Here is a 61,895-nt window from a genome sequence, read left to right as displayed (position 1 = left end):
GAAACGCAATTTGTGAAATGTCATGTATAAATCTAACATAATCATAAATAACAAATCGTTTTCATTGCGTATACGTTGCAGCTTACAATTAGATATGTTTGTGTCTACTGAAATTATTAAATTATTACTTCAAAAGGTATGCTGTAATTATTGTCGATTACAGTGCTTACATGTTAATTGCAATTGCAAGTCTCATATACACATATATAATACGCATTAAAAAATATAAATTCTCAAAATTAATTGATCGACTTCGACAGTTTCTTTAAATAATTACCATTAAATTCATTTTTTCCAATCACGACTATTTTTGTTTCGCTGATGATGGTTTGTCTCGAATCATTTTTATTCTTAGAAGAATCCAGTAAAAAATCTATGTCATATTTATTCTATTATATAATGCCATACGCCCCTATTTTCTATTTATTAATATACAACTCCCATGATTAGATTAGAGTATCACAAATTGTACATGCAATGCATTTCAATAACAGAGACTTTTCGGTGAATCATTTACGTCGGAATTCTTCTCGCATTGTGTATGCACGTGCAAACTTCATATAAATGTCGCAGAATTATGCGATCAGTATGCGCGCTACACGTAAAGAACAAAGACGAAATTACAATTTGTCGTGTAATAATACAAGAATAATAATAATAGCAATATCCGCAATCGTGTGTAAGTATTTTTTAAATTTATATGTCTCTTATTATATATTCTATATACCGATATTCTGAATGATAAAGTACAATTATAATTGGGGGAAAAAACGCAGGGTATAAAAATACACAGTCACAAAACGTATAACCGCCGTGATGCAGAAGCATGCTTAAGATGTTATCAAGAGAAACGAAGATTTCAATTTCCTTATTATTACGGCGTGTTACATCCGTGTTAACAGATTAATCGTACGATCAATGAAAATTCATGCAATACCGGATGCAGAATAATCTTAGACTTTAGAGGATACCAACGCACATAATAATTTGTCTGTCAAATTAAGAAGATTGCTATGCCGTTTTCTTAAAAAAAGGTTTAATTGTTACATTACACTTACGGTACTCTTCCTTTTCTTTCTTAAAAGTAGGTTTTATGAATAATTTTAACAAAATAATACAAAAAACTTCAAATTTAATTCTTTATATTAATATAATGTAAAAGCTTCAAATAGAAATATAATAATTATTTTAAAAATACATGGACAACTTTTATATATAGAAATATATAAATATATTTATAGTTTAATCTCTAATTTATGTACAAAATACAATTTTTGAAAACAGACATTTTTAATCTATTATTAAAAAAAGACAATCTCTTTCTTATAGAGTCGCAGTTTTACCGATTGTTATATTAAATTTAATATATGAGAACAAAATTAAACAAACTGATACTCAAATTTCAACAAAATACTAAATTTCTATAATAAAATAAGTTAGATTTAATAATAAAAAGCAGATAAAAGCATACATTATCAAAAGAACACAGAAATCATGATGTCATCGTGATCTTATTCGTCGCTTATAAATGACAAATGAAATCATTACGACGTGTCCTATGATATCATTATGACTCTGCGTTCTATTTAAACCATTGTGATTACATTCCACAACCCAAGAAACATATTAATTAAGTGGAAAAATCAAAATGACTTTATTTTAACGACGTAAAAATCAAAACGATGATTATTTTATTACAAAATGACTAATTAAGAACCAAAATTGAAAGTCATTTTGATTTTTGTTAGTTTTTATATATTTCTTGGGATGCATTAATATTAAATCCTCGAACGCGCGCGCGCGCGTAGAATACGTATAGCGCACGTCAATATTGTATAATATTAAGATATATACAATATAATTCTAAATATATTTAGAATTATAAACTTTTTCTTAAAGATTTCAATAATGATAAAAAGCGGTCTCAAATACTTGCGTGACTATTCGCGCCTCCCCCTGATTTAGAAATTTAAATTTCCTGCGTTTGTGCAACGGCATCGATTCGAGACGCGAGAATCGATTGATAGCGAACTGCAGCGCCAAGTTCACGTAGGTGGAGACTACTGGCACTACTGGTGAGTTGGTGACGCAGTTCCCGGTAATCCCGGTGAATTTCTTTTTACGTTAAAGAAAAGTTTTTGTTCGTTCATCGTAGAGTGGCATCGTAGAGTGGCACGTACACGTAAGTGAAAAAAATAATCTTATCAACTTCTACTATTCACCTTTATTATACGTGACGACTGCTTTTCCAAACGAAACGCAACGATAAAACACGTTGGAATGCGACAATAATTGTTTCCATCGCGTACTTTCCGGATAGAAAATTTTTCGATTTTAACACTTTAAGTGTCGAGAATTTAGATACTCGCTCGCACTGAAGGAAGCTCCAATCGTCGCCAATTTTTTTATTACGACCACATAGGAAAAAAATCATACACATTGCATTAACTATAAGACTATAACTTTGCACCTAACCCTATTCTCAAGCACGTTGAACTACTTGTGTACCTTCTTATTGTTACATGTTATTTCAGATATAAAGATTTAGTACCTTGCTAAGATGGCAGATTCTGACGATGAGTACGATAGAAAAAGACGTGATAAATTTAGAGGTGAGAGGACTGAGTCATATTCACGAGAGCGCAGAGACGATCGTAGGCGTGATGACTGGGTCGATAGGTAGATAATGTATTATATGCATCTAATCTTATTGCATTATTGTAACTTTTATAGGCAACAAATATAAAATTTTTATTTTTTTTTTCTAATCTATTAAAAAATCTATGCTGTATCTTCTTATATCAAAAAGAATTGTACATAATATATAAGCTGCTTATATAATTTTTTGTTATGCTTTTTTTATTATGCTATTTTTGCTATTACTGTTCTAGTTATACTGATAGTGATTCTTATAGAGAATGGTCCAGTCGCCCTAGGCAACGTCCAGATTATCGAGAATATCGAGGTGGTGGAAGTGGAGGTCGTGATCGTTACAGTCCTGCTAGATCTCAAGATATGGGACCACCTATGAAAAGAATGCGATTTGAATGGGACGACAGGCCGAGATATGGACATGAATATTACGGTGGAAGCGGTAGCGCCGGTGGTGGCGCCGGTGGTGGAGGTGGTGGTGGAGGTGGTGGTGGTGGTGGTAGTGGTGGTGGTGGTGGTGGAGGAGGAGGAAATTCTTGGAGCTCAGATAATTATGCCTCTCCTCACCATGGCAACCATCACTATGGCAGCCATAATAATAGTAGCAGGTTCGTTTGTTTTGTTATAACCAAGTTTGATCAAGTCTTTTCTGAATTTTGTTAGACTCTTATGACAAATATAATAAATGATGAAGAGAGCAGGATTTATGAGGATTCCGCCAAAACGGAGTCGTTTGACTCCAAAATTATTAGCTAAATTAAGGTATTTACATTTATAAAATGCAAAACCCTCACTAAACGCAGAAACCTATACAATTATTGTTTCTCTTCAGAAATCTTCTAGAAATTTCTATTTAAAGAGAAAAGAATATATAAATTCCTATTTAATGACAAAAATATTAATGCACTAATGTTTGCATTAAAATTATCTAACTAGCTATATAATAGTTATATAAGAACAAACATGTTGTATGGTAGATAGACTATTGTATTATAAATCAATAGTTATTATGTTTATATATATTATATACAGGGAATGGAAGTAACTCGTTACTTGTAACGAAGTTACAGTTACAAGTTACTTTTTTGGTAACTTTACTGGTAACTGCGTTACTTTCTTTTTTTGGTAACTGTAACGGTAACGAGTTACATTTTTTGGGTAACGGTAACGAAATTTACAGTTACTTTTGTCGTTACTTTGCACACGATTGAACACGGTTCGATTGGATACATGCTATTTACAGCGCTTATCAATAAGACTTGAAAGCCCTTAGACATTCGGCCGTATGATTCAGTAATTATTTTACACTTCTATCTTCTATGTAATACATAGGACATACAAATATTTCAGTTTGCTGCATATTTTACAGGTTTTAGAATTACAAAATTGTGTTTAAAAAAAATTAAAAAATAAATTAAATAATAGTAAAATGAGAATGGCTACGAACCCAAAAGCGAAACAGTTTAAAAGACGATGACAATAAGTGTGGAAACGTCGTTTGTTTTTATCTTGTTTTATCCATGTTGTTGTTCTAATATATATTTATACATTTAATTACATTGTCATCGTCGTTCTTATCGGAAATAAACTGTTTCATTTTTAGCTCGTAACCCTTCTCATTTTACTTTTATTTAATTTATTATTTGAGCCATTCTACATTGTTTTTTTTTTTTTTAATAAAACTATATATATATTTGTCAGTATTACATATAAAAAAAAATGCAAAAGTACATTTTTAAATTGATTTTAAAAAAGTAACGGAAAAGTAACGAAAAGTTATTTTTCAAGTAACGGTAACTGTAACGAGTTACTTTTAAAAAGCGATAACTGTAACTGTAACTAGTTACATTTTTTACTCGGTAACGAGTAACTGTAACTAGTTACTTTTAAAAAGTAACTTTCCATTCCCTGATTATATATTAACATGCACAGTATATTTTTGATGTAATTGTTTTCAGTCGAGAAGTTGCAGGAAATTTCAGTAATTCAAATATTGAGACCCAGCCACCCATGATGTCATTCAAAGCATTCCTTGGTACCCAAGAAGATACGATTACTGACGAGGAGGCGATTAAACGTTACAACGAGTACAAATTGGAATTTAGAAGGCAACAGCTCAATGAATTCTTTGTCGCCCATAAAGACGAAGAATGGTATATTAATTCTTATATTTGTTTTCATACATGTATATTTTGGGGATTGCATCATTATATTATTTAGGATTGAACGATTTTATCATAGCATCTTTGATAACAAAATAGAATTTATTTTTACAATGGCTAAAATGCTATTTTTTTATCTCATGAATTATTGAACAACGTTATTAAAATCATAATTATATAAACAATCAATACTTTTGAGTAATGCCACTGTAGGAAATCAGTCAGGTGGAACTCCGTCCATGCATGTACGTGGATACATGCCTGGAAAAAATAGAAGACGAAGATTTATAATCTTTGATAAATTGCAGATACAATATATTGTAGCTAATTTCAAACAATATGACCAGCTTTGTCTATCCCTACAGCAAATCGCCGCCATCGTCTTATACCTTGGGTCATCTTGCTCGTTTATTTTCTCGTACGATATTTTATGAATTTCGCGTCTCGCGCATCGCTGAAGACATAAGGTGCCTGTTAGGTAGCTAAATAGATTGCGAGCTGGGCGCGCAAAGCCCAAATATTGCTCGCGTAGGCCGCGTTCTAAACCCGTTATTTATTTTTATATTCGAGCATACACTGTCTTTGTTGATAAGACTATGTCGAAGAGAAAACTGAATGCGAGTAGAAATATGACTACAGGTGAGGCTCTACTCTGAGTTGATATTTCCGACCATATTTAACCATTTGAGTGCCGAAGATAATCATAAAAACTTGTGCAAAAAATGCCAAGGAGCACGTTCGCGCGTTTTCTGTTGCATATTAAAAAGTATCATAATAAATATCATAATAAGTAAAAATAAAATTACTTAGTATATATAGTTCTCTATACCTATGTACAGTTCTTTATCTAATTTTAATAAATTGAAAGAAGACATTTTGCGATTGTAAAATTTAATCAAATTCTGAGAATTGTAGTACAAACTAAGCATATTATCAACTATGGCATATTATCTTACTATGGCATTTATTAGCACTTTTTGACATGAAAAATGAGCAGCGCGATCGCGCTACATGGCACCCGAAATATTTAAGGTATATTTTCGAGCATTATGAATACAGATTTTTAAATTATAAAACAACAATTCAAAGTTAATTGAAACTTGTATAACTCAAGAAATTTTTTATTTATGACGATCTATTTCTACAGAATTATAACTTTAAAACTTACTAATGTTTCATTTTTCACGTGGGTACTTTGTTTTATGCGCGCTTTGCTGTATATAAATGTAACATTATGTAAGTTATAACTTATAAAATAGGAAATATACATGAGGGAGGGATTATAATTGATATAATATGATACTGTAAAATTTTTACTTTATGGATATATGCATGTGCATGCATAATATGAGGAAGTAAAACATATCTGCTTTTTGATTTTTATCTTTTATGTTATATTAAAAAATTACTTTATAATGTTTTACATACCTCATATCTGCATATCTCATAAAAAGATCTATATTTTCATCCGCGTTGCCTTTCTTAAATTACAGAACTAGCTGCATCTCTAATACGTATGTTGTTTCTATTCTGGATTTGTTTAATATCATTATATGTATAAATATATGATATATAAATTATTTCATGAATATCCATTTATCGCATTTTTTTTCTCTTGATTGCCAGGTTTAAAATAAAATACCATCCTGAGGAATCAGTAAAGAGGAGAGAAGAGCAAGTATCAGCGCTTAAGGTAACTACAATGCAACACCAAATTTATTTCCTAATTCTACCATTAACATATTTGCCCAGTTGACAGAAATCTTAAATTTTATTTCTATTTTAGAAACGCGTGGAAATTTTTCTGGAATTGCTAAAGTTAGGAGACATAGACAAGGTGTCTGTTGATGCCGATCAAGCGGATTCATTGCTGCATCTTTTAGATGCAGTGGTTATTAAACTAGAGGGAGGAACAGAAGAAGATTTACAGATTTTAAATGTGAAACCATTTAAGCTTATAACTAAAGACGTTCTGAAGGAAAAGGAAGATCAAAAAAGAAAATCTACAGAGAAGAAATCTGAAAATAGGTATTTTATGATATTAGATATTTTGGGAAAGATAGATTAAATATGAACAGAAATAATGTATTAGTACTGTTAAATAACATTAATTATTGTATGAACTTTATTTTTAGCGAGGAAAATAAGGTGGACGACTCACAACATGACGAGAAAGACCTCAAGAATGATCAAAATGCTAATATGGAAGCTGAAAGCTCAGTAAAAGATGACGATGCAGTATCTGACTCTAACAAAAACAAGGAAAACGAAGATGAAGAAAGTAAAAATTTAAAAGAAACTGCTGATAATGATAAGCCTCGTATGTAAAATATTTATTTTATATAGAGATTTTTTTCATTCGCATATATACGTTATAAACTATTTTATTACAGCGGAAAAATCAGAGAAATCAAGAAAGCGTAAACGTACCGATAGCAATAGTAGCAGCAGTAGCAGCAACAGCAGTAGTTCCTCTGGTAGTGACAGTAATAAATTAGATACACCGAAAGCAGAAATGCGTAAGTATAATTAAATTTGTATGCTTTGTGAAAATGTTAAATTGTCATTAGAATAGTATATTCGTATTTGTTTTTTGTAAACCAATTGTCATTTCAGCTGTCAACGTGAAGATAGAAGCTAGTAATGAAGATGTCGATGAAAAAAACATTAAAGTAGAGAAACAGGAAAGTAAAACAGAAATGGAAGCAAAAAATAATAAAAAGTCTACAATTGAACCAGAAGCAGTAATCGATTTAGCTAGTGAAGATAAAGAGAAAGAGCCTAGAGCTTTGCACAAAACCAGTAGCATCTTTCTTCGTAACTTGGCGCCGACCATTACCAAGGCAGAAGTCGAAGCTGTTAGTTGAAATATTCTTAATTAATAAATCCTGTAAAAGCTTTTGTTAATATTTAAATAATTTACATCTTTATTTTGATCTGTCTTTTTGCATCAATAATAAATACCGACATCTATAATGTAATACAATTATATAATTTGTTTATTGAATAGATGTGCAAGCGATTTCCTGGATTCTTACGTGTGGCTATAGCAGATCCACAGCCGGAAAGACGATGGTTCCGTCGTGGCTGGGTTTCGTTCGAGCGTCAAGTGAACATCAAAGAAATCTGCTGGAGTTTAAACAACATTCGAGTAAGTTTACTCGTATCTGCATTCATTTAAAAAAAAAAAAGAAACAGATACTTTTAATTGCTATATCTCTTACATAGCTACGTGATTGTGAGCTTGGTGCAATAGTAAACAGAGATTTATCACGACGTATTCGATCAGTCAATGGTTTAACATCTCACAAGCAAATAGTCAGACATGATATTAAACTTAGTGCCAAAATTGTTCACAATTTGGATAATAAAGTGGGATTATGGAGGGAAGAAAAAAAAGATGACAATACAATAAAACAGGAAGAAAACAAAGAAAATACAACCACTCAAAGTAGCAACGAAGTTGAACAAGCTGTAAGTAAAATTGCATTTATATATGTTATCGATAGAAACGAAATGTGTCAATTATATAAAATTTTACATGGTATTTTAGGCTTTCGGATTGTCATCTAAAAATCCAGTATTGAAAAACATAACAGACTACTTGATAGAAGAAGCTTCAGCTGAAGAAGAAGAATTACTAGGTATGTCAGGTGAACAAGAGGAAGGTCAGTTAGGCGGCGATGGAGATAGTTCAATCGAGAGAGATCCAGTTCTAATTGAGGTAAATTATAAACTTAAATAATATGGTGGAAGATCAAATCATAGATAATAATTTAATGAAAAAAAAGTACGTAATATATTATATTTTATATTCATTAATAAAATATAATATGTTCATTCTCACAGGTATTAGACAGATTAGTGTTGTACTTACGGATTGTTCATTCCGTTGATTATTACAATCACTGCGAGTATCCAAACGAGGACGAGATGCCAAATAGATGCGGAATAATGCATGTGAGAGGATGTCCACCCACTGCCAAGGTCTCAAGTGCAGAATTATCGGAATATTGTCGCAACTTTGAAAACAAAATGTCTGCTTTTCTACAACCAGTTGCTACTTTATCTAACGAAGATTTCGATAAACTAGGCGCAAAAAATGCTGAAGCGTATCCTTTTCTTCTGTGTATTATTAATTATTATTATTATTATTATTATTATTATTATTATTATTATTATTATGTTTAAATATAATATTGTACAATATAGAAAGCATGAATCTCTGAAAAATTGATGAACCACAGTTGTCCAAAATTTTTGGTATTGACGTATATCGGTATTGATGCATATACAATATTATTTTCTTCTTTTTATCTCAAGAAAAAGAAAGGCAATAGGAATAAACGCTAACACGCCAGTAACCAAAATTACACATCTTTGACACTGATTTAACTTAATCGTCATTTTTTCAGATTTATACTTTTCATCGTTATTTAAATAATATTTTCTTAATATATGTAAATAGCGAAGTCGAAAAATTTGTTCAAGCCAATACCCAAGAATTATCGAAAGACAAATGGTTATGCCCTCTTAGCGGGAAAAAATTTAAAGGACCTGATTTTATCCGTAAACATATCTTCAACAAGCATTCTGAGAAGGTTGCTGAAGTGAAAGCGGAAGCTGAGTACTTTAACAATTATTTAAAAGACCCAAAAAGGCCTCAGCTTCCTGAGCATCCTGGCAACAAGGGTCCGTTAAGAGAAGGAACACGGGACAATTTTGCGCCATATGGTTGCAGTTCGTAAGTACAAGAATTACTGGTAATTAAAAACACTTGAGAAATAAATGCTATTGTTATCACGATATATATATCGTGTGCGTGCGTGCGTGAATGTGTGAATAGTGTATATAGTATATATAGTATAAAAATGCGATTTGATCCACTTTTGTGAAATACTATCAACGATAACATTGAAATAACATGAAATAATGTCATTAAGGTACTCAACGCAAACATCCACAAATATTTCTAGATTCGGAACTTACAGTAGTGGATTTGGCAGTAACAGAAGCAATTATGGTTCTGGTTATGGTGGTGGATTTGGATTTAGTGCTCCACGATCTAATCGTGGCGGATTTAATCGAGGGCGGTAAGACAATACCTTTTTTATGTTTCAATGCGATTAATAAAATCTGCAGAGAAGTACTTTGAGATAATCGCATGGTTGAAGAATTTATAAAGAGACTACACAACATTTAATTTTCTTTGATACAAATTATATTGAGTTGAGATAAGATTGAAGACATCGATAGCCTAATCTTGGCCCATTCGAGTTAATACATTGAACATGGTGATACAATGTTTTACAGGGCTGCTCCGGATACTACATCAAGACCTATTGTTAATTATAATGACTTGGACCAGCCGGACATGGACTTGTTTTAAGTTTTGTCAAAATCTCGCGAATAATTTCAGTTCATCATGAGATTAAGCAATTATAAAAATGCTAATACCATTATAGATTCTCTATGCTATGTACTCGATCACGTAAAGCCCAATCTACAATTGCGTAAACGTAGTTGTAGTTGTAAGAATTGACTAATCACAGTTGAATACGAGGAGAATGTTTGACTGTCATTGGTCAATTCTTATAATTACAACCACTTACAACTACGTTTACGCAATTGTAGATCGAGCTTAACACACCATTAAAAAAATGAAATGACAAAACTAATGCAACCGAAAAATTACTACAAAATTAGCACAATTTTTTAAATGTTATTTATAATATAAATGAAATTTATCTAATGCGCATCAAGATCCAATATTATATACTTAAAAACAAATGGAAAAAGAAATCTACATGTGCATGTGTGTATATTCAATATATACACACTGATTAATAGAGAGCGCGCGCACGCGTTTTTTTAATTAAATATACATTTTTAAAAATAAATATAAAACCAAAATATAAAAAAAATATGATTAAAACCTATTTGAGCTTTATTTATTATAGAAAACAGACGCATCTCCGGTGCATTTTTTTTACTTATAACTAAATAAATAAAGCCTATTACCTATGATATTTTTAAACTCTATAATCTCTTGAAATATTAACATGTGATAAAAAAATCATCCTATATGTAACTTTTATACAAACGTACAGTCCGAGCTAAAATGAATGCAAGGATCTATTGATGCTGCAAAAATTTATAATATGAATAACAAATAAACCCATCTGTGTGTTACTCTAACGACTTGTTATTTTATTTTGTCCCATTTCCGTTTAAACCTTATGTCCGGTTGGTCGTATGTCATGGAAAATCCTGACGTTATATGTCAGTAGCCATTATATAATATTACGTGTAACATGAACAAAAAAAACGAATTTTTAATTATTATTTTTAATATTGCATATGTGCAGTCTTTTAACCGACTTTATTGTATAGCTATTGTGTATGAGAGGAAAATTTTAATTTTAATGTACACACATCTTCCAAACATATAAATACACATATACATTATACATATAATAGAATCAACAATAAATTTACATATACTTTTAATAATTGTTTTATTTATATATTTTATTGTTATATTATTTATCTTGTATGTTAGTTGTTTTGTATATATATGTATATATGCAATAATATCGATTTTTATTTATCACTTTTCTAATATTTAATATTGCAGTGGTGATTTTCGACCAGTCATACATTATCGAGATCTCGATGCTCCGCGGGAACCAGACGAATTCCTGTAGGATGATTAAAAGAGATATACTGATCGATATAAAATATATAGATGCTGCTTAGAATCACTTGAAACAGCAATTTTTTTTTTTCTGTAATGTAAGTCATTCACTAGTGTGTACACATTGCATACCTGTGTACATATATATATCTACAATTATTAATTTCTAAAATAAAATTAGTTGTAGTAAACATGTATGAATATTCAATATTTTATTAAAAAAGAGGCTTTTGAGGGAAGAAAATGTGTTACACACATAGTTTATATACAAAAGAATAAAATTCGAAACATTAATCAAATTGAGTGAAAGAGTAAAACATCCAAATCAAACTATATATCATTCATAATTCGTGACAATATTTGTGTATATACGATATGAAAATCTTAAGTTATAATTGGGCCTTGGCAAATTTTCATTCATAAGTCGTCATTCAATCTCAATATTTGTCAGTGAAACGGTTTCTCGAGATAATTAAGAAACATAAATTGATCGATTCCCGTCAGAGTTACAATAGTGTAACTGGACAACGGTGTATCTGTATAGACAAGCAAACCATGAATCGCAAATAGTAATAAGAATCCTTTCTGCCGACCAACAAATTTCGTTTATCTCATATAAATTACAAATTATGTGTAGCGTATCTTAATATAAAATACATTATATACTTTATGTATTACTTGAATTTTGTAGTGTTTTTAAATAAGTAGATTTAGATAACAAAATGTGTGTTACATTAAATCATTGTTGATAACAATATATTCCGCATAAAATTGATTTTTCTTTTTATGAAAAAAATTGATTTACATAACATTCATAGTGCTCTTTTATAATATACATATATCTTAATGGATGAGTGTAGTAAGAAAATTGTAAACCAAGTCCCCTCCTTGACATGTACACTAAAGTAAATAAAAAAATTCTATTCTATTCTACTCTATTCATACGTATGCTTAATAGTAACACAATAAAAGGATCACAACTTGCCAATGTATTATTACTTTACAATTATGAGATAAAGGAGCAAAGTGCGAAAGGATATACATATATGCATAGCACTCTAGATTCAATAAATAAAGTGATTTAATATATATATATATTTTCTGTCTCTATACAACACGCTATATACATTACGTACATTTATTTGTATAAAATACTGTATTTGATCTCTCTGATTGGCAATGTTTTCCTTCATGTATAAACACTAAACCGATCTTTGCAGTGTATCTCATCCGAGCCATCTCCACAATCGTCAAATCCATTGCACTTCATTCCTTTCGTAATACATCTATTATTTCTGTATAATAGAAAAATTTTATGTGGATAAAATAACATATTAAATAAAAATTTCTTTTCTATTCTCTTTGTAAAAGTATTCTTATTTTTTCCAAGATGTAAAAATATGCAATGTGCTGAATTCAAAAATTCAATAAATGTTCCTTTCAATAAAGATCGAAATATATTTAAAAATATCAAAAATTAAAATATTCGATACATTTAATAGTACAGTTACAATTATTTCATAAAAAAAATTAAAAGATTTATTATTTAATAATCTATAAATGAAGTTAGACCTGTAAAGGAAAAATCAACTAGACACGTTAACAATAGAAAAGAATGTGAATTTAAAACGAAAAATTTAATTTCATAAAAAGAAAAAAGATATCTATTCTAAGATATTTTATTAAGAGAATATATTTTTTAAATTATTGCTTCTCTCTCTCTCTCTCTTTTATATACGGAAATTTTTAAATATTGACTTACTGGCATGTAAATTCCTGTTTATTGCATCGCCCTTGGCATCCATGAGGTTCGTCTGTTCCATCGTTACAGTCCGCCAGCCCATCGCAAAAACGATCTTTTTGTATACATTCCCCATTGATACAAGTAAATTCGTCTTTTTCTGAGCAAACTAAATCGAAAATAAAAATTATTACTTAAACTAGTTATTTTTTCGGTAATTTGTGTTTGCTTAAGTATTCAATAACTTAAAAAGAGATTTTTAATTATTTTTAATTCCGATTTTGCTAGAATTATCTTTAAGTTACTCTTTTAGAAAATCAACTGCCTTGAATATTTAACAAACAAATCATAAATTTGTATACCTAATTATTTGCATATTTATATAGGAAACTATCTTTTTTTTATCATTTATTTATTTAGAAACTATCGTTTTTATCTTTTTTTTTTTTCTAGAATATTCGAGTCCCATATGTGTATGTAACAAAAATATGTAAATACATTCTTTTAATAAATGGGTTAGTTTGTGGGTATATCGAATGTTAATATTATGCAAGAAATCGTATAAACAATTTCACCGTTCTATTAATGAAATCGTGCATTATTAAGGATTCGGCGTGCAGAAATTATACAAAATATACATGCATTTCAAATATAAATATGTACTCACACCAACCAAGATCATGACCTACAAAGGAAACAAAGAAAAAAGGTATGAAAAGGATCTTCAAGTGATGTAAAAGGGAAACTATGAATAACTTTTCTGTTTGTAATTTTATAGAAAATATCCTATCTTCTTTTTTATCTATATATTTCATAAAGACGTTAAATGTCTTGGGAATATGTCTGAAGAGTATTTGAAAGGTGATCAAGAAAATATAAAAGTAAACCTTATTACAAATAATATTTTTAAAAAGATTGGTAATACTTTTGTCATGGCATCTACCCTCACTTCGCTGCAATAAAATTTAAAAAAGAAACCATATCACTTGGCGGATTTTTTAAATTTTAGATTTTGATCAAAATTTGCGTCCCTATAATCTAAGAAAATCTTTTACCATATAAAATATAGCGTAACATTTTTGTACATACATTTCGTTTGTACATTACGACTATTATTATCGCGATAAAACGCTGGAATGCTCACCTAACGTGCAATTAATCTCGTCAGTTGCGTCCCAGCAATCTATCTTTCTGTCGCATCTCCTCTCCAACGGAAGGCAGGAAGTCTTATTACCACACTGAAAATGCGTCTCCAGATTGCAGACTGAAAAAGAACGTGTAGTACTATCTATGATAACATTCTGCTTGTATTTTCTACTTGCGTAGTTTATATTTGCATACCTCCGTACTCATATTAAATATCAAAGCTGTTCTCGATATGAAATCAAATAAGTAAATTGTTGGATTCTTTGTAATAAATTATAAATATAATTTATTACAAAAGTATAACCCGTCTCAATCGTGAAAACAAACATTAAATAATAATAAGAATTAACGATAGTATGAAAGCTAATTTTTACAGTAATATGAATATTATCATCTTATCGTACATTTCTTGTTCATGCTAATAGTTTATTTATATCGCTTTTAAAAATAATCTTGCATACTCATAGTTCTGCGAATATACATTCTATACATCAAAGCTGTATAAAATCTCTTTAACTCAGAAAATAATTTTGTATGTTTGTATTTCATTACAGCTTGCGTATCCTATTGTTAGCTCGATGGCATTCATAATTTATATATATATGCATACATAAATATATGTAGATATATATCACTTTTTATTAAATTCCATCAATCAATATCGAATGATTTTAATTCGGAATTGTGCTTTAGCTTTAACAAAAAATATGATTGGAGCGATACAGAAGTGAAAACAGACAAACCGAAGCCTCGCAAATAATAGTAAAGAAGAGGAAAGCCGATAATAGAAAGTTATAGGTCACTACAAACTAGGGCAATGCAGTATATTTGAACAAGAGACAAATCGCATGTGAATGGACACGACCGGTTTACAATATTCAAGATCACGAACGAGCAATATTCACATTTATATCTAATATTATGCCATTGATTGATAATTATGTTTTTATGTAATTATAAAATACTTAAAACGTATAATTCTCCACTTTCTTTTATAATTATCACGATTACGAATTAGTTCTAATAACCCAAACACTTTTAATTGATGTTTCTTACTATAAAATCCATCATTTTCATTAAAAAGATCCCAGATTTGTTTTAGAATCTTATCATTTGGGAAAAAGCTAAATAAAATAAAATAATCTCAAAACCCATGGATTATCTCCGAGTTCAGATTCTCTATTAAACGCTAAAGTTTTGCGAATATTGCCACTCACATCAAGAGGATAATCCACGAAATGCTTCTGAATAGAAATTGTAGAAAGTACCAATAATATGTGAAAACCTCAAAAACATTCAAAACTCATTTGTAATAAAATATAAAATCCCGTAGTTTCAAATCTCTCTTATACTAAAGAGAAACAAATACGTAGATCGTTTCAACTATAATTTTTAATTTATATCTACCGCAATCATACTCGTCCGAATGATCGTAGCAATTCATATGTCCATCGCAACGCTTATCCAAGGGGATGCACATCACATTGGAGCAAGTCCATTCGTCATCCAGACAGAAAAAACGTTCAACCTTTTCGCATCTTTAATAAAAATAAAAAATCGTTAAAGTAGATGACAGATTGATTATAAATTAAATTGAATGAAGGAAATTTTAATTAAATCGAATCTCTATGTCTCTAAGAAGATGAAAATAATGAAAATGAAGATTTATCGTAGTTTCTATACGAACATTTTACAAATGCGTAAATATATCTTAGATCATATTTATCATTTACGTAGCTATTCTTATAACTCGTGTATAAAATATCTTGTATAAAAACATATTTCAGAAAGTAATAATAATAAAAATAATATACATATTGTATTTTACAAAATTATTATATATATATATATTAAATAGTTATAACAATTATAAAATTAAAAAAAGATGATATTTATATTATTAGGGGAAAGTCACCGATACTGACATAAATCTTCTAAAGTGACACCCCTTGTTTCTCAGAAACTAATCTTTGCATCTTATTAATACTAATAAAAACATGATTTATTTAGTTAATTAAAGAAATACGAACTTATGATTTATATGTTTGTGGCTTATTTTTATACCGAATCAGCTAAAAACGAATTCTACAAATCCGAGAAAAAAATTTTTACGATATTCTTTTGTGTGATTTAAATAATAGTGACTGTATTATTGATAATATTATGTCATTTTAAATGCTTATAGTTTCATAAATTAGTTTTCTTTATAGAATAGGATATATCTTTATCCTATAGAAATATAGGCATTACTGTCTACTATATCAGTTTTGGAACCCATTTTGTCAAACCCTCATTTTTGCTTACCTTACGGAAAACTTAATTATTATAAAATTGGAAAGAGTATTATAAAAACTGCTTGTACTATCTGATAGAAGACACTTTTTAGTTTAAGCTTATGTTTTTGAAATTGTATTTTTACTCTTAGTCTAAGAAATATTGTCTAAAAATAAAATGGTATGTCAGTATCGGTAATTTTCCCCTAATATAATATTGATATCAGATATAGTAATGATAGTTAATGTCTCCCTTTTTTTGAGTTACTCGTCAGTGATTGACGCTTAAAAAAGACTAGTTGTTATCTACTAATAATAGAGTGACTCCCGACGCTATCAATAAAAAAAAAAACAGCGACAAACCTGAATGCGTCCACGTCGAGACGATGACATTTCTGCCTACCGAAGGCGCAAAGACCACCGCATCCGGTGGGATCGTCGCGATCATAGGCTCTCCTACATATCGGCACTGCTTCGCCGAAGGTGGCAACGCACACCTCGCCCTCGAAGCAATCATCGCAGTATCTCGTCGCATTAATAACGTTCTGACTCGCAGCTTCCGTTTCCACGCCTTCGCTTGACTGCGAAGTGCTTCCCGGAAATGACAGATTGCCGCTTATAGGGGCGTTCATGGCAAACATACCCTCGGCAAACGTTTCTTCTATGTTCATCGTCGATGTTAACGTCATCGTATCGTTCGTCACAGTAGTCAAATTTGACTCGTCGTTCGCGGGCGTGATCAGCTCATCGGAAGTCACGTTTTGCCCCGTCAACCTACTCGTCGACGACTTCAGGTACTGCTGAATAATTTGGAGCTTCTCGGGCTCTGAAAAAAAGAAGGAGGCATGATGCGATCAATCATCGCATCTAAGAAAGCTTGTTACGCATTTAAGCAACAACGGAATGCAGATGAATAATATATCGAAAACGCGGTTAAGACATCAAAAAATGGAACTATCAAAAGAATAAACAATCGTGCTGCAACTTGGAAAGAGCCTTCAAAAATCACACAAAAGTAGGTACATATCATACCGTGTTTTTTTTTTCCAATTATTTGAGCCATTGTATTGTTTTTAAAAGTTTGTTTTTAGGAGGAAACAAAGCTTGATTGAATTTTCGTTAAAAAAGTATTTGTGGATTTTTGACATACAAGGAAAGCAAATTGAGGAAAGCAAAATTATGTACGTTTTTCTTTGTTCCTTTTACAACTTTTTAATTTTTCTTTTTTACTATACAAGAACTGACTTAGTAAAACCCATTTATTATTACACAAAAGAGAGAAATAAAACACAAAAAAGAAATTCACGAATATAAAACAGAGTCTCCTCGATTTTTTCACTTATTTTTTGGAAAACGAAAAGTTGAAGGTGGGAAATGGAAAAAGAGAATGAAAGCTTCTCTGTCCTTCATCTTAATTGTGCCGTTAGGGGTTGAAGGAATAGCCTGAGAAACTTTCTCCCGAGCCTCCGGGATTCCAGACATACCGAACGTTCGCGAAATACACGGTCGTTGGCTCTTGCCACTTTTCATCGCGCATAGTACTCGCGGTCGCGCTTCAGCGCGATCGACCGTGCACGCAGATACGGTCGGAGGAAACGTTCTGTTGACCCCGCGGTTAAATTCATCTCGTTGAAGCAATTGCCACGCTTTGCGTCGAATTAAACCTCGGCCGTCAGCTGGCGGGATGCAGATACTTTTAATTGCCCGAACGATAAGGCGACGGCGCCTACGATGGCGAGTGTATCGTTTATTCCCGGCTAATATATGATGTCCCGGCACGCAAACCTTCGCACAGAACAGTACCTTCGAATAAAGACTTGCAAATTTGTTATTAAGCTTATATTATCGTAAACTATCAAGGAACTCTGTGTAGTGTCATTAATATCATTTTAACTACAAAAAATAGTATGTATTGATAACAATATTTAAAGTAAAACTATTGTAATATCATAAAAACTAGACAAAAATTGGAGAAAGAGGTAATGAAATTTCATTGGGGGAGGGCATATACATTATAAAACATTTCTAAGAAGATATTGCAGAGCTGAAGCATCTTGTATATACTTTAACGATATGGAAACGATTCAATATACAGTCAAGTATGAGTGCGAGATGAATTAAGCTTCTATGATAAATCAATAAGCATTCTGATCGAACGATTAACCCTGGGCTGAATAATATTTTATATTCTGACAAACGCGCATATCTATCCAGCGCACTATTTCTAACCTTCATCAAATCTTCATCGAGCTATTAAATACTTTATAAACAATAAAACACATAACGCGTATGCAATTTCAGTATACGTTTCATTTCTCACTTGATAGAGTTTTAAAAATAAATTAATAACGAAGCAAGTAAGGACCGTCTTGTGAACAAACTACCGTAAAATGAGATAACTTTGGCCCAAAGTTTAATGCACAGACAGCACACAAATCGAAACATAGATGTCTTAAAAAATGTCTTGTGTTCTGATTTTACGAACATACGTATTACTATTTAGACATTTTTTAAACTTCGGCTAAAATATTCTATTTTAATTTAATATTCTAAAAATCTTTAATAAATTTATGTTTCAATAATCTGAAATTAAATAATTCTTATTTAATAAATAGATATTATAATATAATCAGAAGAATATTTACGTGTTGACGTTTTAGAAAATTATGTAAAAAGGAACAACAGATCTTCATTACTTTCACATTTAACGAAATCTAAATTGTAAAATAAAAAACAGTCGCGAAAGTAGAATATATATCATGAGATCTGTTCAAAAACATCGGATTTCCCACTCTTGACAAACAATTAAGAAAATAAAATAACACCAAGAGTAAATAAAATAAAGATTTATTTACCGAAGACGATGTACAGTGCGACCCCTGCGACCCCCAGCAGGATCAGCACGACGATCAGCAGGGGTATAAGCGGACTTGAGCATCCGGATGTCTTTAGGGGACGAGCCAGGTGTAACGTCCAACCGCGACGGTGCTTATCCAGGCGCGCCGGTTGCGGTGGCGGCTCGTTTCTGACACTTCGACGTAAATTAGCACGATTCTGCGAGGTAGGGGTGTGCGTCCGTGCCGGCAGGGAATAAGCCCTCTAAAACAAAAAAGAAAACGGAAACGAGAACGTAATGTACCGAATCCTAAAATAGGTTGTGAATTTATACAAGCAGAAGATATCCAGGAAGCGTAATTCCATATAAATAAATGAAAAAAAAAAAGAAAATAAAAAATTTATTAAACAGAGGGGAAAAGGTTGATATGAAAAAAGATGTCATAAAATAGAAATCTTACAGTGTCTGAATATACATATATACTTAGAATTTAAAAAATAACATTTTTAATTTGTTAAGCGCACATAATCGATTCTTGAATAAAACATGTATTATGGAGTTATTCGGAATGGATTTCGATCAAAATTGTTTACTTAATTATTCCATAAATATCGATTTTGTCTTCTAGAGAAAACGAAATAATTTCCATGAATCCGCACACGTTGCGAACAGTTCCATAATACGTGGCCCGATCTACTTCTTAGAGTTTCATTAATATAATCGTAGTTGGCATTTTAATTATGTATTCAAGTCACTTAAATTGCGAAGAAATGTACAGAGTTTCGCATAATAAAATTTAGATGAGTAGATTACGTCAGAGGAATTATATCCCTGCGTTTGACCTTCGCAGTTACGATTTTCTGCGTTTAACGAGCTATGATGCATTGGAAAGAACATCGGCTTGCAAAGACAGCAACTATAATTTGAGAATTGCTAGCCTATTGCAATAATGTGCCTTCGTAATTTTTGCTGACACGTCTCTCGCTGACGACGACGACGAGCATCACCGTCGCGATCACGTCGGGCTATAGATAGACATCCTCCACTTCCGCTCCGTTTTGTTTCTTTACGTCGGTACAGCGCCAGACGGCGGCCGTTTTCTTCTTCTCTCGAGGCTGTCAGCTCTTGTGACTTTCTCGCGCGAGCCGGGAAATCGCGAACGAGCCATCCCGATGAGCCGCGAATACAACCTCGCGGTACCAAAACGCGCGCTCAGTACAATTTCTTACCGCTTGTCTTCTAGTGCTTTATTTACCGTCCACTCTAATCACCCGCTCACGATCTATATTTGATCTCCAAGTCGTCCAGAACTTTCAATCAAAATATGCACGGATATCCGGTGGAAATCCATTAGTCTATCCAAATACGCCGCGACAAATTTTTTACATCCTTTACGTAACCGCGTGATTTACGTCGTAATTTGAAATTATTTATTATCTAAAAATAAATGTTTTATGTAAACATATATTTCATCATTGTAAATTAAATAATATTAAAATAATACATACATTTAATATATTCCTTGTCGAAGCGAAATATTCAGACAAGGATTAAATGCGGCATAACAGATATACAGAATAAATATAAAAGACACGCGCGCGCGTCGGAAGTGTTGCAGAATATTTTTGTAACCTTGTTGAAATTTTACAGGTCACGGAGACTCTAATTCGCGTTTTATTTATGACGGCGATGATAACTTAAGCTCCTCTCAGCCATGATTTCTTAGCTATCGTTAAAGTGTCTGGATAGTACCCCCAAATTATCTATAGAAAGCATAACACAAGCGGCTTAAAATAAAGTTATATCTGCGAATTTATATTTAACCGCTTTTAAGCAATCCTGATATTATATTTATTCTTTCGGATGAAAAAGTTTCTCTTTCGTCTTCTTCAAATACAATAGTAGTATTTTGAAAGAAGTCTAACAAAAATATCCACACAGAAAAATATAACAATTATGATTAATAAGATATATTAATTTAGTTAAACAAATTTTAATAAAAATAAGCAAAAATAGAATTTCTGGTTATTATAATTACGCACAATACACCTTCTGTATGTAACTATAATTTCGTCATACATAGATGTATCAAGTATAAGACATCGAGTAGACATCTTTCGTACGTACAATAGTACGCCTGAAAATGTCTAATAAATATCGTTAATATGTCCAATCCCCAATGGCAGAGAGAATTTCGAAAATATTCTTTTTTTTATACATAAATTTTTAGGAAAAAGAGAACACCGAACAGTCGTCGTCAGCATAATGTCCAAGAACTCAAAAAACTTAATTAATTTTCATCTGAAAACTCAATTATAGGATCTCACCTTTAAGGCACAACTATATCATTATTCTATTAAAAAAAGGGTAAGAACTTTTTACTGAGAAATCTCATCATACTGTCTTTTATCTTATTCGATGTCAATTTTTTTAAATGCGAGTAATTGAACTTTGCTATATCCCTCTATAGTAGTGAAGTCGTTTACTGCTTGAAAATTGGACATATTCGACATACCTTGGACATCCATATCCGTATAACTTTAGTATAGGACGTCTAAATAACATTCTCAGGACGTACTTCAGACATCCAATATATCACAGAGCGACATATATAAATGGGACTTAACTATTTCGAACGTTCAAAGATTGCTAATACAATTTAACCAATTTTAACCAATTTTTTTTTTATTATTTTATTTATTTTCATATCATAGAAAATAAATAAATTTATTTACGCGTAATTAATTTTCTACAAGTATATATTTTTGTAATATATTTCTGTATAAATATTATTTAATTATGTTATAATTAACTGTGTTTCTCTAAATATATTATATATGTATATATATATTTACAGAAACATATAATATTATTCTACATTTTATATTAGAAAGGACACAAACTACTCGTACAGAATTACATCGAGATCTAGTAATGCGCGTTTCTTCAATACCACATAATTTTTTTACAGCATATATCCGACGATTAAACTTCACCTGCATTTAGGGTCGTTCGATTCTCGATCGCCACTAATCGAAAACAATCACATTTATAACAACAAAAAAAGAAACTGAAAAGAACAGTCACAATTGTATACTCCGCCGCGGAATGTCAAAGATGTCGATCGACCGCTCCTGTCATGAAGCTCTAAAAGCGAGTTCCTCTTTCTCTCTTTTACGCCTGCTCATGCGTACACTCCGGCACGCGCTGCACGTGTGCAGCGGTGACGTAACACTTTGACGGCATCGTGCTTCGCGTTTGCATTTGCACGTACGTACGTGGGCGTAAATTTTCGCTCAATGAGTGGACAAGACCATCACGAAACTCATAAAATTGAACGGTGAAACGGACACGTAATCGGCGATCCCGGCCTTTTTATTAAAAAGGACTTACACACTAATTGCACAATCTTAATTAGTTTTATATGATATAACTATAAAAGTAGATTTTTTTCTACACCTACATAAATTCTATGCACGTATAACACAATTTTTTTAAGACTCTTAATAGTTGGAATTGGTTTGTAATCAACGAGGTAATCGACTTCTTGCACGTTATAAATTTATAAAACATAATCAATACGAGCCACATGCAAAGTTTATAACATTAAAATTAATTAATGGAATTTTTTTAGCTCATTTTAAATATATATTAATATTTATTAATAAATAATATAGTATATAACATACAATATAATTAATATATAATTTTCTAATAGTACTACGTAAAAAAAATCATCACTAAAGTTGATTTGTTTATTTAAATATCTCCCCCATGGGGAGAAACATTGACGTGTCCTACACACAGGGACAAAAAACAGCCAGTCTCACTATTCAGAACGCTGTAGGAAAAACAATTGTTCTGTTTGTATCGATTTATTCCGGGACAGCGCGAACGCAGTCCCGACTACCAAAAATTATACGCCCGAGATACCCACTTTAGGGGTATTCGCAAGGGTCAGCTCGACCGTAGTGCAATGGAAGAGCCTCGCCCTGGAGGAACCGCCTTCCTGATCACGGTAGCCTCTGCGCCAGGTAAGTATGCTTTCGGCACCGTTCAGGTCCTTAATATTGGCTACTCAGTGAATTTTAAATACGAGAAACCTGCGCAGAAACGCGCCGCATAGCGACAATGTGCTCAACTAAACGTGTCGTCTAACAGGCAGTCGTTAAATCGAAACTAGTCGAACACGGTGGCTCTCCCCAACTCTCTTCCCCACACAACACCCTTGGCAATACTCTAGCAACTCTAAATATATTGTATCATTTTGTATCTCTCATACCTAATATCATCTTTTTAAATAATTCACATAGGAAAAATATAATGGACTTATTTCATCTCAGAACGTTATATGTACATAATACAATATATAATATATCAATTAAATGATTTAAAATGTAAAATTCTACTATTATCTCCATATCAAATAATTTACATATGTAGAAAAAAAATAATTGACATACAGAAAAACAATAAACTTTTTTAGTCTCGATGTTATTTTGTCTCAGTCTCTCTCTTGTGTCTCCCTATAAACTTAACTAGTTTGTGAAATGTAAAATTCTATTATTACTATCATAACAACACTTCTAATTTTTATAAAAGCTTTTTGTTTAATTTAATATCGTTATACGTTTATTATTAACGTTATTTAAATATCAGCCGTAACATTACATTTGTTAAAATTCAAGAAGTGACTTCATAAATTTATTTCTATAAATTAGGAAATGACATTTTTTAATTTGACTTCTTGTGATAAAATATCGAAATTTCAAGAATTAAAATTCAGAAATAAAGATAAAACGCAACTTAATAATTATAAATAAGTTAAATGCTTTCTTAATGAGTATTCATATTTTAAATACATCTTTTTTTAACAAATAAACAAGTAAAATTAGTAGGTAAAATTCACAGACGTAAAATTCGACACCGATCGGGTCATTTTCAATGTTAAATTTTAAACTCAAGTGTAATAAAATTAAATGAACGAATAACAATAATAAAATTAAATATTTGTACTTAAATATAATAAAAATTAACGAGTAAAATTGTGTATAAAAATTAAAGAGTCAAAAGTATAAAATTAAATGTGTATAAATTGAATATGAATCTTCCTTTCTGTGTTATTTCGCAAAGTTACATAAATCTATAATAACAAAAAGTATATAATTTAAAATTTAAAAATTATGAATATGTATATTGTATAAAATATAAATTGTTACCTTAACAGAGATGTAATAAAAAATGTACGCTCTATAAAATTCCAGTGTGTTTAAATCCATTATTAAATAAATATAGTCTAAAATTACAGCTGTAAAAATTCGACTGTTCTCTTTGAAATCAAAATAAGAAATGAGTAGGCAGAAACCTCAGGAAAGGACAGAAAAAGGAAAAATTAAGAGGTGGAAAGAGAACTAATATCATATTAGTATAACAATCAGGCAATGACTCGGTATCATTTTGTTTATTTATGCCATGTGTTTGTTTCTTTATATGAACCATTTCGGATATCAATCTTTTATTATAATCTTTTTTTAAATTCTACATATATATAAATATATATAGTTAAAATTTGAAAACAAATATTTAAATTGTATATGTATAATACAATATCCATTCTATGAATAAAATTAAAAAATAACAAATTTAAAATAGTGATATAATATACATAGGTTCTTAATATTTCAAATAATATAATAATGTAATCACAAAGGCACAGATCCGAACATTTCGATTTTACTCCAACTTACTTTCAACAGATTTACATATTACACGGAGAATAGAAGAATAATGCACACTAAGTGAACAGGTGATTACACAACTTTAATAACATTGTAAATCTTCCTTCCTAATAGCTGTATAATTATTAAGTTTTGTTACTAATAAGTTAATGAGACAGATAATTCCACCAATAAGAAACTAATTATTTACATTCAACTCACCGATACAACAGGAGAGCAAAACATAATACTATAATATTATGAAGTGAAAACGATCAAATTTTGAGTAATAACTGTTAAACGATCTATCCTCGTCAAAATATAAAATGTTATAATAATAATCGAGCGCACCAATAACCAAGGTAATGTTATACACGAAAATAAATAAATAATAAAGGACAAATGATAAATAAATAATAAAGATATATCAGTGACATTGTATCCGGTGTGTGTGAAAGAGAACAAAGTTCAATAATATTTATATATGTCCTTAAAAAAAAATTTGTTGGTAAATTAAAAGTGTTTTAACGTGAAATGTGTTATCAAATCAGTGCAAAAGTTCGTGCCCGATTTATTATTCAAAATTCAAACAGTTGCATAAGGACTCTATTTTTAAAAGATTACTATGTTCCTTGAATTTCTGAAAGTTTGGTAATAACAGATTTATTATTAGTGCCCACGTCCCCAATTATTGGTTTCTATGTTCTATAATCCTCATTTTTAACTCTTTCTTTTAATTCATTCGATACAAAACGCGTCATGTTTTTTACAGGTAATTTTGTAAATAACATTTTTGTGTTGGCTTCAATTTAAAAAGTACTGCCTAAAGAAACTTTTCAAGAAATCATAAAAAAACATCGATCTATAAATTTTGTAATAATACTTGAGAAAGAAAGAAAGAAAGAAATAGAAACAAGAGACACGTCAATGCTTATACTTATTAGCAACTTACCTGAAAAGGATTCTGATCCTTGACGTCGGTATAGAATATTTGTGACTCCTTGTTATACCAACGGTCCTGCGAGTATATTGAGTTAATCCTCATATCAGTCCCATTTCCCGATACTCCCAGTACCTTGTTCTGGGCACTCTCAGCAACTTGACCCACCATTCTATCGTTCTCTGTGTTCAGCAGGAACCTGGCCACATTCTCCGTCTTACGCACTCCATACTCGGACGCCGAACTTCTCTTGTCGCTGATATCCCGGAGACTCGTCCTACTCACGATCGGATAGACCTTTATGTTCTGCGGCCTCAAAAATGACTCTCGGAACAGGAGAGTGGACGCGTCTGGGTGCCTATCCCGGTGATTGTCTCCGTTCTCTTTCAGAAATTTGTCCTTGCTAACGATCAACTCGTTTAATTTCTCGCAAGAGCCCACGTCGGCTAATTTGCTTCTGCAATGTTTACAGTCCTTCTTCCTACGTCTGCGATTCGGTCGACGATCGGACTGCGTCACCGAGGCATCTCGCGATGAGTCTTCATTCGCCGCAAGAGACATGGATACATTCGCTGAAACGTCCTCGGAGAGGGAAAGTGCTGGAAGATTATGAGATTTCTCAAAGACTCTCTCAAGATCATCTTCACTCGCCCTGGATGAAGTGGCTGTGCTGTCGTGATTCGTACTGATTCTGGTTGAAGGGAATACTATCGAGCTTTGTTGGAAGAGTCTGTCGATCGAGAGGGATGGCGGCCTACAGTTAATCCAAGCCTGTCTGGTCCGATCGCTCGACTGGCGATCTTCGGTCTCGGAAAAATTTCGAGATTCGTCAGGACAAGGCGTCCGCTCCGAAAACTCGCAAGTACTAATTTCTGCACCAATCGTGATGTCCTCGTACAGATTGCCTTCGAGATGTGGTGTAGTCTTCACGACAACAGGATTATCGATCACATCAATCACGTCCGTGCAAAGCTGTTGATCGCACCGGTGAGACTCAAGGATGGACTGCTCTTTTGCTGCGCGCGATTGATCCTCCTCATAACCCTGGTTCTCCATCGGAAACTAAACAAAAAAATGTAATTATATAAAATTAGAATTTATAACATCTTAAGACAATACTTGAGATGGTCTTAAATATAAATTAAATTAAAATGTAGTACACTCTCTAATGTTGCAAAAAAATTGTTTTTGAATAAGCTTTATGGAGTAAACAATCAAATCTGATACTTCTTTAATAAGCCCATTATTTTTCTATTTCTTCAGCATTTTATCTTAAATGTCTGTTCCGTAACTTTAATGGCATTATATTACCATTGCTAATAAAAAATCTTTATAAACTGTAATTAAACTTGATCATCCATCTATCGACAGTTAATTTAAATTGTTCTTAATTAACAATATAATTCTTGATTCTGACTTTTGTTTTATCCGAATTAGATGACTCTTGTCATTATCTATATATAAATACAGCTATATAGCATGTAATTTATTTCCTCCAATATATATATTATATAATATTTCTCAATTAGTTATAATTATCTAATAACGTTCTTGTAAATACGCATACTCTTATTTTATTTTATCATTTCTTTTACGGATTTTACAGTTGTTCACAAAATTCGTATATTTTAATTATATTATTACAAAAATAAGATGTCTGTTTTGTCTTACAATTAGATTAATGTTTTCTTAAAAACATACACCTATTAAGTATTTTACGCAGCTCTTATTTAGCTTATTATGATTGTAATAATATCTACAGGACACGTGTAACGCATAAAACGAACAACAAAAGAAAGCAATGAAAAAGACAGAAGGAGAAACGTTACAAGGAGGATGAATTGAGTGTCTCGTTGGAAAGCATACTCGCGATTGTCGCAATTATCACTTGACTCTCCGATTGATCCCTACTGGACTCATGACATCATCGAAACCATGCCTGTGGGACCATCCGTTTCTCCCTAATTTATCCGTGATGCTTACAGTGATACGCTTAGATTTCCGCAATTCCATACGTGTCATACAAGGTATGCGAAATATGAGAGAGGTATTTTTCTATTTGATCGAAGACAACCAAGGAAACTATTTCCCTCATCTTCCGTCACTATCCATTTCTACATTCCCGATAAATAATTTTCATTCCAAAATAAGAATACAATTTTAAAGATAAAATTTTTGGTGCTTTTCCAAATTAAAATTTTCAAAATTATATAACTGTAAATTTTTTTTAGTGGATAAATAAGGAAACTAACGTATTTTTTTAAAGTTTTTTTTTAACTACAGCGCACATTAAGAGAGAACTAAATTACTATACTATCTTTTCAGCACTTATTTAGACAACTTATTTATCAAAATCAGAATAAAGATCTATTTATAACTTCACATAATACAAAAAAACGTTCAAAAAATTATAAAATATATACATTTAAACATACAATACTTAAACCCTACGTACACGCATATCATCGAAATATAATGAAATATAAAACATAATGTAATAAAATAATGAACATAGAATTTGAAACAAATGAAAATTAAGATAAATTAGAATTGCGGAACGTCTGAAATAATTTTTGTATAAAATTGATAAAATAATAAAGAAGTAAAAATGTTATTATTATTATTACTAATGTAGCATTGAGAAAAATGTAAAAATTAACTTTCACTTTCACGTGTTACTGTTTCTCGTAAAAATTTGTCTCTCAATCGTTCTCATTAATCCTGAAACGTTCTATGTTCACGTTTCGATGACGGCAGCGAGCACTCGATTGCGAAGGATGCGTTCGCGAGGTCGACGCGGCACAAAGGATCCATTCACTAATAAATACAATTAGCGCGTCGCCGCGCGCACGCGGTATCGAGATTATTCAGTTGCGCCAGCAATACCCAGCATTCCCGTTAGATTAATCCCGATCGGCCGTCGCATCAAGAACCAATCGCGGTGATCCGATTAATTCCGTGCTGATTCAGCCGCGCGCGTTCTTGCGTCCGCGATGACGCACCCAGGAAGCGCGAATTCTTATTCACGCACGGTACCGTGTACTTTTCGCGACAGAGACGTCATCGTCAGACGACGCGGTGAAAATTTTAATATGCGAAGAACATACGCGACATGGATATACATTATTCACGATCTCTTATGCGCTCTCACGAGCGTTCAATATCCACAGGCAGTTGCCATGAAAATGTGTTTGATTCCCTTCAGACTATAAAACAGGATGTTCTCAACTAATTTAAATTTTCCGCTAATAGTAATTATTCTAACATTAAATACTGAATGAATTGATAGAAATTCCTGGCAAAAAATATATCGAGAGAGTTCATTCAGTAGGTTTCTCTCCGAGAGAAGAAATTCGCCGACAGAAAATCAGTAAATCAAATATTGGCAGAATCGATAATCTAGTATAATAGAACGAGGAGTAATGAATTTAAATATAATAATTAAGCAAATTCGTTTTCTCAATAAATAACTCATCCAGACAGCACTCATGTTTCTCACAATATCATATTTAAAAAATTTTTTATGATGATGAAATATACATTAGAATAAATTAGTAATCAACTAATCAGTCGTGGTGTTAATGAAGTGAAATATAAGTTGATGATATTAAAAAATTTTTGTTACAAATTTAAAAAGTCAAAAAAAATAATAAGAACTAAATGAAGTCAAAAATTAAGAACTACACGATTTGACTAACCGATAACGACTGCACAATATTAGAATATTAATGTTTCTTGGTACTACAAAGTCATATATTGTTTATATACGTAATCGGTATACATCCTTTGTGGAGGCCTTTGGTATCTGTTTGAAAATTAAGGCTGTTATTTTGTCTCTTAATATTCATCATTTCAGAAATTAATCTTTTGCCATACCAAGGTTCTTCATCTAGAATTTTTACATTGTTCCTTTGAAAATCATGATCGGATTTTAATCTATGATCCGTTATGACAGAAGGAGCAGACGTTTATCTTATATATACGAGCAAACGTTCCATCTTGTATGATTTCGATGTTTTGAAATTCTTTTTAATTGTCTGTCCAACGTATTGTGTTATATTTTGTTTCTCTTACATTCTATTTAAAACGTCTATTCGTCGACTGATACAATACATATCCTCTTTATGTACACGTAACAAAATGGAGAAATGATTTACTCGTTTTCTGCACGTTTATAGTAGACGTGAGATAAATGCACACAAAAGTACGCAGACGACAAGCACGCATAGCGTAGACAAAGCACGTAGACTAATTTTAAAGTCTGCGAGCAAGCTTGCTTACATATTGCATATTTCGACCGATCACATCAAAGCACCGTCGGCGTTCTTCAACATGCCAACGTGATACTGTACTTATTTTTAATTCTTTCTCATTCTCTTTTCTCTGCAAAAGCATCTCCTTTAGACTCACATCTTCACATTTCTCTACGTTTATTTAATTTATTTATTTTAATGTATAAAAACTATTTAACATAAAAAAGCTGCTAGTTTTATTATCAATCTTTTCTTCACTTTTTCCTTTCTGATAAAGAAATCACTGCACAATTTTTAATCGACGCAAGAGCATTAAATTCTTATTTCGGCATCAAATAATAAAAAATTTTTAATTATAATGCATAATAATCAATAATATAAGTTGCATAAATGATTTGAAAGCAAATCTTATAGAAACAATGATACATTAATACATTGAGTGTTTTATTATTTTTGCAAAATCGATGTAAATTGATTCTCGTGTTTTATTCAACGTAAATAAGAAATGTTTGAAGGACTAAGCCCTCCTTTTTCACTTGCGTTTCCTGCCATAGACATTCAATGAGCTATCATTAAAATCATTACATACGTACGATTGCATCTCTCCAGCTCTTGCCAAGTATACTTTTTAAAACCAAGCGAACGGACGTTTCCCTCCTTACCCTCTCCTAACTTACAAATCTTTTCTGCATAAAAATTATATATACATTGTACAAGTCATATCACGATCGCGATTGGCAGACCGTAATAAAGCAACGTTTAACTATCCAAACAAACATCACTGTTTTTCATAATTTCTTTATATTTTCCTTCTTTATTTCATTATTAATCTTTTTCAAAGCCTTAATCTCAATTAAAACAGAAATCTCTCTGCCAAATCCTTAACAATAAATATGGCAATCAAATTGTATTATAATTCTGCTAAATTAAAAAATTCGAAATTTAATTTAATTCTATGAATAAAAGCGAGATTGTGAAATCTAATAAAAGAGAAAAATTCAGCAAACTCTTTCATTAAAAAATTCTTAAAAAATCTAAAACTTTACAGAAATAAAATATGCATATATGAATCCAATAATAATTTAACTGATAAAAAAATAAAAACATCTCTTAAAGAAAATCTGGTATTCTCCACATATATTTCTCTTTAATATCTCAGAAATTCTACAAAAAATAGTTTTAAAATGTTAAATACAAATTCCATGCGTTTCCAGCCTACAATAATACATATAACAAAAAATGTTTCCAGTATTCTTTTAACACAGAAAAGGTGCTATTCTTCGATAATAACCAATATAAAATCCTTCTATAATATAAAATCCTTGTATTGAATCGGAATTGTAATAATCTTTCAAACGCGAGATTAATTCTTAATGTTCGAAAATATATTGAGTAATTTTAATTCTTATACTCAAAAATTGCTATATGACTATAAAATCGCGTAACATATTTTTCGTGTCTACAAAATTGTAGATTTTTAGAAATTTTCGGATTACCAAACTTTCCTTGTAAGTTGCAGACACAGGGTAAGAAAAGACGCGAGACAATTTAGGAGCATTCCGTATCCGTATATAGAGAGGAATGTATGCCACTTTCACTATATCGCAACGTATGTTTGCTACGTGATGATGTTACATTAAGCCACATTGTGCGTCAACAAACGAATAATTACGGGACATTAAGAATAATCGCTGTCAGGACAGCTCACCCGTTTGCTCGAGAGGAATACGAATAAATACTGTACGTTTACACTATGGCCCTATTGTTATTCGCAGCGCATGCATGAAGGACGAAACGGAAGCAGGGTCGCTTTTCTCGTTCGCTTTTTGTCCGGTCGCGACTCAGGAAGTTACCAGGTACATCCCGCGCGTATGAAAAACGCGTTGCTGCGAATACCGATAATTAAATTGTAACTGGCCAGCTAATTACTTTCCGTACTTCTTCGTACGAAAAAAATGTGCAGACTATTTCGCTTGAAGTTTGAGATTTTCAGAAGCCTTTTGAAAATTAAAAAAAATGTTAATACATAATAACTACAAAAACTAATTAAATTCTTCAAAACAAAAATATTTATTTAAAATTTGAAAATACTTTTGCTTGTACAGTAGATTCTATCTACTGTAAACTCTAAACGTGTCAGAGGACAAAACAGTTAGTTTAGATAATAGAAGTTCGCTAACTCTCCCGTCTAGAGTGCATAGTTCCGATAATAGAAATGTTTAAAAAACTAAAGTTGAGCTCCTATTATCCAAACTACTGCTCTCAGTTATGAGTTTAAATATTTGAAATTGAGCATAAATTTGTTCATATAAATAGAGTATAGGTACAGATAAACAAAGTTCTACTGTATTATCTTCGTCTAAATAAAGTCTGGTCTCTAAATAAAATTTAAGAAGTGGATTCTTTAGAAAGAGAGAAACAGACTGAAGGAGAAAGTTCAAAACAAAACGCTACAAAACAATGACGGACTATCCTGTATAATCAACATGTTCAACAATGAGACACATGGTATGCATCGATAATGGATGTTAGACAGTGTTCGAATAAAGTCGAATTCAAGTAGATGGATCATCTATGAACGCCCATTGAACGTAATGAAGAACGTACGTTATAATTTACAGGCCGTAATGAGTGATATTATCAATAAACGGGTAGCGTACAGAACCAAGGCCTATAGCGGCTTCTGCATCGCAGAAGGTCCGCAGGCGCCGATCGGTCGCTCGTACTAATGGTTAATTACTTCTCATGTACGCTTATAGGGATGCCGTCTCTCCTTACGTCAAGTGGTGTCCAATTTATCGCGCGGAACGAGTTAAACGACCAGCGAAGAAACGCTTCTGCCAACGCGCCCAACGAAGCCGTCGTTTTCCCGTCGACCGCTTTTTTTTTCCGGATCAACGATCACATGGGCGATCGTAGTAACGTCAATTCTAATTTCTGTCGATCGTTGAACAAGAGAGAGCTCGTGTCTGAGAGCATTCAACGAAAATAAAGCATCGACGGAGTATCGTTTATTTCAAGTAATGCAAATAGTCATATTTTCTCAGAGCAATTTGCAATTAAGATATGACAAAAAAATTAGATAATTTCTGTACAAAATGTTATTAAAATACTTAAACAAAATGTAAGTGTCACAAAAATTTTACCACCTAATAGTGGATCTATCGAACCAACTCAATTATGTACATATGTATATTTTTTATGTTATTTGCAAATTAAATTATTTTATTATTAAAATACATTTAATATTTATAACGTTCTTTTTTATACAAGTAATGTCATTTTGATTTCTTAAAATTAACTAATGTCATTTAATCAACATAAATTAAATGAATATCAAATCTAGCGTTAATAACTGTATATATATATATTACAGATTTTAATTTAGAAGATTACAAAAATTTATTTTAAAAAATCATGACCTCTGTCTTCTATCTGTCAAAAACATAGTTTTTTATTTACTTCTGAATGTTTTAGTCAATATTTCTTAATAATTGTTCTTGAAAAAATTGTTTCTTTTCGACTCCTCATCAAAGTTAGGGCATGTAAATACTTTTATTTGAAAAACAGTATTCGTAAAACAATTGTATTTTACAATATTTGTATTTCGTAAGAGCACACATATATAAAAGTATTTTATATTTTGTATTTTAAATACTACTAATAAGATCGACATCAATCTTATTATTTTAATTACAAAAAACTGTCAATCTTTCGATTTTAAATATAAAATAACCTCATAAGCTCCGTTGAAATACAAATGCACTTGTGTTGCAAATACTATGTTTTATGAATAAAAGTATTTCAAATACCTGCCCAGCCCTGATGAAAGTCAAAATCTGTATTTCATATTTTAAAAAATTAAAAAATTTTTTACGATGCATGACAAATCTGGCGACGTCCAATTTTAGCTCCGAATTTACCGCAATTCTTCGTAATCGAAATTATTTCCAGTTCAACGTTTGACGTAATTGGATCGGTCAATGATCAATTAGAAACTACTCATTGCAGCAAGTACACGTGCCGCGTCACGTTTGAGTGTAGAAAGTTTTGCGTAGAGCGACTTAAGGGTCGTTTTGCGAGCGTGGGACTTAGAGCTGAGTTATACCCCGTTATACCCTGATAAAATGATGTGGTCATCATGTAAATGTACGCGTGTATGTACATAGGCGTCGAGGATAAGATAATCTAAGAACAAAAATAAATATTATTTATAATAAATATTATATATTTGTACGCAATTAACGAATTAGCTTAAAAAACGTATTTATTCTTTATATTAAAAGTGTATGAAAATGACAAATTCACAGAATTCTCTCTAATGCCTCTTAACGATTGCTTCTCGATTTGATTACAATTAAATTTCTACAAAAATTTCACACTGCACTATACAAAATTTAGTAAACAAGCTTGTAAAAAGGATGTAACACAAATAAGCATATATTATTTACATATTTTATTACATTTAATACTCTAATACTTCAATCGCAGTTTCTCTAAACTAAATAAGACCGTTTTAGCAGATTTTTGTGAACAATTTTGTAGACGCCTTTGCCCTTGTAAACCTGGTTGTTTCGCCGCACGTGTCGCGCCATATGCCGCAACGCGTTTTCACCCCGTGACTAGCACACCGTCGTTACGCACCGATCGTCATTAAGAGTTGCATCGAGGGCCGAGGAGATAATTAATCGTAAGCTCTTCGCCCGTGGTGTGCGTACGTATGTACACATGCGGAACGTGTTTCGGCGATAAGTTACGGGGTACCCTTCTAATGAACTTATTTGCCAATACTATAGAATAGATACACGCAAATAAAACCTAACGATGAGCCTGTATGCGATCATTAGATATTATTTGCTAAAGCGGTCAAATATTATATTACCAAATATTATCAGAAATCTAAATTCGTATAGCTCGACAAACATAGACGACAATAGTTGGCAATTAACAAAGACTTGATGCTTACGCTCATTCAGTTAATATAGTAACTAAATTAAGAATGAATAATGGTACTGAGAACGTTATCATGTTTCTAATTATTATAATTACTTTTATGTAACAATTGATTACCATAAAACTTGAGTATTATCTTGATTCTTATCTCTATCGTTAGTTTCTAAGATGTCTTTAATTTACAATTCCTATTAATTATGCAACGGATAGACATCACATTGACAAGTTAGAAAGAATTGATTTCCTTTGAAAAGAATTATGCGAAACTAAAAGTGAAAATCTTTAATAAATAATAGTAACAAACTCTCTCAATACTTTTTCTAAGAAAAAATAGACTGTAAAATCTTAAAACAATGGGAACTTTTCAAAACTAGACTACAACGATGAAAGTCTTCACATATAAAAAAATTATTACAATAAATAATATATCCGAAAATAATCTTACATAACACACAATCTTTTCGTCATACGAAAAAATTTGAGCTGTCTTAAACATAACAGTCTATGTTTCCTTGCAAAATAAAAACAAACGCCGAAGCAAATCTCGGATTACTTATAGCAAGATTTCAGTTTTCGATATTCTCGATATACATTACATAACTCTTATATACATATACATAACTTGCCATTTAAATCGCGCATTCACGGTCACAGTTTAGTTATGGCTTTGCAGTGAGAATAATAGAGAACGAAAAAAGGCACTGTGTCGAACATGCCCCGTGGCAACAAGCGCGCTTCCCGCTCGTCGAGTTCCGCGCCGAGACGAGCGGAACTCGGCTCGATCGCCCCGCGAACGAAAGCGCAAAGAGCACGAGTCGCATCCTTCCTCGCCGGAATTACCGTGCGACGCGCATTACTGCGAGATCAAAAAAAAAAAAAAAAAAAAAAACAACAATGGTGCATTATGCGAGAGCGCTCCGATCCGCCCTGACGCAACCGCGAATGCCCTCCACGTCCTTTTGATTCTCCGTGGCTCTTTACGCTCTCTATAATCGCAAGCCTGCTTTTTACTGATTGAGAAGAGGTAGTTGCCGGCAGAGTGAATAGTTACGCGAGTCGATCTTGCCGGTTGTAAAACCGTCTTCTAGAAGACAATAGCAATGTATCGGCATGATCTGCAAAATGTAGAGTAGTATTACTCGCAAAAATGATAACGCTCTCAAAATAATGCTGCTGCTAAAGTACTAATGTAATCAATATATTTTGATTGAAAATATTGAAGATATAATTCAATTATGTAAACAAATTCGTAAAAATTTAGCAAATACATTACTGATTAATTCCTCGTACAAAATTCATTAATATATTTTAGTGTCTTCGATCAAGATCGACATTCTATACTTGCTTAAATTATAAATAAGCTGCAAACAGCTTATAAAAGATATGATTAAAGATATTTAAAATATACATCGATTATATTTATAAAAATTCCTAAAAATTTAGCTTATTCTTATTATTCTTGATTAATAATAAGTATAAAATTTAATATTTTAATATCTATCAAAATATATTAATTAAATTAGTAAGATAATAGCATATCTTTTTTTTGCAGTAGCAGCACTATTATCTTTAAAAATAACGCTGCTGCTTTACTAATTTTATCATTAATGAAACATCAGTAAAAATATTGATTAAAGATATTAAAATATCAATGAATTTTGTACAAACAATCAACCAGAAATATGGATGTAATATATTTTTATAAATTCATGCGTGTAATCGACTTTTTTTACTCCACGTTCGTTGTTTCAACAAAAGCAAGAAGAATAGTCGTGGTTAGAACAATGTATTCTCATTCGGGGATGTAGCTCAGTGGTAGAGCGTTCGCTTTGCATGTGAAAGGCCCCGGGTTCGATCCCCGGCATCTCCATTTTTTTTTCTTTTACCAATCATCAATAGATAGTAAATGTAGCAACACGCGTAACTACCAATGATATGATTGCAGTAAAATTTCATAGATATGAATCTCCAGAATACTTTTTTCTTTTATCTTTTTTTTCCTTTTTTCTTTTTTCTTTTTTTCTTTTTTTCTTTTTTTCTTTATTGGTTGATCAACTTGAAATTGACTCTTTTTAGCAAAAGTTTTATAAGAGATGTTGAGATCCTAAGTTGTATTCTGTTTTATTTATATCTTCATGAATAATTCTTTTATATACTTCCTGATTAACAAGAATATTTCCAAATTTTAAATACAGATACTTAGACTCAAATAAAAAAATAAACTTTGACATTCATTTACATTATATATAAACACATTTATAAAATTTAATTCGAGTAAAATTTCAAAGTTTTAGTTAATACAAAAACTTATAATTCTTTCTAATGTCTAATAATTCCCATTCAACTGCAATTATCTAAAATAATTGTAACGCATTATATATTGTATATTATATTCGGCAGCAGAAGAAATTCCATTTCACACGACATTTTCATATGAATCTCTTGAAAAATCTCCAAAGTAGCGCAATGCAAATGCACCCACAAACTTATTCTGTTAATCTAAATTCAGATCAAAACTTAATATTTTCTGAAAAATGATACGCTCGTGTATACAAGGAAAAAAATGTTCGCTGACACTGCATGTTTTATGCTGTCGTAGCACTCGTTGTTAATTACTATGTGAACAACCAAAAGACTTGTTAAATCGCTACTTGTGTTTACCGATAATAATTTTGCTAAATCTGCAAAGTATTACACTATAATGACATTGTTTCTCCATAACAGCAAAATGTATCAGTTAAGCTCTATTAAATATCTATAAACTGTTGGAAATCCGTTCTATGAACAAATTCACGATTATTCGACGAAACAGGTTTGATTTATAATATTAAGTTACCTTTACAATAGAAAAATCTAATTGCATTTATCAAATATACAGTACCTACAACCACAGTATAGTTTCGCTACAAAAACAAAATCTTCCTCTCCGTCTACTTTTTTTTTTTTTCATACGCTTCGTCATAATGTCAATGCTGCAACATTATTGATCAAGTAGCAACATACATATGCATATATATGTGCACGCACTTTTTTTCAGGACTTCCTCGAATCGTTTCGTATTTCGCTACCAAGGAACAACAGAGATAGGAAAGGGAGGCGTGGGAGGGAGAGGACGAAGGGAGGAAAGGGCAGGCTACTTAACGGAACGCCGGAACGAATCTCGAAGGGCCTGTGGGTTCGGCATGTGGCTTATTATACCCGCTAATAAGCGCAGTATATCGCGTCGATTATCCGCTAAGTATAGGGTCCAAGCCAAAGGGCTATCGGCATCGGCCGTTAGGCCGATGACTGCACGTCACTGGCATGCACACAGCCGTAATTCATACGCGGTTGGCTATATAATGGCCAGTGCCTGTGCTGCTGCCCGTCTACGTATATATTTCTGGCTACTCGCCCCGCGAGTGGGAGCGGGACAAATAAATCATAAAATTTATAACTCGCGTCTCCGAGAAGAAGAAAGATAAAAAAAAAAAAAAAATATCGCGGCGCGGAACCGGACGGCTAGAGAGACGGGAGAACGTGTTTGCGCGCGAACGAGGCCAACGGGGAAAAACGTGAGTCCTCTTAGAATTCGATATTCTCGTTCTTAAGCCGCGAGGTGGCTTAAACGGACGTTTACTCAGCCTCCTCGTATAAAAAGAGAGGGAGGCAAACTCCTGTCCACGAGACACGGAGGTTCCAGAACTCACCAGCTTCAAAAACTTGTAATAACTCCCGGCATAACGAGCCGTTTGTATTTTAATTTTTACGCAGGACACACTTAAGCCCGATTTTTCGTTATCTGGTTAACTTGTGGTTTAGATTTAATCTCACTTAATTTGATGATAATGTAAAAATTGTGTTTTTCTAATTATGATTAATTATTAAACTAATGATTTTGTATTATATATATACTATATATCATAACGTTAAAAATTATTCACATAAAATCATTAGTTTAATGACTATAATCATAGATAGAAAAATACAATTTTTACATTATCATCTGGTTAAGCCACAAATTAACCAGCAAATAAAAAATCAGGCCTTAAAGTTAAACTTGTACCTACAAGAAAACTTAAATTCAATGTAAAGCATATTCCATGCGAGATTAAAATTATATTGCGATTTTTCAGAGAACTTTGAAGAGCGAGCAACACTAAAATAGATCCGATAAATTATTGATAAACATAAACAAACTCGCGACGATTTTTACCGGAGGATTTTAAAGGGATTTCAAGCGAGGGTTTTAAACGAAAACAGATGCCACAACGTCTGTGTACTTTAAGCATATCCGGTTAACTGTTCGATATCAACGCTTATCGGTTGCACATTGCGGAACGCGTGGTGCATCGAACTCGATACTAATTTTAACGTTTAAGCCCGTAGCCGTTTTAGGGACGAGACCATTTATTTTCATTCCACCGCGTCCTTCTCAACATTTATCTAACGATAGCGTTTATCGATTTTCCATGTAGTTTTATTTTATACGATCACGCGAAACATATGTATGAATCTCTCAAAAGCCAAACTGATAGATTGTCTATAAATTTCTTAACTTTAATACATGTCATTCTCTAAAACTTTCAGAATGTGAGTTGTCGCTCTGAAAAAAAATAAAATTTTATCCTACGAGAGAGATTGAAAATTGTCTTTATGAAAACTGACTCAATTTCCATACTTTATCAGAGTGATCGATTCCACTCCAACGAATTTAGAGAGTAGTTTATACCTTCATCAATTTTCTATGCTGCTATTTTTTTTTTTATTTCATAGAATTGATCAACTTATGAGAATCTGACGTGAAATATCCGTTTCACAAAACCGATAAGTATCAGCTGTCGTTTGTTTTCGCTTTGGTACTCGTTCCGCATTTTAAAAATAAACGATAAAGCAAAGTTTAACAGTGTTTAACTTCCTGCCACATTCCTTGCTCGATCGCTCGCGGAATGACGCGGCGCGCTATTACGATCGAAAGACGCAAAACACACCTCGTTCTCATTTGGTTCGCATGTGGGATATTTCACAAAACCGGAACATGTCCGGGCAGAGAGCAAGAAGATCCCGCGGTCTTTTTTAGCCAAGCGTTTTTCCATTACAGCAGGTCGCGGGCCACGTTTGCCAGTGACGCGGAATTCTTATGCAAATAGGAGGGCATCCCGGCTTCACTCGGGAAAGGTAACCACGGCCGAGTGCGGTCGACGCACAAAGGGATCGGAACAAACGTGCCGGCCAGCTGACAATGCCACGGAAGAAAAGACCGGGCGGTCGTTACGCTTGGCCGCGCTTACGGCGGTTTTTATTTACACCTGGCGTGCGTATTGCGCTGCACTTTACCGCCGTCGGCGCCCACGCGTCTACCGAGACGTGTCTATCTCAGATGTGTCATCTGAGAACTTTTACAATCATTTCTGACTCACATTCAAAACGCGTTCTTTTCTATACAGCGAGATATGTCTGTTCTCTGTGGCTGAACTAGTACACACTTTTGGAACTTAAAATAGGATATTTGATATTTGGTAGAAGCGAGAAAAAACGTTCTAATGCAGAATCTGATGCAGGAATAAAAAATAGATCTATTAAATATCATATCGGAAGAATTCGTAAAAAGATTCATAATTAACGGATTCGTGTTTAATCTCATCCTACAGATTTTAAATTGATGATTTGTGTAAAGCGCAAGAACCACAGAGAATCCCTAGACATCCAAATTGAGAGTTGTGCATGATTAAACTAATAATTACATCTCTCAAATGAAATAAATATTACAAATGCTCATAATTTAAAAACATAACGGAAGTTGAACCGAATTTTTAGAACAGTATATAATCTTTCAAGATTATCGAGCCAGATTGATAGATTAATTGAAGATCAAAGATTTTCGTGTTTGAGTCACATTTTAATTTCGATTATAAGCGTAAGATATATTGGAAAATTGCCGAAAATTAGGATTCGTTGTATTATAATACAATCATGAATTGATTAAAAAACGTAGATATACTTGTTACAATAATTATGATAATTAATTTATACCATAATTAATTACAATAATTATAGTAATTAATTTGTTATAATAATGTGTACATAATATCTATTTAATTAATTTGTAATAATATTTATCTTTTCTTTTAGTACAGATGTCATCGTTCTTAAAGCGAATTCTTTCATAGTGTGGAATGAAAGCCTTGTCTGTCCACGATGTTACACTGAGAGAAAAATGTACTTAATTTCAGGATTGACAAAGACTAATGTTCTTTTTAAGAATAAAACATTATTTAACCTTTCTATCATTATACTGATAAAACGTTATGTTTCTTTTTAAACATGCTATTAATGCTTCAAATATACTTTAAATAGTATTATAAAAAAAACATTTAAAACATTAAAAACATCGATTAAGAATGTTTTAAACTGTTTAAAACATGTTTTTTCCATGTTTAATTTTAATAAATAATTATTTGAATAATAATATTTCTTTAGGAAAAACAAATCTTTACCGAATAAAACAAACGCAGTTAAATTAATAATTCTTGTACCAAATAAACATGTTTACATTTAATAAATTAGTTATTCAAGTTATTTAACTGGCACTATTCAAACAAATAATATTTATTAAAACATTTTTCTCTCACAATCAGTATAGGAATCACTCCGAGATCTTAGACGGAGAAAAAATGGAATAATCAAATTAATCAAATGGCCGAATTGTTCAAATATGATTTATTAATTTTTCCTCCATCCGAGATCTTAAAACAACCTCTAGCATCGTGGACGCAGGATTTGACAGAATTCAATTAAAGAAATTGTATCTTCATAAACTCGTTTATACCGTTGCATTAACAATTGCAATAAACATAACGGACAAATTCGCAACGTTAACATTAATCAAAGTTATCTACGATGATCATACGTATATAACGTATTATATCGCAACACGATCGTACGCCCCAAGCGCGGATTCGGTAATTCCAGCAATTAGCAAGTTCGGCGAGTTGAGGCCGACGAGGCAAGATCGATTCTGCCGCAACCGCCAAGGATATGCCCTTTTTAATTCGACGATTCAGCCGACCAAAGTACTTGTAGTCGGATCCCGCCGACGGACATATACTGCAGACGATTTAACGAGCACGATATAAATAGGTACGCGTCGGTCGGCCGAATAATCCGGGAAAGGTATCGCCGTGAACGAAACGGTGCGGAAGCGCGGAATACAGCCTGATGTTTCTGTATTATATTACGTATATTTCATCCTCAAAGTACACTCTGCCATGGATAAATTCACCCTCTCGTTGACTGACTACTCTATTTTATGATAACGCAATTATGGCAAGCAAAATTTGTAAAAGTTCCTAATACGGTTAACCGACTCTAATGAAACCCCCGAACCGAGGTAATATTCTCATAAGTTTGATTAGGGCGTTGCTGTTGTCGAATTTTTTGCACATATTGTAGTTTATAGAGTTTTCGCCTCTCATAATTTTCGCAGGACGAATATATAACGTTGTAACATCTAGAAAATCGTACATTATTTTATTACATATATAATTTTATTACATAGTTTTATTATGTAGCTATTTTATCACGATTATTTGACACAAATGTAAACTGCCTTCTTTATGTAAATGCTAAAAGCTCTTTCTTTTTGTCGCTATATTTTAATTTAGATTTTAGTACAAAAAAAAATAACATTGTACAAATTTGTAAATGCTAAAAGCTCTTTCTTTTTGTCGCTATATTTTAATTTAGATTTTAGTACAAAAAAATAACATGGTACTAAAAAGTATTTACACTGTTGATTTAATTAACTGTGACTTCTTTCTTTTCAGGTGACAGCCAATATTTTTGACACAAATCGACACACGTCGCTTTCCATTTACAATTTGATTCAAACTCAATCAATACTTTTCGATTCGGAAAGAAAGGAGAGTGTCAAATGTGATTTTAACCAATTAAACGATATTATAGAATACATCTGTAATAAAATATACGTATATTTACAATACAATGTGTATGCATTGGAAAACAATCTACGAGAAGTTTTAAGCTAATTGTCAATTTTATGAAGTTAAGATATTAAAAATATTTGTACACAAACACACACATACTATACACATGGCGTTCCATTTAACTGTGACAAACTATAAGATTGACCGTGTCGATTTGTGTTTCTTAAGAGAAGAGCAGCCTATATTTTCCGAGGAATCCGTATTGGACACATATAATTATGTAGAGCAGCAATGTAGTATTACAGCAATGATTATCTGCTCATAATTTACATCACGAATGACGTGGCAAAGTAGAACGTAAACTATCATAACTACATTCTATAGACAAGTTTTCCTATGAGCAGAGGACATAACGTAAGAGATGATACGCATCAATCGAGTTATTGATTATGCTGTTCGAGACTATACTGGTTACTTTAAAGTTGAAACTTTCATTGTATTAGAAGACTATACACAGCACTTTTGTGAGATAAAAGGCCACAAGCAGTTACTAAAGCATTCTGTAGAATTACAAATAATTGCATGTATGCAACTATATGAAATGGTTCCATTAAATCTCGTTTTAAATATTTAATACTCTACTTAAAGACATTAACAATTACGAATTTAGCTTCGAAGATAATACGTTTATTATTGTAAATGTACGTATTGTTAATATTAATATTAATTGTTAATATTTAAAAAAATGTACAAAATATTACGGTCTTCTCAAAATTATTTATTGATAAGCATTAATTACCAATTTAGGCCTTTATTATTGTTTTTGAAAAATAAAATGATGGCTTGAAGTAATGAAATAAATCAGTCTATAAAATAAATCAAATAACCTTAATAATTGCAACTTATGAATATATTGCGATAATTTTTAATATCAAACTTAAAGATATTTTATTATAATTAACACACAATAAAGTCCACATAAAATATAAATATATATTTTAATTGTAAATCTTAAATATTATATTTTCCGTAGGAAATATTAATTTTTTGTTTTCGATATATCCCCTAAATACATACTGTCACTCATAATGTCATTACCTTGGTAACTTTCGAGTCAACGAATCGACTTTTTTATAGTCTTCTATAAAAGCTCTGATCCTTGATATATTTCTTGATAACAATATAATAACAGAATTATGGAAAACAAAGTTACTGAGGTTTTTGTATTCCATAATTAATTGACATCTTTCGTTCTAGATTCTCTTTAGAAACCATCGAACGAAGTTTCAGCCTTGACGACATAATCGTAAAATGGCACAATTGCTCGATACAAGTTTGTTTAATACCTGATACGCAGTAGTGTAATACGTAATACGTTTCTATTTTATAATCAGAAAATACAAAATTAAGAGATATTTAAAAGAAACTCTCTGTATCTGCAATCAACATGAAGAATTTAGTGCTAATAGACATGTAGTGCTAATACATATAATAATACACGCGCGACAGAAACTTACAACGCTTCATCGTACTTCGCGGAAACAATGTCTATAGCTGCAATTCTACGATCAACGCGAGCAGTTAATAATGTTTATGGTATTACAAAGCTTTAGTTAAGTATATTAACCAGATGCTCTGTGTAGAGCATTTCATTATATGTCAACAGCGTGTAACAAAATGAGATATTGATGTGTATTTTATCTCTCATATTGTCACTAATTTATAATTATAACTAAAATAATATAAAATAAATATATAAAATAAAAAGTATATAAAAATTATATGTTTTATATAATACTTGTAATTCTAACGGATCTTCATTATTTACGTATATTAATGAAACTGAATACAGCAACGATTATTTTCCAGCTTATTGAACATTAACTATATATTAATAGTAATATAATGCAATTTTGCAGCAAAATCAAATTATTCAAATATAATATACGGTGAGCTGTATGGAATATTATTTAAAATTATATGACTTTTTATTTAAAAAATCTTAAATGTTTTAGAAACCTACTTTTTAAAGTTTTAAATAATAATTTATTATCTTATTGTTTCTATTTAATATATAAACAAACTATTTTATTTTATTTTAAAACGTTAGGTATTTAAAGTTTAACTTCTGAAAGAAGAATTTCTCGACATTCACAAAAAGGCATACAAAACTCTTAAGATTTATCAACGTGCTTTCATTTCTAATAAGGCTTTCCTAATATTTTTTTTAAAGCACTTCGAATCTTTATTGATCGATCGAAATCTGTCAAAAGGATTCAAAAAATCATCTACATAAAAAAGATTTTGTGTGCTTCAAAAGACTAACCCCCATATTCATAATCAGACCTTATACTTAAGGCTTCCTTAAATTTATCTTCAGATGATTTACGAATTATTTTATTGGCTACTGAGTATCTAAAGATAAATTTAAGGAAGCCTTAAGTATAAGATCTGACTATGAATACGGGGATAAGTCGATTATAATATCGTTCACATTCAAGCTCACAAAAGTCTCTTATAATCTGTCAACATGGTGTAACAATCAACTCGAGATCATCTCGCAAACACAGTGCAACGTTGTTAAGCCTCTTGAGCTCTTGGTTTTCTTACACTTCGCAATCAGTAATTTCATCACAACGACGAAGAGAATTCAGCACTTGGCGAAATAACAAGGCAAGATCTAATTGACACTTTCTCGTCTCAATATAATCGAATACTAAAAGTTATATCCGGATGATTTCTCGTATGATAAAAGACTTTGATTTAAAAAATGCTGCTTTGTAAAAGTTTATCGATGCACAATAGCTACCTATAAATTCCTAATACTGGGCTATATACTCTTGAAAAAAGAGTAGTACAGTGGACAAACGCATAGTATATATGCGTCACACAAAGTAGGTTTCGTACTATAGGGTCAATGCCTTGATACGCGATATTCAATGCGTATCGCAGATATCCAAGTAAGTATAATCGATTAATTTATTAAAACAAAAAAATCTTTAGTAATATATACCTGGCTGACCTGTATAGAAATAACGTCTAAATAATTTGACACCTACTCTAAATTCTTTTAACAAAATGAGATATTGATGTGTATTTTATCTCTCATATTGTCACTAATTTATAATTATAACTAAAATAATATAAAATAAATATATAAAATAAAAAGTATATAAAAATTATATGTTTTATATAATACTTGTAATTCTAACGGATCTTCATTATTTACGTATATTAATGAAACTGAATACAGCAACGATTATTTTCCAGCTTATTGAACATTAACTATATATTAATAGTAATATAATGCAATTTTGCAGCAAAATCAAATTATTCAAATATAATATACGGTGAGCTGTATGGAATATTATTTAAAATTATATGACTTTTTATTTAAAAAATCTTAAATGTTTTAGAAACCTACTTTTTAAAGTTTTAAATAATAATTTATTATCTTATTGTTTCTATTTAATATATAAACAAACTATTTTATTTTATTTTAAAACGTTAGGTATTTAAAGTTTAACTTCTGAAAGAAGAATTTCTCGACATTCACAAAAAGGCATACAAAACTCTTAAGATTTATCAACGTGCTTTCATTTCTAATAAGGCTTTCCTAATATTTTTTTTAAAGCACTTCGAATCTTTATTGATCGATCGAAATCTGTCAAAAGGATTCAAAAAATCATCTACATAAAAAAGATTTTGTGTGCTTCAAAAGACTAACCCCCATATTCATAATCAGACCTTATACTTAAGGCTTCCTTAAATTTATCTTCAGATGATTTACGAATTATTTTATTGGCTACTGAGTATCTAAAGATAAATTTAAGGAAGCCTTAAGTATAAGATCTGACTATGAATACGGGGATAAGTCGATTATAATATCGTTCACATTCAAGCTCACAAAAGTCTCTTATAATCTGTCAACATGGTGTAACAATCAACTCGAGATCATCTCGCAAACACAGTGCAACGTTGTTAAGCCTCTTGAGCTCTTGGTTTTCTTACACTTCGCAATCAGTAATTTCATCACAACGACGAAGAGAATTCAGCACTTGGCGAAATAACAAGGCAAGATCTAATTGACACTTTCTCGTCTCAATATAATCGAATACTAAAAGTTATATCCGGATGATTTCTCGTATGATAAAAGACTTTGATTTAAAAAATGCTGCTTTGTAAAAGTTTATCGATGCACAATAGCTACCTATAAATTCCTAATACTGGGCTATATACTCTTGAAAAAAGAGTAGTACAGTGGACAAACGCATAGTATATATGCGTCACACAAAGTAGGTTTCGTACTATAGGGTCAATGCCTTGATACGCGATATTCAATGCGTATCGCAGATATCCAAGTAAGTATAATCGATTAATTTATTAAAACAAAAAAATCTTTAGTAATATATACCTGGCTGACCTGTATAGAAATAACGTCTAAATAATTTGACACCTACTCTAAATTCTTTAGAGTGAGTAGAATCTCACTCTAAAGAGTGAAAATTGAGCTAGTCTTGAAAAAGAGCAGCTATCAATTTTCAATCTTTGAGAGTGAGATTTCACTCTTCGGAGTGAGACTTATTCTAAAAGTTTTAGAAAGTAAGGAAGCAGAAGTTTAATTGCATATGAATTATAGAATTCAGATTTATATTTATTTATAAATATGTTATATCTCTTGGTATTAAAAATCTGTTCACAAAGAAAAAAATAATATGAGCTGCAGCAGTAAATTTGTTCGCACTACTTATAGTTTCATCTCACAAATTTCATATATATATCTCTTATATATCGGTTTTCACATCATATACGATTCACGTCCATCTGTACGTAAAATGCATATCTAATGCGCCTAATGGATAATTCGACACCGGTAACGCGATGTATTAACAATCGACGATGTATGGAATGGAATTTCGCGAGAAATCCATGTTTTCCTCTCAACGATCAGAGAGGCGTTGCATTGAAAGGGTCACACCGAGCCCTGTCGATGAGTAAAAAGTTCGCGCCGTTCTAAGCACGGTAGAGCAACGTACTCGCGACGCGGTCGCGATCCAGGCTATCTCCCGGAAGCACGGTGAGATTAATGTTATGCGACGAGAAAAACGCGCCGCTTCTCGACGAATTGCGACAATGCAATGGGCCGTGGAGACCGTGGTAGCAATTCCCCAGAGCATACGGCTTCGCCAAAAAGCTGCCTTCGCCAGGAAGCGGTGGTAATTTAACGCTTTTTACATCTCGTAAAAAAATTATCATTTTTTTAATTAATAAACAAAGCAAGACGGATTTACGCGATTAAATAGGATAAAATTTAAAGAATAGAAAGAAGATTAATTTACAAGTCATATACTTCAAGTATCCCAAGAAAACATATCGGAACATAAGACATCTTAAATACGCCTGAGATGTCAATGAATAGCATTGAATAATAGTTCAATTCACCGGGGAAATATTCATCTGTAACATTTTCCTTTAAACCAGTAATGTTTCCAGCGTTTTTTTTCCTAAAAAAAACAATTTTTTGCTAAAAAAAAAAAAAAAAACAATTGATCCATAGAAATATCGCATTTATTCCGTTAAAAAAGAGTTGGCACAGTTTTATACACACTTTTTTCTTTGAGAAATATACGCAGTTAACTAACATATGAGGATATCGCGTGAATGAAAAAATTGTTTCTAGTACAGGAATTGTATGACTCTCTTTGGCTCTGGTTTTGTTATTTGTTCTTTGTGTTCCATTCACTCGAATCGACCATGCAAATCTGAAATTGTTCACACTGCAAGATTCTGATCCGCGTTTCTCTGTTTATTGAAAGATACCGTAATATATGTTTTTTGTTTTATAAATATTATAATCACTTTCCCAATTCTGCCAATACAAACAACGTACACAGAAATCGAAAATATATTCTTGTTTTTTAAAACTCGTAAATACGCTTCACAGATATATTATTGAGAATATGATATTTAAGAATTATTATTTCTTTTTGTAGCAGCGTCAAAAATTTGAAACTTAATACAATAAAAGTGTTAATTAAAACTATAGATCAATGAATAAATTAAGTAATAATTATGTAATCTACACAAGATCAATCGCGAAAAATTGCTTAATAAATATCAGCTAGAGTACGAAATCAAATCGCCAGAATTTATAAATGGATTTTACGTTTTTAAATGCAAGTTGTATTTTACATCCAATATTAAAATATAATTTATATATACATATAACATATATAATATAAATTAATCTAAATATAAAACAATTAATGATATTATTATATATATTTTATATACACAAGCTGCGTTTTGATTCTTCAATAACTTTCTAACGTTTTCAAAAGTATTATAGAATGTAATATTATAGGTATATATATGTAGAATTATGAATCATTTGTAAGCTTTAGGTACAAAATTATAAATCTCGTCCCAAGGCCTGTCTTGCATCACGTTCTTAATAAAATAATTAACTTCGCTGATAGATAGATAGATAGATAGATAACCGATATGGCACAATATACACCCACTTTCAAGAACCGACTCATTGGATTCTGCATACTCTGAAAGGCACTTTAATCATATTACTACGATATCGACTTCAAAGTTATTCAAAGTTAAAATGAGCTCGGTTTCCACATTTCATTACACGTGTATGCACTTTCTGAACTTAACGTGCTCAAAACAAAGCAGCGCTGAGCGCGGCTTGTGCAAACCACTCTTGCAGAAATCTAATACTGAATAATTTAATACTAAAAGACACAATAATTAATTGTTTATTTCAAATATTAAAAGCACTATTGTTTAGTGCTTTTTTTAGTATTCTAAATAAGTAATTACTGTTTTTTTAATAATAAATACAGGAAGTAAAATATTATTATAAAAATATTGTTATAAATAGTGTTATAAAACTACTGCATACAAAGATATCGATAAAGATTACGGAAAAACACAATATAAATACTTTAACTGATTTTTAAAAAAATATCCTTTAATTAATAAACTATCATACAATCCACTAAGTTTTAATATTTTAATAATCAAAATATACATTACGCTGTTACTATTAAGAAATGACTCTCTCTTCATTTGCGTGTAATCGCTTTTAATGTGCAGTCTCAGTCCACAGAATAGTGTGGGCAGAGAATGCATAAATGCAGAGAATGTATGCGGATTCATCGCGACAAAAATTTCGAAACAGCGCGTTTTATCGCGCGACGATTTAAACTGACGCGCTTGACAATTCAAAGTGCTTTCCATTCATGCCTTATTTCTACCAATTTAGATTAACTTTAATCTCGATTTAACTTTCTTTTCATCTCGCCTCAATTCTAATGCCCGTTTTTAAATATTAATATAGATTAACTTCTATTTCAGTTTAACTTACTCTTCATCTTTTTCTAATTTTAAAACTAAAAAAATGAAGATGAGAATAAGCCATTTACGGTCAAGCTGGATCTTGGATGCTTCTAATATAATTTCGTGTGAATTTTTATACTACGTATGTAGATCCTTAAATATGCGTCGAAATTTTTTCACTACAATGCAAACTAATAAACTACTGCAGCACTATCACGAGTTAAATTGACTAACAATCTAACAATTTTTCGATGCTCATTTTGCATCTTAGATCTTAATAATATGTTGAATGACATATTAAAATCTATGAATGGCATATTAAAATAATTTAATTATATTATGTAACATATTCGACGCACATTTAAATGGCTTATTCTCATCGGTATTTAGTTTAAAAAACTCTCACGGTCCAAATAAGATTTGATAAAAAAATGAAAAGTTAGTTAACTGAGTTAAAAAATCAACTACATTGATAGAAACGAGTATAAGAATGAAAAAAAGATAAAGAATGAATTAATTAAACTGACAATGAGATAAAAATTAATTTACATTATGCTAGTTTCTATCAATGTAGTTTAATTTTAATTTCTTTCCAACTAACTCTTCATCTTTTCTTAATTTGAACAATTAGAAAAAGATTAAGAATCAATTGAACCGAGATTAAATCAATCGATCTACATTGGTAGAAATAGAAATTAGTAGAATAGCGGACATTAATAACACAAATCAACACAGATCAACACAACATCGTTCTATCTTTCTTAACATATCATGAGTAACAAAGACAGAACAATATTTGTTATATTCAATCGTAATGTCACCAAATGGAAAACACTCATACATATATATATATATATACAATAGTTTCTTTATTTTAAATAATACATTTCATGTAACCGCGGTTGATGTCCTCCCGATACAACAAAGGTTCATTCAACGATCAATCTTCACAATTTTCTTTTCTCCCGGAAAAAATGTATTTTATAACTAATTTATCTCATGTGTTTAAAATCAGTAATCAGTTGAGAACAGTTTCGAATGTCCCTCCCTCTCATGCCTTTCTAAGGTGCACAAATGCCGTTTAACGCCGCTAAAAATGTTAAATGCCACGCATAATTGCGAAGTGAAACATAGGTGACTAGTAGACAGCCTTGATCGTGAGAATTAAGTAGAAAAATTGAAATCAAGAGAAAGAAAATGGATTTGAATCAAGGGAAAATGGCGATGCCGCGAAATAAGTGGAGCAATCGAATTCTTTTATACTTCTTTCCAGAAGTAATGATTTTTTCGCATTTTTATATTTAAATAAACACGCCGTAAAATACCTTTGGTTCCTTACGGAAATGTCATGTTCAACGTCGGCACGAATCCTCGTGAAGCACGAAACTCGCCGGTTCTCCGTCGCCTCCGGCCGAGAAACAGCAAGTGTTTCGTGGAAGAAACAAAAAAAGCGGGAAAATCGTACGATCACATTTTGACGAGGTGCAAACGCGTTTGATCGTTAGGTACGATCGTTTTGACCGGCAAACGTTTCGCACTCGTGTGAGAAGAAACCAGCGTGTATATCACCCGCCCACGCAACCGACGTCGCATCAATCGCGCGTTGCGTACGAATGGTCGCGCCGCTCACTTCGGCTCGGCTCGGCGCAGCCAGGCACGACCACATCGCGGCTCACTTCACCCCGAACACCGCGCGGTCCTCACGTACACATGGTCGCGGCAGCCAATCCGGCGCGCTGACCTACGCACCGGCCGACCAATCGCGGCTTCGCTGTTCCCGCGCCGTCGTGATTCACCCGGCAACGGCGCGTAAACGAAGTTCTCATCGTATCACTGCTCTGCCGTCGTCGATATATACTGTCGACGGAGACTTTGTAGAGTCTTTATTGAATCTTCAATCTTGCGACTTCATCCGTATTTGCTCTTCTCCTTTTTTGTGGCGGTTTTTAACCTTTAATATTATAACGATTTTAATATTATAATTCTTAATTTTAAAACGATGATTTTTTTTCCGGTACTTTACTAAAAACGATAGGTCATTCATCGTGTCCCTGGGTTAATTTTCATTATTTTAACTGCAGATATATAAAAATTATCAAAACATTACATATATTTTAATCATTTTTTGAAAGTATTTATTATAAGATTGTATATTTATAATTTAAAAAAATAATTTATAAATATTATAATTAATTAATTACTTAATGCGTCTAGTTTTCTGGAGGAAAAGATATAAAGAACACAAATGATTCAATCGTATGTACTAAAAAATTTGCTAGATAATGACGAACGGATGATATAATTTACGTAATATCATGATATCGTAACGTAATATCAAATTTATAATATTTCTTCAAAATATTACTGAAATGTTACGATAGTAATAAGTTTCGTCAAACGTTAAATGGCACTGTCACTATCAATAAGAATAAGAGCGCTTATACCGAGGGGGTAACCACTATCTAAAATATTGTCCCACAGATTACATGATTTCATTTAATTTTATATAATTTTATTTGATGACAAATAATTTTTCCTCACTATATATGCGATCATTTGGTAAAATAAACGATTTTACCTAATATTACACAATTATTTCTTGTAATTGTCGGATTATATATCGAAATTTTATATAAATTTTATAATGATTTCAGGGATTCCGTCCCACGATTACATTAAGTGATTACCCCCTCGGCTTAAATACAGTGTAAGAATTATAAAGTAAATATAAATTTAGATATTTAGTAGATACTTTTTAATCGAATGTACGTTGTGAATATGCATGATGAATCATGATGAAAAGATTATAATGTTACACATATAATGACGATACAATAAGACAAGAATTAATTTCAAATTGCAATTGCAAAATAAAAATAGTGCATCATATAAATTACTGTTTTATACAAATTAGCAAATATTTTACTGTAATGACTTTTTAAATTTCTATTAACAATGTCTCGTCAAAGGTATTTCCATTGTCTGTCTACAACAAACTTTGTCAAATTAGGATTTTACAAGATATTATTTTATAAACGTCATAGGAAAGAAATATTATAAATCAATGTTAAACAGTTTTATTTATATTTGTTTGTTCTAATAAAATATGTAGTTAAAGAAAAAGAAGTACAAGGTTTTACACTAGTTTACGACATAGTATATATTTTGTCTCTTTTATGTCTATATATGAAATAAATTCTCGTAAAGAAACCTAAGTCTGAGAGAGGTCAGCGTCACTGGTAGTTAAGTCTTTTCCTCGTTTCACTGACGACGATATTAACCGTGTTATAAGTTGTCTTCATGAAAGCACACCTCTGATGTGACGTTAAAAAATTAATACTGCGTTACAAGGCGTTTAACAGACGTCGCGCCGATTCAACTTGTGTATAACTTGCGTCTGCAGGCGTGTCAAGTAGAACATGACATTCATAACACGATTGCGTATAAATACGGAGTGTGCACCCCAATATAACTCTTTTAATAAAATCTTAATAAAATAAAATTTTATTCTTCCATGACTCGCAATTATTTACAACATTATCATTTAAATATCATCATTAAAATGATATTCCTGAAAACACTTTTTTGAATTAAAAATTGGATAAAAAGTTCTGAAGTATTCTTCATCCGCATAAGTAGCTATATATCTTACTAATGTAATTTACATACATTTAAATTCAAACTAAGGTGTTCATTTACTCTTCCATCATATTACTCATTTTATTATAAAAACTTATCAAATATAATGTTTCCCCCCTCATATATTAAAACTTCAATATATAATTTATTATATAATAATTTATTTTGGAATAGAAATATGTTGTTTTAAAATATGTTTTTCTCTTTTCTTATGTTTACTTTATGTTTCTTTTATTTTTTTTTTCTGTAAACAACATCGAAATTTTAATTTTTTAGTTATGTCCGTTTTTCTTATTGATATTTAATTTAAGAATGCGTTTCGAAATAGAAAGCACTAACGACACAATAATGAAAGTCTTCAATTTACGTTACGTACGCTACTATCAGTTATACACATGTCGAAATGCATCCTAGATTGTCAATAAAACAACAAGAAAATGCGTCTTTAGCTAGACATTTGCAGTGTTATACATTTTCCATTCGAAATGAAATCGATATGCTGCTTATAAACTGGAATGACGTAAAAGGAAAAGAAAAATCACAAAGAAACGCAAAAAGCGCAGCTGAAAAGAAACACGCTTAATATATACATACATAAGTCGCGGGTACGCAGGCAAAAGGAAGAGGGAAAGCGAGCAGAGAAAGTTTCGAGAGATAAAGTAAATCTGTTTTAGCTACGCTTTCTTACACTTTCCTGCATTTTAAATGAAACGTTCGAGCTTTGAGAAAAAAAAGAAAATAAAAATCGTCTCGTTACGAATTCTCTCATTAAAATCTTTTTATTCTCTCTCATTCTTTCTCTCGCTGTCTCTCTCTCTTTCTCTCTTAATGTTTTAATCTTAATTCTTTCAAAAGTATCGCCATTTTTTATAATCTTTATAGTTTAACAATGTAAAAGTAGGAAAACATCACACATATTCTAACACTAAAGATAAATATATATACTATGCAATATGATGATATGCTTTCCATTTCAGCGAGACTCGTTCGAGTTAGCTCAAGTCGATAACTCCAATGCGATAATACGGAAAGCATTTACCATACATAGAAATTGAGGTACACGATATATCCCAAGTGACTTAAAATTAATTTATATTAGCATATAAATTATTTGCGTTGAAATAGAATTTGTTTATGTAAATAATAAAGTAGATATAAATAAGAGGGTATATAAATTAAATTATAATTTTCATCGTATTCTCTAAATATAAGTTTTATAAATTTTTTTAAACAGAGATACAATGTTTTTATTAAATTAAATCATATTCATATACATATAACTTAATTATTACAATTTTCTATAATAGATAAGAAGATTGTTTATTAATTTATCGATAACTAACTAACAAATAAAACAGATACAGCGCTATATATTATAAATGATGACGATAATGACGTAACGTAATAATATTCTGCAGATTTGGTTTTCTCTTTGATTTATATCTCCCCTTCCCTTTATCTTTCAATCCATTGCCGCGCACTCCGCAGCAGAATTAGTCAGGGTCGACTTGAGTCATCGACAAACAATGACGCAGATCAAATAGAAAACAGAAACTAAAATTAGGACTTTGCATTATCAAATGACAAGCTAAAAATGACTTATTTCAATGTGAAAAACATCAGCTATATTTAATTTCGAATTTATGAAAAATTAAACAGGGTAAAATCTTTATAATCAAATTATTACTTAAGGACTATTTTTGTTTTAATAATTCTGTTGAATTTTAAATCTTCTTGAAGTTTAAACATTTTTTTTGGGCAATCTTTAATATCAAATAATAATACCATATTGCGCGCATTTATTATAATAATTAGTATAAAACTATATAAATTTATTTATATATGTATAACTAGCTGTGCCTATTTTGTTCCGTAAACATGCTTGCTAAAAACTACTATATTTAACCAGCTTTTAAAGAAAAAAATTAATAAATAGATGAAAAAAATTAAGAAGACGAAAATGCGAAAAAAGAAAGAATAAAAAAGAAGCTGAAAGAAAGGACTGATGAAGGAAATAAAGATAATGAAGAGGAAGAAAAAGAAGAATACGGATAACGTATTCTTTAATTAGAATACAATGTTTGCATTCTTCTTTTTTTTCTTGGCCTTTTTATTTTCATTTTCCTCTTCTCTTTATTTTTGTCATTTTTATTATTTATTATTTTTTAATTTTTTGTTATTTCCTATTTATTAATCTTTTTATTCGTCTCTTTTACCTTCATCTGTATTATAATTAGTAAAATATACTTCTTCGATTTTTTAAACGTCATAACGTCAATAATAATAATTAAAAATCCGATCAAAGGAAAAAATAAAAACGAGTTTGGCTTCTTTTCTTCAACGTGGAGAAAGAAAAGAAAAGGAGATAAACCGTGTAAGAAGTTCAATTAAAGAGAACAAGCTTTTCTTCAAACGTGCCGCACGCGCCTCCGCGATAACAGAAATCAACTACCTACACTCTTCTGCACTTTCCAGACTTGGAATTCGCGATACTTGCTCATGCGGACTTCAATAGAAAATAAAGAGAGGCAGCGGAAAAGGAGGGACAAAGTGTAAACAGGCGCGAGTGGACTTTTGAACGAACGCATCGTCGCAATCCGTGTCACGCGTGTTCGCCGTCTCGGCGCCGACGGAGATTCGTGCGCAGTAGCACAGCACACGCGCGATCAAGTTAGAGTGAGTAGTCAAGTAGCTGCGGTCAGCTGCGGTCTCGCGAGACGAACAGAGACGAAGTTGTTCCGAGGAAGCCTCGGCTCGGGTATCAGCGGCGCTCGCAGCGGTGGTCGGGTAGTCGCCGCGTCGAATGCCCCGAATTCCAATGATTGATAACCACGATCAGCTGTGTGCTACTCCATGCTACTCTGTGCGCGCTCACGACAAAGCACGCCGCGGCGAGGGATGTGCGAGGGATTTGCCGAGTGACGACGTGACTCGCTGATTCAGCGCGCGCGGCGGATTATCGACGTGCGTGAGGGAGGCGTGTATTTATTCGGTAATAATACCAGCACCCGCCAAGATGGTAGAGCCTATCTTCGATTATCAGTTTCGGCTAATACTCATCGGCGACAGCACGGTTGGGAAAAGCTCTCTTCTCAAGTATTTCACCGACGGCAAGTTCGCAGAGGTACGTACGCAGCCTCACCATCCTCGAGAACGGCGGGCCTAGCGCGGATAAAGTGCTGACAAGCGCGATATCCTTCCTCTATTTACACTTTGTGTCTCGTAATTACGCACTAACGTCGCAATTTGACGCGACGCACAAACCGAGTGAACGTCCGATTTCAAAGTCCACCCCTGGACTTTCTCCTCGAGCGATCTCGCTGGGTCGTTCTTCTTAAACGGTCAGAATGTCACACCTCGATAAACGTTATTGACGATTTAATTAGGTTAGGCGAGTTTTGCATGTCGCGCGCGATATCAGAATGTATATTTAGCGATCTACGTAACTCTCTTTTGTGTCTTCTAGTTTCTAGAATTGGATAGATTAAGAGTGACTCTTGACTAAACTGTGATATAACCGCTTGTATTATTTTATTAATATGGATAGAATTATTAACTTTTTGTCACTTGACGCATGTACAGATCAAGGACAACGAATGACATGTATATAATTAGAAATCTTGCTGCTAGAATTCTGTTCGCGATTAGTTATTTGAGTATTTGGAGTTTGGCCCCTGTTTTTAATATTTTATACAATTTCAGCTTTCGGATCCAACTGTTGGTGTAGATTTTTTTGCGCGTTTAATAGAAGTCAAAGATGGTACAAGGATAAAGTTACAGTTATGGGATACAGCTGGTCAAGAGAGGTTTAGGTATATATATATATATATATCAGACATATTTAAAAAAATATTTTTTACAAAAATTTTTAATTATTCGTTGAGTGTTCTTACATTATTGATTTTTCCTTTGCTGACTCTTAGATAAACTAGGATAAGATAAGTCCTGATATCGAGTTTTCTTTTTCGTTTACAGATCAATTACAAAATCTTACTACAGAAACTCTGTAGGAGCGCTCCTTGTATATGACGTTTGTAATAGAGCAAGTTTTGAGCATATTCCCCAATGGATGATGGAAGCACGCAGACATATCGAGCCTCATCGTCCAGTTTTTGCTTTAGTAGGCTGTAAACTGGATTTAGTAACGAATGGTGGTAGACGAGAGGTATCCAAGGAAGAAGCTAGAGCGTTTGCCGACGAGCACGGTGTACATCATATTGAGACCAGTGCAAAGACTGGTGTAAACGTTGAAGAAGCTTTTCGAACGGTTACACAAGAAGTTTACAATAGGATACAAACCGGCGAATACAAAGTAGAGGATGGTTGGGATGGCATCAAAACAGGATTTGCTAGGCCTGGTGGGTTAGATTTTAATCTAGTCGAGGCGGAGCCAGCGAAGAGCTCGTGTTGTTAGGTTACTATTTTGACTTAGTTTTAGAATGTCAAAGAAAATTTAAGAATGCAGATGGAATAGTTATTTTGAGAAAACATATTTAGTATATAATTTAATTAATTAATGCGCATATATAAGCATTAATCGATTGATTATATATTGTAATATATATTTATATTCGCTTATGTATTACATGTTATTTGGGCTATAAAGTTATTTATTACATTAATATAGATTGTACAATCTTTTTTTATTTATACGACATGTAACTTCCTACTGCATTCTTTTATAGGAAAGACTAACAATTTTATCGAAAATTATGGTTGCATCTGGACTAGATATTTTTGTATATAGCTTAATCAGATGACTAATAAAAATTCATATAATTTCATAGAGTGATAATTATACATTTATAGAGAGAGAATTAACAGACTTATTTCCTCGAAATATATGTCTAATAATATAATATATATCCTTAAAGACATTGATTCTCTACAGACTATGAATTGAGAAAAAAAAGTTGCACACATTTCATCTCCTTTGAATATGTGCGTATCTTGCCCATTATTTGCAAGCACTGTGCCAAGTTTATATTCTAGTTAAGTAGATCTTAAAGTGATAGTAATTGAAGTAACCTCCTTTCTTGTTTAATTTGAAAGTACTTTGTCTAAAAAATGCGGATATATTACTATAAGAACATTAAATATCGACAAATTTAGGATTATGCATATTGCCTAACAAATTTTAGTCAAAGTAATATATATTATTACTTATATAAGAAAATTTATGATTTATTAGCAACATACACAAAAACATTCGTAAAGTAATTCCCAAATTGCCAAAACAATTATATTTAATATTGCCTTGTGGGCACATTGAATTTCGACAGTTGCAGAATTCTCATCAACTACGCCTACTCTGTAAATACTATGAATTTTATTAGTCATCTGATATACTAATAATATAATATCGTAACATATATAAAAGCGTTAATTGTATTAGGATTGTTTGTAACTGAATTAATTTAGGATTGTTTTTAAATCTTCAAAAAAACAAAATATATGCGACACTGTATGAAATATTTTATATCCATAAGACACATTCATAATCGGGATTTATTTCATCCAATTAATCTCAATAATATTGTTCAATAAAAAATGACGGCTGTGCAGCTCTGTTGAATTTATTTTTTCTGTGAAATAATAAAAATTAATTTCTACATAACAAGTATAAAATTTATTTATAATGTAAAGCATTGTTTTTTATGTGAAATAGGACTGGTACAACTGGTATTAGAAAATAAAATATAAATTTATATATGTACAAAATAATAAGAAACACATTTTCTACCACTTCTTCTAGTTTGATGAATTGTTATTATCAGGGTTTGTGAAAATATTGACTACTTGTAATATACGTAGTTTATTATACATAATATACGTTGCTTTGTTGATGTTAGTGTAGTGTTGTAAAATTTCGCTTGCTCTTCATGTATTATATAAACAATTTAAGTATAACCAAAGTATAGAACATACAATATATGTGTATACACACACACACCACACACACACACACACACACACACTTGTGTATGTGTATATAATGTATATTATATATTTTAGATTTTTTTTAGAATACATGCATGAAATGGGATTTTTTATAAATGATACATTATCTTGAATATATTTTATTTTATCTGAAAAATACGTCATACTTTGTAAGATTCATAAATATGAAATAATTTTTAAACTTTTACGGTAACAATCTATACAAAAATCAGTGAACGTATAATTTATATTTAATTTCGAAAATGTTAAAGATATATATATATATATACACATATAAAAATATATCATTAGATTTAATATTAATATATACACAATGAATAATATTTTAGTTAATTTTCATAATCTGTAAGTAGTAAGAAATGAAATTACACAAACATCTTTCTTTATTACGTTTTATACTCATCAACTGTGGTATAATAAATAAAAATTTATAGATGATTTTATAAGTACAATAAAATAACAAAAAAGCTTGTGACATTTTTAATAAAACCGTTAATATAATCGCATAAAAATACAAAAAATTTTTTTCTTTTTTATATTCTAGACAATAAGTATTCCTTGTCTAAATATAAAGAGAATAATACTTGTGTAAACTCTTCTAAGAAACATCATGTCTATATTTTATATATGACAATATCAATAGAAATTTTCTAAATTTTCTGAAAAACAAAAATTAAACTTTTCTTTCTTTTTTCTGTTTATATATTACTTTTTTATTACATTCTAAAGACTTATTTTTTATATTTATTTTTCTTAACTTATATAATTAAACATATTAACGCAAGAATATCTGAAAAAGATTTATTTACATGTTGTACATCTCTTATAAATAAGTATAACAGAACCACAAGCAACAGTGAATTTTATATATATATGTATATATGTGTACGCAATTTTTATATTTTGACATAATGAAGTTTTTGCAGTGCGCGCGCGCTGCATTTTTCAAGTACGGTAAACGTTAGTTCCCCGTTCGTTGCAAACGTGTGAGTTGTCATATGGCAAATAACAGTATCTTTATATTCTAGATTCATGTTATCATTAAATGTATGTGCGACTTAACATTTAAACGATCTTACTGTCTCTCTTTCTCTCTGTATCACACTATAAAAAAATCTTCAAGAGCAAAATGACCAACATTGAGGTACTATATGCAAAGAAATATATTTTGCATGAGTCAAGTAAATAATGTATTATTTTTCTCTTATTGTGTAAGTAATGTATTTTTTTCTCTTATTGTGAACTTTTAAAATTGTATTGCATTATACATATATATCATTAGAAGTTCGAAATATATTAAAGATGCAAAACTTCTCACATTTGAAGTGAAGTGAAAACGGGATATAGCAGCATGTACGTATATATTATGTATTATAAACTACTCTCTCTCTTTTTCCCTCTTTCTCTCTGCGTTATGTAGTATATTTAATATTTTATACTTACATTTTAGCATTTTACAGAATTGAAGCCATGTGAACACCTATAAGTAAGTCTTCTCTGATAAAATTCTAGTAGCTAAACACAATAATAATTTAGATAGATATTTTTTTTTAATACAAACATCAGTTATAACATAGCACATTTACAATACTATTTTTTAATTAGTTGCTTTATACTAGCTACACATTATATATTCTTATCTAAATA

General features: G+C 31.5%; 3 protein-coding genes and 1 non-coding gene across 8 annotated transcripts; 3 read left to right on the top strand and 1 right to left on the bottom strand.

Moving 5' to 3' along the window:
* The first annotated feature begins 2,078 nt into the window (after positions 1-2,078).
* Ars2 (arsenic resistance protein 2) lies at positions 2,079-11,619 on the top strand. 3 transcript variants are annotated; one of them, XM_018552039.1, is made up of 16 exons: positions 2,079-2,182; positions 2,535-2,679; positions 2,916-3,260; positions 4,611-4,805; positions 6,441-6,507; positions 6,601-6,842; positions 6,950-7,134; positions 7,208-7,333; positions 7,431-7,672; positions 7,825-7,965; positions 8,043-8,288; positions 8,368-8,538; positions 8,664-8,926; positions 9,283-9,558; positions 9,758-9,907; positions 11,452-11,619. In XM_018552039.1, exons 2-16 carry the CDS (start codon positions 2,561-2,563, stop codon positions 11,519-11,521), a joined length of 2,838 nt encoding a protein of 945 aa, XP_018407541.1. In that variant the 5' UTR covers positions 2,079-2,182; positions 2,535-2,560; the 3' UTR covers positions 11,522-11,619. The 3 variants fall into 3 exon arrangements, with proteins under 3 accessions (XP_018407541.1, XP_018407540.1, XP_018407542.1); XM_018552038.1 differs by lacking the exon at positions 11,452-11,619 and adding an exon at positions 10,128-10,517; XM_018552040.1 differs by lacking the exons at positions 2,079-2,182; positions 2,535-2,679; positions 2,916-3,260; positions 11,452-11,619 and adding exons at positions 3,287-3,414; positions 10,128-10,517.
* On the bottom strand, positions 11,462-52,113 carry LOC108783470 (uncharacterized). 3 transcript variants are annotated; one of them, XR_001941023.1, is made up of 10 exons: positions 51,974-52,113; positions 26,177-27,226; positions 19,527-19,770; positions 17,035-17,497; positions 15,806-15,936; positions 14,397-14,516; positions 13,920-13,937; positions 13,274-13,421; positions 12,648-12,806; positions 11,462-11,515 (listed from the first exon to the last, which is right to left on the bottom strand). XR_001941023.1 is itself a non-coding variant. In XM_018552041.1 (9 exons), exons 2-9 carry the CDS (start codon positions 27,218-27,220, stop codon positions 12,701-12,703), a joined length of 2,274 nt encoding a protein of 757 aa, XP_018407543.1. In that variant the 5' UTR covers positions 27,221-27,226; positions 51,974-52,113; the 3' UTR covers positions 12,574-12,700. The 3 variants fall into 3 exon arrangements, 2 of the variants coding, with proteins under 2 accessions (XP_018407543.1, XP_018407544.1); XM_018552041.1 differs by lacking the exon at positions 11,462-11,515 and having other exon boundaries at positions 12,574-12,806; XM_018552042.1 differs by lacking the exons at positions 11,462-11,515; positions 13,920-13,937 and having other exon boundaries at positions 12,574-12,806.
* TRNAA-UGC (transfer RNA alanine (anticodon UGC)) lies at positions 37,169-37,240 on the top strand. The gene has a single exon. It is a non-coding gene; the product is annotated as a tRNA-Ala (tRNA).
* Positions 52,114-56,969: 4,856 nt separating the features above from the next.
* On the top strand, positions 56,970-58,880 carry LOC108783461 (RAS oncogene family member Rab39). The gene is made up of 3 exons (XM_018552029.1): positions 56,970-57,411; positions 57,990-58,099; positions 58,263-58,880. The coding sequence occupies exons 1-3, from the start codon at positions 57,304-57,306 to the stop codon at positions 58,699-58,701; spliced, it is 657 nt and encodes a 218-aa protein (XP_018407531.1). The 5' UTR covers positions 56,970-57,303; the 3' UTR covers positions 58,702-58,880.
* Positions 58,881-61,895: the final 3,015 nt, after the last annotated feature.

The sequence above is a fragment of the Cyphomyrmex costatus genome, unplaced genomic scaffold (assembly GCF_001594065.2).
Source record: "Cyphomyrmex costatus isolate MS0001 unplaced genomic scaffold, Ccosl1.0 scaffold152, whole genome shotgun sequence".
Classification (NCBI taxonomy): domain Eukaryota; kingdom Metazoa; phylum Arthropoda; class Insecta; order Hymenoptera; family Formicidae; genus Cyphomyrmex; species Cyphomyrmex costatus.
This window is presented reverse-complemented; position numbering and strand designations above follow the sequence as displayed.

Coding starts and splice junctions, on each gene's coding strand:
- Ars2 (XM_018552038.1), top strand. CDS start 2,561: ATGGCAGATTCTGACGATGAGTACGATAGAAAAAGACGTGATAAATTT. Junction 2,680..2,915: donor CGTGATGACTGGGTCGATAG/GTAGATAATGTA, acceptor TGATTCTTATAG/AGAATGGTCCAGTCGCCCTA. Junction 9,559..9,757: donor GCGCCATATGGTTGCAGTTC/GTAAGTACAAGA, acceptor AATGTCATTAAG/GTACTCAACGCAAACATCCA.
- LOC108783470 (XM_018552041.1), bottom strand. CDS start 27,220: ATGGAGAACCAGGGTTATGAGGAGGATCAATCGCGCGCAGCAAAAGAG. Junction 19,771..26,176: donor AGGATCAGAATCCTTTTCAG/GTAAGTTGCTAA, acceptor TTTTTGTTTTAG/AGGGCTTATTCCCTGCCGGC. Junction 14,517..15,805: donor TTCGGACGAGTATGATTGCG/GTAGATATAAAT, acceptor GTTCTTTTTCAG/TCTGCAATCTGGAGACGCAT.
- LOC108783461 (XM_018552029.1), top strand. CDS start 57,304: ATGGTAGAGCCTATCTTCGATTATCAGTTTCGGCTAATACTCATCGGC. Junction 57,412..57,989: donor CCGACGGCAAGTTCGCAGAG/GTACGTACGCAG, acceptor ATACAATTTCAG/CTTTCGGATCCAACTGTTGG. Junction 58,100..58,262: donor GCTGGTCAAGAGAGGTTTAG/GTATATATATAT, acceptor TTTCGTTTACAG/ATCAATTACAAAATCTTACT.